Source organism: Apium graveolens, chromosome 3 (assembly GCF_009905375.1).
Source record: "Apium graveolens cultivar Ventura chromosome 3, ASM990537v1, whole genome shotgun sequence".
Classification (NCBI taxonomy): domain Eukaryota; kingdom Viridiplantae; phylum Streptophyta; class Magnoliopsida; order Apiales; family Apiaceae; genus Apium; species Apium graveolens.
In genome coordinates, this window is record NC_133649.1 from 233,360,686 (window position 1) to 233,432,774 (window position 72,089).

The window sequence follows — 72,089 nt, forward strand, 5'->3', positions numbered from 1 at the left end:
GTGGAAGAAGCTAGTCGGGTGCTAGAATTGCTGAAGACTTTTGAGGAAGCAGCTGGGCAGAAGGTGAACTTGGATAAGTCCTCAGTCTTTTTCAGTAAGAATACGGTGCCAGAGGAGAAAGAGGAAGTCCTTAGTACTCTAGAAATGAGGATGGTGGACGACAACAGTTTATATCTTGGTTTGCCTAGTACAATCGGTCGTAATAAGTCTGCCATTTTTGGGAGCTTGAAGAATAAAATGCAGTTCTGTGTTCAAGGTTGGGAGGGTAAATGGTTCTCAGGAGCTGGCAGGGAAGTATTGATTAAAATGCTCTTACAGTCTATGCCCACTTATATTATGAGTATTTTTTTGTTGCCAAACAAAGTCTACCAAGACATTGAAAGTCTAATCAGCAGTTTCAGGTGGAGATCTTCTAATAAGAATAAGCATATTCACTGGTGCAGCTGGGATAAATTGAGCAAGCATAAGAATATGGTGGCATGGGTTTCAAAAATATAAGAGACTTTAATCTAGCAATGTTGGGCAGGCAGGGTTGGAGACTTTTGAATTTTGAGAACTCTTTGGTGGACCGTGTGTTTAAAGCGAAATACTATCCTCGTAGCAATTTTTTGGAAGCGGAGTTGGGCCATAATCCCAGTTACGTTTGGAGAAGTATTTTAGAGGCACAGACTTTACTGAAGAGAGGAGCCAGATGGAGGATAGGGGATGGTCGAAACATCTCTGTTATTGGGCAACCATGCCTTTCAGATGAGTTCAATCCTTTTATTACTTCGCAACATATAGCGTTACAGGGAGCTACAGTGCACAATCTTTTTAAAATGAATACCAGAGAATGGGATGAGGACATTGTGGAGGACTTGTTTAATGGTTGGGATAGAAGCGCAATCTACGAAATAGTGTTATACAGGAACCAATGTGATGATACTAGGTACTGGCTACCCGAGCATAATGGTTTCTATACGGTTAAAAGTGCATACAAGCTGTTGCAGAGTACCAGTGGCAGGTGGGACTCCAATGTAGATGCTACACTATGGAGAATTCTTTGGAAAATACAAGTCCCAGAGAAGGTGAAGGTTTTTTTATGGAGAGCTCTAAACAAATGCCTTCCAACGAAGTGCAATCTGCAATCTCGCAGGGTTCAGATAAATGATGTATGTCCTCTTTGTGGAGTAGGTAAGGAGACCACAACTCATTGCCTTGTTCATTGCTCGTTTGCTAAGAGTTGTTGGCAGATAGTGTGCTCAGATGCTCAGTTTGATAGTGCATTAGACTTAACTGCATGGTTCAAGCATGTGGCGACACATCAAAGTGATAAAGTGGCAATGGTTAGCATGGTTAGCTGGAGCATTTGGAAAGCGCGAAATGACGTAGTATGGAATAATAGACTCTTGAGCGCAAGTAATGTAGTGTCAACAACAATTGCATACCTTACACAATGGAAAGACGTTCAGAAATTAGGGAACAATCCATCCCTGAGACCAGTTCTTTCAACTGGTAATGCTGAACGATGGTCTAAACCGGATATCGGAAGTGTCAAGGTCAATTATGACGCCACTGTATTCAGAAGCGTTAATCAGTTTGGAGTGGGATGGATAGTGAGGGATGATAAAGGAGGGTTGGTGTATGCAGAAAGCTTATCTTTTCGGGGTAAACCAGAGGTTCATCATGCTGAAGCAGTTGGTATTCGGGAGGCGTTAAGCTGGATCAAGGCTGAGTTGGACAATGCCGAAGGTAATAATCTTCTTATCCTTCAGCAACGAATTTTGGTGGAATCTGATTGTCAAGGTGTAGTGAATGCAGTGTTTAAAAAGGAGAGAATCTACTCACCATTTGGTAGCATAGTAGATGAATGTAGGAGCATTCTGGAGTCTTATAACAATATTGATATTGTCTTTGTCAAACGATCTGGGAACAAGGCAGCTGACTGTTTAGCTAGCTTGTCAGGTTCGAATCCAGGTTGTTTTCGTAGAGGGGAGGATGTTCCCCTTGTTCTCAAATGTATTTTGGAAAATGATTTGAAGTAATGGAAGCTTTCTTTGCCTTCAAAAAAACACACACCTTACTATGTACTAGGTTATACAAAATAAGTACCTTTTCTGATTAATAATATTTATTTGTTTACTGTTCCGCATATTTTATAACTTTTTTGTTCATCTTTTACAATGAAAAATTTAAAATTAAATAATATATACAATGTTAACGTGTTTCATAATTTTTTTATATTTTTATGAATTTATTTTTCACTTATTTTCTATCACTAGCATATAGATTTAAAAATAAGAAAAAATAGAAAAAACATAAGATATATTAATATAGCTCTAGAAAGAAAAATTACAGGATATGAAAAATAAATTTTTTATAGAACACAAAATTATTCAAGAACACAACATTAAAAAAACACATAACATATTGTACATATAAAAAATTACAGAACACTAATAAAAATTTAATAGAAAATATAGAATGCTAAAGAAAAATTTATAGTACACAAATAAAAATTACTGAACACTAAAAAATTTTATAGTACATAAAATAGTAAAAAACACATAACAATAAAAATTATAGTACAATATAAAAAATACTGAATATTAAAGAAAAATTTACAGGATACAAAATAGTTACAAAACATGTAAAACTTTTACCGGACATGCAATAAAAGATACTAAATATATAAAATTTTGGTGTAGAAAACTAAATAATACAAAAAATAATTGACCATAATACAAAAATTATGTGTTCAATTATAATCTAGCGTGTAAAATTAGTTATGTAGAAAATAAGTAAATAATTTTTTATTTTTCTAAAAGCACTAGTAAAGAATATATCATAAAAAAATAATTAAAGAATATAAAAATATTTACAGAACAAGCACAAAAATTCTAAAGAACAATCGTTATAAAAATATTATATTAAAAACAAAAAGAACACAGATAAAAAATATATAAAAAGTACATGATAAAACTATACATAAACACTACAAAATTTAGGTGTAAACATGGTGATGAACGTGTGGTATATACTATGACCCTACACATACATACATTAGCATGTACTAATTTGAACCAACTAATGGGTCAAAAGCAAATCCTCCAATTGAATAATAAAACACCTACAAATTTTTACTCATAAATCAGATTTTTACACATATTAACAATATAAACACATTAAATAATCTCAACAAATCAACAAATCATACATATTTTCATGTTCGTGTATAATTGAATGATATTTATTTCACACTTATTCTCTCAATTAACACATCATTAATATTTATACTTTTAAATTTCAGTGAAATATGAAAAAATATTTATTTGATTTAAATTTATGTTTGAGAAATATATTTATATATGCATATATTTTGTCAATAATAATAATAATATAGTAATAATAATAATATATCATTCAATAATTATATGTGAGAAACATATCAAATATAGATCTAATTCAGATGAAGTACTTTTTAATGTTTCACTGAAATTTAAAATTATTAATATTAACTGTTAAGATTCACTTATTTATATTGTTAATTTGATAATTAATAACATCTGAGTTAGCTGTCATCGAAAAAAACTCTTAACTGAAAAAAACTCTTATTAAGCATACATGCATTGAACCAGTGGAGTCCGTGTTTATAGGCCGTTAGATTGGATAAAATGGATGACTCATATTACATTACATGTATAAAATAAAACCTAAAACTAACTGTATTACTTTACATAGATCAAGTAGTTTATTTTTCTTACTCAATATAATTTTTTTATCTATAAAAACTTTTTATTTATGCATAATAACTTTTTTTATCATTTACTCTACATCAAATATATTACGCTATAACTTTTATTAGGCTAAGTTATGCATTAAAACTCTATTTTTGAATATAATTTTCAAATATCATTTGTTTATTTTAAATTATATTTTTTATTTAGAATTTAAAGTCATATACTTTATACATAAAAAATCTACAATATGTTCCGTACTCTATTTTTTTAAATATTTCACATAATATTTTATTCTGCAAGTTGCATTATATTTTTTATTTAGGTTTAAAAGTACTACATGTTATAATTTTAAGTACTACAATCTATTTATAAAGTTCTACGATTTGTTTTGTATTATATTTTTTAATAGTTTTTTCACATAATATTTTATTTTGCAAATTGCATTATATTTTTTTTATTTAGGATTAAAAGTACTAAGTTTTTATTTATATATAAATATTTTTTTTTGCCATTTACTCCACATCAAATATTTTACATTATAATTTTTATTAGATTAAGTTATGCATTAAAACTCTATTTTTAAATATATTTTTCACATATATGTGTTTTGCATGTTAAATTATATATTTTTTATTTAGATTTTAAATTACTACATTTTATTTATAAAAAAAATCTACACTAAGTTATGCACTATATTTTTTCTAATATATTTTTAACATAATATTTGATTTTGCAAGTTGCATTATATTTTTTATTTAGATTTAAAGTACTACATTTTATAATGTTAAGTACTACACTCTATTTATAAAATTTTGCAGTATGTTCTTTCTTTCATTTTTTAATATTTTTTTTTTCACATAATATTTTATTCTGCAAGTTGCATTATATTTTTTATTCAGGTTTAAAAGTATTATATTTTACACTTTTAAGTACTACATTCTATTTATAAAGTTCTACAATGTGTTCTGCACATTATTTTTTTAATATATTTTTTCACATAATATTTTATTCTGCATGTTGCATTATATTTTTTTTATTTATAATTAAAAGTACTAAATTTTATAATTTGAAGTATTACATTTTGACTTAGGTTTATAAGTAATATTAATCATGTCTCTCACTCATTTCTACCCCACAATCTCGACAAAAATGTAATGGCAGTTATATAGGTCTCTAAATAATACTGGTCTCCACACTGAACCCAACTCTATATATATATATTATTGCCATACTTTAACTACTATATTTTTATGGTACAAATAAATTCAAATTCAGACAAAGATTAATGAAGTTGTTGGAAAAACTCAGAGAAAAAAGACACCTACATTTTTGCAGAGAACTTGTACTGCTATATTTCTTGTTATTTCTTTTCTTCTCCTAAAACTCAAGGTAAACTAGCCATTATATAGGCTTTACAAACATATTAAAACTAACTATTACTAAAACTAACCACTACTAATTAATGGGTAAATTACATGTCCATAATTTACTCCATAACTCCACTACCCCACTACTAAACAATTCTAAAATAATATTTTTCTCTAATAATTAATCATTGCTAAATATCTAATAATTAAATAAACAAATAATTAATAACTAAATTTAAGATTATTCCAACATTCACCCCCATAATCTTAAATTTACGAAGCACTTTCTCTTCGCCTGTGATGCACTTCTCATCACCATCAATTCAATTTTGATGCACTATCTCATCAAAAACACTTTGAAGCACTTTCTCTCCAAAAACACTTTGGAGCACATTCTCTCCACAACTCTAAAATAAAATTTCTTTCATGGCCTCTTGAGCCATGATATCTTTCTCATTATTTCCCCCGCTCATGTTCCTCTTTCATTTTTATTCTTGCTTCTCTTTCCTTTTCCACGTACCATTTCATCTTGATATTTCACTAAATATATATGGAGAAATTTTTAATACTATTTGAAATCTCAGATAAATACTTAATATATATATATATAAATGTATGTATTTTTATAAGAGTCTCACAAGCCTTATAACATATAGCTCTGATGCCATGTTGGAAAAACTCAGAGAAAAAAGACACCTACATTTTTGCAGAGAACTTGTACTGCTATATTTCTTGTTATTTCTTTTCTTCTCCTAAAACTCAAGGTAAACTAGCCATTATATAGGCTTTACAAACATATTAAAACTAACTATTACTAAAACTAACCACTACTAATTAATGGGTAAATTACATGTCCATAATTTACTCCATAACTCCACTACCCCACTACTAAACAATTCTAAAATAATATTTTTCTCTAATAATTAATCATTGCTAAATATCTAATAATTAAATAAACAAATAATTAATAACTAAATTTAAGATTATTCCAACAGAAGTTTCATCTATATAAGTAATGAAGTTTCATCTATATAAGTACGATGCATACTTAAGTGTTATGTGATTATGAGTCACATTTTTAATTCAGCAAATAAACGACACATTTCTAACATACAAACAAATAAAATTATTATGAACAAATTAATATTTTATACATATTTAGAGAATGTGTGGGGCTAAAGATTGATTGTGTTATATAATGGACCTCCAAAATATCTTGTTATCATTTTCTCTATCGTCTCGAATGAGTTATATATCATTCTATTTCTCAAGTGTTATTTTTTTTTTAAATATATGATAAAAAACAAACACATACATACATAAAACATTTTGCTTATAGCCTTCATTAAACATATGATCATGTTGATTTATAATGGTGTTTAGCTGAGACTCTACGCATCACAACTTGAAAGAATGGCAGCGACTGAAGCATATAATCTTAATAATGTTTTTGTATCAAGTGAAATTAAAAGGAGCTTAGCATGTTCACAACTATGTATTTGTTAATATTGAATGACAGATGTGAAAAGCTAGTAAGGTCAAGAATAAATATTCAAATAACAATAAAAAATAAAATTATAATCATAGAAACTACTATATTTTGCAGTCTCTCAAGCAACCCCAAACACTTTTACAGCAACCTCATGTTAGCAGTGGATAATAAGAAATATCACAAACATTTCTACAACAACCCTCATGGATCACCATTAGCGGTGGACAACAAGAAATACCACTTCCGATCTATTATTTCAGCTTAATATCAAATTTCCAAGAATGTGTTCAACCCACATATCACCACACCCCAAAAATAACTCATATACACAAACAAATACGTTCTCAATCGACCAAAAAACTACATACATATACGGTCAATAATTGCAGTTAAAACAAATATTCGCAGCAACATTGCAACCACACCATAAATACTCATGCTCATATACATAAATAAATATATTATTAATCCATAAAATGACAACATAAATATAGTTTTAACAATTACAGTTGAAATCACGTAACATAGAGTATGCCCGTACATTCACTACGCCATAAATGGCCTGATGCAATGCTTTTTGAAAAGTGTTACAAGCATTTCGTTGCGGTAGCTCAGAAAGCTGAGGTCTATTGTAACACCGAGAAATTGGTGTTATAATAGGCATTAATCTAGTGTTACATGAATGTGACAGTGTTACACGACATATAACACCAGCACCTGGTGTTACAATAAGTATTATTTTTATTTTTGTAAATTAAAGTAAATATATTATCATAAAATTACATTTAAAATTATATTATGGATTATTCATTACTATAAAATATTATATTTAATATTGTAATTTTTTTAAAAATTATTACATTTTATTTTAGAAACAAATAATTATATATATATAAAATTTCACTTGCAAAAATAAATAATCATTTAATTTATAAATAAATAATAAAATAATATTTACATTCCCGAGGTGAATTGTCTGGGCGGTAGTTTTCCCCCAACCGAAAACATTTTCACTTAGTCAATTAGGTAACATCCCTCTTTCACTCATTTCTCTCTTTCTCTCTCGAACACAAACATCCCTCTTTCTCTCTCGAACCACATTTCTCTTTCTTCGATTCAAACATTTGGGGCTTCAATTAGGTACTTGAATACACAAACACACACATTTTCTTCAATTAGGTTACTAACACATCGATTTTTCTCTTGCAGGTAATTAGGGTTCTTCGATTTGGGGCTTCTTCGATTTGCATGTAACTTTCTTCGTTTTTCATTTTTTAGTCTTGCATTTAGTTGTATAAACTGTTTTACTAACAGTTTATGTCGTGCATTTCAGGGGATTGAAAATATTGAGGGCATTTCACTGAGTTTAAAGCTTTTATTAAGGTAAAAAGCTTTCACTGATGTTTATGTGTTATGTTGTTGATTTTTTATTTTTGTATTTTCTTTTATGTGTTATGTTTATGTATTCAGGGTTTATTTTGTGTTCGATTGGGTTTTTTTTGTGTTCGATTGGGTTTATGCATAATGTTTGGGTATGGGTTTATGCATAATATTTATGCATGATGTTTATACATGAGTTTATGCTTTCACTGTAGGATATTAAAGAGGGTGTATGTTTATGATGTTTATGCAAAATGTTTATGATTAGGTATGGGTTTTTATATGTTTATGGCTGCCTTTTGTGTAATAACTTTATGATTTTGTGTTATGGTTTTATAAATTACTTCTTAGATAGGCCTTTGCTATGATATGACTGCCCTTTGCTAATTACTCATTAAATTTTATGTTATGGTTTTGTGATTTGATATGGTTTTTATATGATTTTGTGTTATAACTCATTAGATAGCCTTTTGCTATGATATGACTGCCCTTTGCTAATTATTTTTCTAAATTTTGGTTTACATGATATGCGTAGATAATACTATAACATGATATGTTATAGTATTATAGTATTATATAATGCTCCTATATCGATAGTGATTATAATTAAGCTCCTTACATGTCTATTGGTTTATAGGTATAAATAGTATTTTGAGATATATTGTATATATTTTTATTTTGGGGAAAGTATTTTCATATATACGATAATACTACATTGATGTACATGATCTTATCGATATGGTAGATATTAATATCATGCTGACTTTATAGGTGCAACCTGTTGAATCTTTTAGCGACTAGATTTTAGAAATGGAAACTAATAATGATAATAAAAGCTGGATAGGACTTCCAAGATACAAAAAAGAATATAAAAAGGGGATAAAAGCTTTTGTTGAGAAGGCATTTGGCCTTTTTTCTGTTGGTGATGAATTGAAGTGCCCCTGCAAAGATTGTGATGATTGTAAGTGGCATCGTCCATATGTAATTTATGATCATTTAATATGCAGGGGACCTTCTCTGTCACATGTCCAATGGATTTATAGGATTTCAGGAGCCAAAATAGGAAATAGGACCGATTTTAGGGACTATGAAGCGGGGACCGCCTTCGGGGATAATTTACAAGAGATGTTCGATTGTACGGGTAGGAGATTTCAGAATGTAGAAGTAGGACCAAATGCGGAGGCTAAAAAATTTTATCGCCTTGTCGAGGAGGGAAAAAAACCGCTATATCCGGGCTGCACAAATTTTTCTCGGCTAAGTTTTATGATCCGGCTTTACCATTTGGAGTGTGTTCATGGAATTACCGAGTCAGGGTTCAGTGATTTATTAGTTCTGATTAAAGAGGCCTTTCCCGAAGCCAATGTACCTGTATCGTTTACTGCTGCTAAAAATATAATCAAAGACTTAGGTCTTGATTATCAGAAAATGCATGCGTGCCCCAACAGTTGCATGCTGTATTGGGGAAAAAATAAAGATAAAATAGTTTGTGATAACTGCGGGTTTTCGAGGTGGGTTTTACAAGAAAAGAAAGGGACTGCTGCTAATGATGATCCGGAGAGAATTATTAGCAAGGTGCCAGCAAACGTTATGAGATACTTTCCCCTTAAACCTAGGCTGCAAAGAATTTTCATGTGCAAAGAATTTTCTAAACTCATGACTTGGCATGCAACGTGACAGATAGAAGATGGGAAGCTAAGGCATCCGGATGATGCTAAAGCTTGGAAGATGATGGATACTATCTACCCTGAATTTTCTTCAGAAATTCGAAATGTAAGACTAAGTGTAGCTGTTGATGGATTCAGTCCGCATCGTACAATGAATTTAAGTCATATTACATGGCCTATTGTACTAGTAAACTACAACCTACCTCCTTGGATTTGTATGGAACAAGAAAACCTAATTCTTTCGACATTGATATCGGGTCCAAATTCTCCTTTAAACAGTATCGACGTATATATGCAACCATTAATCGCCGAGTTGAAAGTGTTGTGGGATATTGGCATCCAAACTTATGATGCCATGATTGATCAGAACTTTAATTTATGGGCAGGGGTGCTCTGGACCATTAGCGACTTCCCGGGCTATGCTATGATGTCCGGTTGGAGCACAAAGGGTAAGTTAGCGTGCCCGGGCTGCCATTACGAGACCTGCTCAGAATATTTGAAACACAGTCGGAAGATGTGCTATATGAGTCATCAGAGGTTTCTTGATACTTCCGACAAATGGAGGTTTGACAAGAAAAGATTTAATGGGGCAATTGAGACGAGGCAGAGTGCAGAACCGTTGATGGGAACAGAGGTTGAACAACTGTTAATTGGGTTTAAAAACCAATTTGGGGAAAATAATAAGAAAAAAAGAAAGCGTGAAAGTGGCATCCCTTTTAAAAAGAAGTCTATTTTTTCGATTTGCCTTATTGGAAGCATAATCTATTAAGACATAACCTCGATGTCATGCACATCGAAAAAAACATTTGCGACAATATATGAGGTACCTTGCTTAATATTAGTGGCAAGTCAAAAGATCATTTGGCAGCTCGATTTGATTTACAAGAAATGGGAATACGGAAGTCCCTTCATCCGGTGGAATCTGCTAATGGGAAATCGTATGAAATTAGTGCAGCCGTCTTTGACATGTCAAAGAAGGAGAAAGAAATCTTTTGCAAGGTATTGAAGAATGCGAAATTACCTTACGGCTGTGCCTCTAATATCAGTCATTATGTGCACACAAACTAGAGGACGATATTGGGGTATAAGAGCCACGATGCGCACTTTATACTTCATTACTTATTGCAATTTGCTGTGAAGAAATCAGTCAAAGCTGATGTTGCGAAGTCGTTGATAAGATTTAGTGCATTTCTTTGAGGTCTATGGAGTAAGGCCATTCACTTGGATGATATCAGGAGGCTGCAAGACGAAATTGTCGACACCTTATGTGCATTTGAGATAATTCCCCCCCCCACCTTTTTTGATATCATGGTGCACCTCCCCGTTCATTTGTACATAGAGATTGAATATGGTGGACCTGAGCACCTTCGATGCATGTATCCTATTGAGCGATATCTTTGCAAATTGAAAAACTATGTCCGTAATAGGGCCAGACCAGAAGGTTCAATTGCGGAAGGCTATTTGGCAGAGGAGTGCGTTACATTCTTTTCAAGGTTTTTGGGTGGTGAACCGTTAACTGATTTTGCAAAATGTCCAACAAATGCGGAATATTATATTGGAGGCAGAAAGAATAAAGATGGCAAAGTTATTCAATTAAGATTCGGTTTGGAAATCTTGTCATACTTACATTCTTTTCAATTGCTGTAATAAGGAAATTGAGACATTGATAGAGTAAGTTATTTACTCCCTCCTTCATTTGTCGAACTTGTTTTCCTTTTAAACTATTTGAATATGATTCTTAACTTAATATTTTCTTAGGGATCACCGCGCGTTAGTGGCTGCTGATTCAAATTCAAAAAAATACAAGACAGAACAAGCGCACTCCGAAGATTTCTGGAAATGGCTAAAAGAGGTGGTGGGGAAAAGGGTGGAAATTTCATCTGATTTATGTGCCCTTTCTTTGGGTCCTAATCGAACGGTCAGGAGGTTTAGTGGCTACGTGGTAAATGGATATCGTTTTCACACAAAGAGTAGAGATTCAAAATGCACAACCCAAAACAACGGTGTTTTCTTAACTGCTGAAACGACAAGTTTTGCGAGTTCGAAAGATGATAATCCGAAAGTCGGAGCTGTCAGTTAGTACGGATCAGTTGAAGAAATTGTTAAAGTTGATTACTGGGGAGTTTATGCAGTGGTTCTTTTCAGGTGCACTTGGTACCAAGAAGAAAAAGGTCCATATGGTCTTGCCAAGGTTAATTTTAAAAAGACCATTTGCAAATCAGAACCGTATATCATAGCATCGCAGGTGCAACAAGTATTTTATGTGGAGGATCCGACTGAGAGGATGGTGTTTCATGTCATAAAAAAATTATTGAGGGAGTGGTGTGATGCTGAACAAGAAAATGCTTATGATCAGAATAACGACCATCATGATATCGACCTTGGGCATGGAATTCTTACCGAAGATGGTGAATTTAGCTGGTTCAGGGATGATATCCCTAAAATAGAAATTCCCATTGAACAAAATGAAGAAGAACCTGTAGTTTGATAATGTTGTATTTTAGTTAATTAAATGAGAACCTCTGTACTTCATAACTTTCTAAATTAGCTGCCTTAATTTTCTGTCCTAATTCACTTGATATGTCTAAATTAGGTGCCTTATTTTTCTATCATGATTTAGTTACTTTTTTGTCGTAATTAGAGTCTAAGTTTATTTTTGTCGTAATTAGTGTCCTAGTTTATATCTTACAGTTCTTTATATTTGTTTTTGCTCTATATTTGTCGTAATTAGTGTCCTGATTTAGTTACTTTTTTGTCCTAATCTAGTTACTTCATATCTGTTGTTGCTCTAATTTTGGTGCAGAAAATACTAGCTAATTTGCAATTACTTGTGCCTCGTCTAATCATCTTCTTTTAAATTTTTGTAGGATGGAAGAGAAACTGATAACTATAGTACTGCACTATGATGGAATCTTCAAGAAGACTGTCTTTTCTGATGGAAAGACCTTGCCAGTAGCCAGTGTACTAACTGAAGAATTTTTGTATTCAGTTCTTATGGAATACGTCAAGGATTATTTAAAATTGACAGAAATTGGAGGAGTATATGCGAGAGATGACAGCGGTTGGAAGCTTTTGACCAAAGATAAAGAACTGCTAGAGCTTGATGATCGATGCGAAAATGATAGAGAGATGGATCTCTATGTTGACACTGTGGTCAATAAAGGAGTCGAGACCTCGGTTCAAATGCAGCCACACGTAATTGTACGTCCGAGGAAGAACATAATTACAGGTATTCTAATTTTACATATCACTTGTACACATGTCAAGTTTTGATGTCACTACTCACTTGTTTTACATATTAATTGTACAAACCTTTTTATAGGGCCATCCAAGGAGGGAGTGAAGTACAAGTTCGTGACTGCTCACCAGCTCCAGCAGCAACAACAAAAAAAGAAGAAGGCGAATCAGAAAGCACCTGACCTGCCGAGGAGGATTTTATCACCTTGATAATGTAAAATGCAAGCTGCAGGGACTCCCGAAAAGAAAGAACCAGTGGTCAATAAAAATGGATCAGCGAGGAGAAAATTGAATTTACAGGAAGGCAAGAGTGTAGCGGAGACTGACAACGTTGTTGAGGTAATAAAATTTTAAGAATTTTGATGTCTAGTATAAATCTTGAACAAGTGATAATGCAGCTTCTTGGTACGAATGATTTCTTGTAGGCACCCGCACAACCATTACCAGCAAAGAAACCTTACGAAGAAAGGAGAGATAACCGGGTGCTCGAAAACAGAGCAAAGCTTAAAGAACTTGGCTTGGATAAGTATTTGCCTGATCCTAATCCACCAACAGCACATATAAACAAGAAAAAAGATCAAGGTTAAGAGGAATCAGATGAATATATCTTGGAACATGAGAGCGAGGAAGAAGATAGTGAAGATTCGTTAAAGGTAACGCTTGTTTCAGGATGTTTATTGTGCGAACTGATAGGCTTAACATGTTCAGAACTATATTGTATTTTCTTGTAATGGTCATAATATAACATGATATGCTTGTGTAAAAATTCTAGCATCTTGCAATGGTCATAACTATAAATTAGGAACATAAAAAATAAACAGTATTTACACATGTTAATGTTAGTCCCTTAACAATATAACAAGAATTACAGAAGGGGGGTTGAATGGAATTCTTGAAACTTTTTCTTGATTAAAAATGTTCTAACTCGAATATGTATATAAGTGTGAATTGATTAGCACAATGCAGAATAGTTACTTAAATGAATCAAAACACAAGTAATTAAAAATAAGAGTCTTTAAAAACTTTCTGGTGGATTTGAATGATTTCACCAGAGATATATAATATATATCGAGAGAACCCTGTGTGCAAAAAGCTCACAGCTGCTTACAAATATTGAACAACTAAGAATGCAGAGAAATGCTAAGAATTCTGCTTATGAATGTTTCTCTGCTTGTATCTCCGATTTTTCCTTAGTTGTACTTCTTGGTTTATATATCACCAAGATTACAAAGTAATGAGACATGATAATAAAACAAAACTATCTAGTCTATTACAATGCTACTTCATTACTCTATTCCAGCATCTTTGAATATCCTCATAATAGCATGGAAATGACAATGCTTCTTTGTTCTCGAAAACCTAGTTGAATAGGCTACCACATTCCATTTGCATCCACTCGAGGCATGTGACTGTGTTGTCACTGTCAACAGATATTTGAATTCTTTATCTGCCGGGTTCATGATCATCCGTCGAGTTATTGATCATCCGTCGAGTTATTGATCATCCGTCGAGTTATTGATCATCCGTTGGGTTGTTGATCATCCGTCATATTCATAATTGTTCATCCGTCGGGTAGCAATCAGGCACTTGACTTCATTTCACTTATGCAGAATTACAAGACATCATCTATGTACAATGAATCAACCTATTCTGCATATCTAACTAAAGTCAACATGACTTAAGTACTACTACAGATTCTAAACAATGTGTATGCAGAAATGTGCTACAGACTTATTGTTACATAAGCTACTCACTCGATGGATAATAAGTCATCATCCGTCAGGACTATATTGAGTCATCCATCGGGACTATAAACCTTATCCGTCGAGTGCTACATAATTTCACTAAGTAAAATCTACCAAGGTGTTTTGTTCATGAAATCATCAAGTACACAACATATACACAATAATCTCCCCCAATTTATGTCTACTGGAATTGTAGCCATAAATTAAGAGACACTTGATGATAACAAAACACCTTAAAAATACAACTTTTAAAAGACAATAGATAATACTGAAAAGTGCTTCAATTAACAAAATGTACAAAGTTTTGCTCACAGTCATTTTCAAGATGCTCCTCTAGCCTGAGCAGATTTATCTAGTTCCTTGAAGGTCTGGATCTCTTTCCAAGATTTCTGTTATTTTCCTCAATATGATTTTGGAGCTGCCTGTGGAATTCCAGTTCATCAGATTCTAAGAGATTTAGCTTTCCTTGCATTTCCAAAAGAGTCTCATTGCTAGAGATGCTCAATTGGTCTTCTAATCTGAAAAATCTTCTCACTCCTTTGTCATCCATGAACTCCATCAGCCAGTAGGGCCTTAGATGCACTCTTCTCCCTGTGTAACGGATGATTAGAGTCTTTGGGAGTGCATCTTTAGCTATAACACTCCTTACCTCTTCAATCTTTTTCAGTACCAATCTTCTTGCAGTAATATTGAACCCAAAGTTCTTCTTGAAGGATGAATAAACCTTAATCAGTACAGCTTGGATTTCTTGAAGGATCCTGTGAAGTGGCCACTGAATCTCCTTTCCTCCTTTGTACTTGAACACTAACCTTTCAGGTAGGTTTCTGTATGCATCAATTCCTCTCACTTCATATAGTTCATCTAGATAGAGGTTTAGATCAGAAAATTCTTTGATGTCACACAAGTACATGTAATCTCCCTTATTGACTTTAGATTGAGCTTTGACTACTGATTTGGATTTGAGAGGTGACAGCTTCACTTTCTTGACTGCTCTTGACTTTGTTCTCTTTGGCTTGTTAAGGATTGGCAAATAGAAGTCAGGAATTGGTATGTTCTCCCATTCTACTGGTTCATCCTTAGGCACAATAGGTTCACCATGGATGTTCCTGTAAGGATCCACCACCTTGATATCTTCAAATACCACAGAGGGTTTTGATGCTTGAGTTGTAGTTAAAGTGGATTCCTTGGGAAACTGATTCTCCAATTCCTTATCAACAATGTCCAATTTCCTTTTAGTTCTTTTAGCCAATTCCTTGATTCTTGGAGATTTGTTCTGTTGTTCAACTTACTTCTTTGATTCAATAACTTCAGATGGCTGAGAAGGAATTTGTTGTGATGAATTTACATCATGTAGCTTGGCCAAGATAGCAATTTGCTCTTTCTTTTGTTTAGCCTTTTTAGCATCTAAAGCAGCTTGCTTCTTTTCCTGATTCAATCTAGCCTTTTCTTCTCTCTTTTCTTGGGCAAATTGAGGATGTCCATCCATCACACAAATTTCTTTCCCATTCCTGAAAATTTTAGCAATTCTCCTTTTAGAAACTGAATCAGCTGAATCTTTGTAGAAAGCAATTGATCTTGACAGAAGCTTCTTTTTATCAGGCTTAGGTGTCTCATACACAAAATCCAAAGGGTTCTTCAATGTTAATTTTGAGTAGTTCACCCTTGGTTTCAGAATTATTTCAGCCTTTGGAGATTTGATGCAGGATGGTTGTCCCCTTTCCAGATAGTTCATGCTCATCTCATTCACAGAAATCTTCCTGACTTGAGAGTGATGGATGGCTGACTTTACTGGCTCCCTGACTAGTTCAAACTTCTTTTGTATATTCTCATCAATTTTCTCCCAGTTGACTAAACTCAACTTCTCCTTATCAGCTGCTCTTATGTTGGCTGCTGCTGCATTGATCAGATCTATACTGTCTGTAACTGGTGGCTTTGAGATAGTAATTGAAGGCAAAATTACTTTACTGATTTGAATCTGAAGCCTCTCCCCCTCACTTGGTCCTTTCTCCCCCTTTTTGTTATCATCAAGTTGAGTAGAGGAGGAGGTTTGAGCAGCCACCAATTTTTGAAGTAAATATGTCTGTTGAGCTTGATGAAGATGAATGACTGTTAAAGATGCTTCCATGGATGACATTCTTGTGTCCAAGGCATCTATCTTGGTTGCAAGATCAGAATTTTTCCTTAATTGCCTCTTGATGTCAAGCATTGTAGCTTCTGGAAGTTTAGAATCCATCTTGTCTGAAATGGCCTTCTTTATCTCCTCAATATCACTCTTCATGGTGTTTACATCCCTAGCATGTTGAAAGCCTTGGATTTGTTGAAGTTGCAGGGAGGCTAGGGGTGCCTGAAGGAGCTTCTTGGTGCTGGCATTAGTAGTGGTTTGAAGGGCAGTATTTGTCTGATTAATTAGCTGGATCAGGGTTGTCTTGAAGTAGTGCTCATCACAGTGCTTTGAAAATGCCTATGATGACATACCTGATCTTGAACTTGAACCTACTTCTCCCCCTATGTCCATTGCTTCATCTTCACTATCCCCACTCCCATCACCAAAGAAATTAGCTGAACCACCAGTCTCATAGTCCACATCACCAGCTGTAGAAGGCAAAGCTGTGATGTCATCCTTGGCTCTTAGCATAGACTGAGTGGTATGCACCAGATTGAGCATCCTTTCTGCATTGTCATTGCCCTATTCAGCTAGAAGTTGATAAGATGGAACAGGGTGAGTAAATGCCTCAGCATCAAGGGAGGTGGAATCTATAACAACTTTAGGTTGCTGAGATAGTCCCTCCCTGTCTGCATCCTGGACATTCATTAACTCACTAGCAATAACATCCATCCTTATAGCTCTAGTACCTGCATTTCTCTCGTTTTCTCTCTTTTGTTGCATCAGGGTCTCACCCTGGCTCCCCACCCTCACACCCTCACCTTCACCTACTAATGTGGGACTCCTCTCACTTTTTTTTCCAACCCTGAAGAAATGGATTGCATAGTTTCACTCATTTCCTCTCCTTTTTCCTGGGAGCAACCCAGACTCTCACTCAAAACACTCTTCTCTCTCAATCCTAATAGTGACTATACAACCACTAAATCTTCTGCACTTGAAATAAATGAAGTTTGAGGCTGTGCAAAGATACTCGATGGATGAGTGATATCCATCGGGTGAGTGGTTTTGCTATCCGATGGATGACTGCTGTTAAGCTTATCCGTCGGGATACAATCACTACTCGACGGATGAGCAATATCCATCGAGATAGTAGAAATGAATGAACTTGGAAAAGAAACTATTGTGGACTCTGTGCTGATTGATGATATTTTGGGCACAGATGATTCAACAGTTCCTGAAAGAATTGACAATTGAGCCAACAAATCATCTAAAAGATGATGCTCACTTGCACTAGATTTTGGCTTCCCCAACAAAGTTAAAGAAGGGGAATCAGGAATTGATGTGTTTATCATATCCACATCCAGTGAGTTTGTGGGTGAGTTAGGTGTTTGAGGTGCTTCTATTACTAGAGATTTTGGCTGTGACTCCACATTTATTGGAGCCACTTCAAACTGAATATGTGAATGTGCAGTGACTGTGTCTTTAGCACCAGTTTGCACAGTGTATGTACCCTGTGCATCCCCAAGGGTTTTAGATTTCTTCTTTCTGGCATAAGTTTGGGGTGAGCTTGTGTCCCTAACCCTCTTTCCCTGTGCTCTTGGTTGAGAGCTTTGTTCAATAACTACATCCTTTTGGGAGGATGCAGCTAGAAATGAGCTTTTATCCTTTTTAAGCACTGCAGTTTGTTGGGAAACTGCAGTATGGCTAGGCTGGGATCCACTCAACTCTCCATCCTTATCCTTAGGGTTTCTTTTATGTTCACCCCTTCCCTCACCTATCTTGCCCTCCTTCACACTCCCCTCTTTGGTTTTAGTGGATTTTGCAACTGGCATCTTTTGAGAGATACCAGAGGGGGCTTTCTTATATTTGGATTTTAAAATAATTACAGGTTTGGTGGCTTGGGTAGGCAACTGTTGGGTCATTGACACAGTTGCCATTGCCACACTAGAACTCAAAGAAATTAGTGAGGTTGGAATAGTGGTAGGGATAAATGAACTTACCTCATTTACCTGAGGTGCTTCCATTACAGGGAAATAGAACAATGGCACATCCTTGTGATGATTGGCCCTGTCCAAATCTGCGATGAGCCTCCTCTCTTGAACCCAACAATCTAATTTGTTGTTTGGGTTCACAAGCACAATCTCTTCACAGAGGTGATTAGCTAACATCATAAAGAATCTAGCATAATACACATTCTTACCTCTTTTATTTAACTCTCCTAATTTAAAGCCTAACTCAAACAAGACAAGGTCACTGGAATTATAGAATTTATCTGTAACTAGCATGTAGAGCATGTTAAGCATGGATATATTGACTGAATCAAAATTACTGATTTTTCCTGAAAAGACTTTTTTCACAACATCACACATAAAACTCCATTCTTTCCTAAGACCCATTCTCCTAATGTCACTTAACTTAGAAGTAAAAAGAGCATAGTTCATGGAATTAAGCATATTGATTATATCAGTGCCAGTGTGTGGTGAGGACACAGTGTTATCAGGAATCTTGAAACATGCTTTTATAACATCACTATTGATACAAAATTCTTTACCTTTAATGGTGAGTGTGATTGTCTTATCTTTAGAGTTGTATGTAGCAATGGTCCACATTGATAAGTGGATTTTATATCCACTTGGAACGCTTTATTACAAGCTTAAATTGGTGATTAGGACTCAAGTTGTTGGTATTTTGATGTATTTTTGTGTTATTGCATTTCAGGTACCAGTTATATGAAGAAAAGAGCTTTTAAAGGAAATATGATAAAAAGTGATCAGAATTGGAAGCCAAAACCATTGTCAAGTTGTATAGGATCTTGTTAGCTTCGCGTGGGCAGTTGAATCGCCTAATTCTGACGAGTAGAACTCAAGTTATGGTCAAAACAAGATTCATCAGAATTTTTTCCAGAAGCTGTCTGAGCGCCCGCCCAGAGAGCTGAGCGCCCGCTCAGGAGAGCTGAGTGCCCGCTCAGGGCGCGGCTGGTCGCTGATTTCGCTGAAAAAGCCTTTTTTGAGTGGAATTTGACGATTTTGAGGGTCCAGGTCCACTAGGGGCGTATATATACTTAAAAAAAGGTTTTCATCATCCGGGAAGATTGGATACCAAGGAGAAGACCTAGAAGCACAAATCAACTCCGAAAAAGAAGATCTTGTTTTCAACTTGTGATTCTTTGAATTAGTTGTAACTTTGGATGCTCGTTTTCATTCTTATTGAACCTAGATCTCGTTTATGCGTACTTTAATTATTATTCAGTTTATTAAGACCTTGTTTATACCATGCTTTTATTGGAACCCATGGTGATGATGAGTTCAATTATGGGCTAATCATTATCATGGAGTTCTAGCGGATTTACTTATGGATTTCAATAATTAATTTGTTTTGATATCTTGGTGTGTGGTGATTGATTGATATTCTAGTATTGGTTGTGCTTATTTGTCTTATGTGCGTAGCTAACATATAAGATAGCGTGTTAATCTCTATTGAAGCGACAGTGAAGATAGAGGTTTAGAACTTGCCATGCTAGCATAGGTTTATGTATGTGTATGCATGATTCACAGGTAACTCTAACCGTTTTAGTTGCCCTATGTAATCAAGATAGATAACTTGTGCTTAAACCGTTATGTTGTCAAATTCTATAGACATATAGGGTCTCAATATAATTGGTGCCTATTCAGCTTCTATCTCTTTTGTGGATGTCTGATAGAATGGTACTCGTGCAACGAAAGTTGGCGTTTATCAGTTTTGTGTTATCTGATTAGTGTCATCACCATCACATGCTAAGGTTAAGAACAATAAGGCTATTGAATGAAGTATTTAATGAAGTTAGAATCCCATGTTTATCATATATAGTAATTCAACCTCAATTCTCTTAGTTAATATTATTTAGTATAATCTCTTAGTTTAATAAAAACCCAATTTGTTATTTGTCTTAGCATTGAGCGATAACCATACATTGTTGCATAGGTGTATAAATTGAACTTAACCTAAACCAGTCTCTGTGGGAACGAATCTGATTTATATCTTATACTACTTGCGAATGCGTATACTTGCATGAATATTAGCGCGTGTTTTCGCCCTAACAAGTTTTTGGCGCCGCTGCCGGGGACTCGGTGTTAATTTTTAGTTTATGTGCTTGTCATCAGTGGTCGTTAAAGTTCACTGACTCATATTCTTTTACTCTCACGGTTTATCTGTTTGTGTTTCAGGTACTCAGTACAATGGGAGATCCAGCAGCACGAACGAAAGCCTTGATGGATTTTTCTCAACCCAAGATCAATGACATTCAATCTAGAATTGTCAGGCCTATCACATCTAATACCTTTGAGATCAAGCCTGGCATAATTCAATGGGTGCAGAATTCAATCCAGTTTGGGGGTTCTCCAACTGAAGATCCCAATATGCACATTAGGGATTTCATTGAGATCTGCGACACCTTCAAGTTCAACGGTGTTTCTGAAGATGCTGTGAAGCTGAGACTGTTCCCATTCTCTCTGAGGGACAAGGCTAAGAGCTGGTTACACTCTCTACCAGCTAGTTCGATTACTACTTGGGAAGATCTTGCTCAGAAGTTTCTTATTAAATTCTTCCCTATGGCGAAGACAGCTGCAATCAGGAATGCTCTTACTCAATTTGCGCTGCAATCAGGAGAATCTTTATATGAAGCTTGGGAGCGCTACAAGGAGATGCTTAGGAAGTGTCCTCGTCATGGAATTCCTGATTGGATGATTATCATTTGTTTTTACAATGGGTTGGGAGCACAGTCCAGACCCATGCTCGATGCAGCATCAGGCGGAGCATTATGGGCCAAGAGCTATGAGGAAGCTTATGATCTAATTGAACTGATGGCTGCTAATGAATATCAGTATCCAACCTAGAAATTTCCACAGGGCAAGGTAGCAGGAGTTCTTGAAGTGGATACAACTACGGCTATCACTTCTCAACTAAAGGTGTTGTCTATGAAGATCGATTCTCTGGCTAACTATGCTGTTAAGCAGATAACCAGTGTTTGTGAGCTGTGTGCAGGTCCGCATGCGACAGAGCAATGCGCTATATCTAGTGACTCGGCTCAGTTTGTGAGCAACTTTCAGAGATCGCAGCAGCAAGTTCCTGCCACTTATTATCCTGACAACTGGAATCATCCTAACTTCAGCTGGAGCAACAATCAGAATGCGATGTAACAGCCGTTCCAGCAGTTTGGAGCAAAACAATTCAACCCTCCTGGTTTTCAGCAACAATTTGCACCAAAACAATAACTCCAAATTCAACAACAAAATCATGATGCAGGTCTATCTTCGAATGAAAAATCTGAATTGGAGGAGTTGAGGCTTATGTGCAAAAACCAGGCTCTTATATGCCAAAGCCAGGCTATTTCTATCAAGACTCTAGAGAACCAAATAGGGCAAATTGCTAATGCCTGATTGAATCGCCCACCAGGAATGCTTCCTAGTGATACAAAAACAAATCCAAGCAAGAGGGAAGTTGAAGAACAGGTGAACGACATCACCTTCAGGTCTGGAAAGGTCGCAAGCCCCAACATTCAGCAAGACGAAGAGCCTGAAAAATCTCAACTTTCAGAAAATGCAGTTGTGGCTAAAGAAAAAGTGCAGAAGGAAGCAGAGGTGGAACCAAGGAAGACTACTGTGGAACACACTCCTCCTGAGGGTAATACAGGGGAGAAACAGATCTATCCTCCACCTCCTTTTCCAAAGAGGCTGTAGAAGAAAAAGCTGGATAAGCAGTTTGAGAAGTTTTTGGAGGTGTTCAAGAAACTTCATATCAACATACCTTTCGCTGAAGCTCTGGAACAGATGCCTAGCTATGCGAGGTTTATGAAAGGTATTCTCTCTCGGAAAGTGAAGCTCGATGACTTAGAGACCGTTGCTCTCACGGAGGAATACAGTGCTGTGCTGCAACAGAAGTTGCCTTCGAAGCTTAAAGATCCTGGAAGCTTCACTATTCCTTGATCCATCAGAAACTTTTCGTTCGACAAGTGTTTATGTGATTTAGGAGCTAACATCAATCTGATGCCCTTATCAATCTTCAAGAAGCTTGGTCTGCCTGATCCGAAACCAACATACATGTCATTGCAACTAGCTGATCATTCCATCGCTTATCCACGAGGTATAGTGGAGGATGTCTTGGTCAAGGTGGATAAACTCTTCTTCCCTGCTGACTTTGTAATTCTTGATTTCGAGGAAGTTAAGAAGATTCCCATCATCTTGGGAAGACCATTCTTGGCTACAGGCCGAACTATGATCGATGTGCAAAAAGGAGAGCTTTCGATGAAGGTTCACGATTAAAAGGTCACTTTTAATGTGTTTGAGGAAATAAAGTTACCCACAGCTAAAGAGGAGTGCTTTAAAGTAGAGCAACTGCAGGTTTTGAATGCACCTCCGTGGAAGAGGAAGTTAGATATGCCATTTGATTCTCTTGGGTTAGCAGAGCTGAAATTTTCTCAAGACCGTCTCGAGCCGTCTATTGAAGATGTTTCCACACTTGAGCTTCACCCACTACCAGATCACTTGAGTTGTTCATTCTTAGGTGCACCCCCTGACAAGGGGTTGGGATATATCTTTGATGATGAAGAGGGTATCTGAACGGATCCTCTAGTGCCTACAGAGGGTTCTTCTCTTGAGCAGCAGGTAGTTGATAGGACTGGTGTTGGTGATGAGCAGTACATGCGAGTGACTAGGCGTATGGAGGCCATGCACGACATTCACCATCATTTTGCTGAAGATTTGACACACGCTTTCGGTACTATTTTCCGAGACACTGGTGGCGAGGTTGATTGACCACCTGATCCTCCACCCGACGAGGGTGACTCTCCCGCTAATTAGGTATGCCTGAAATCCTTATTATTACCTTCAATGAGGACATTGAAAATTTTAAGTTTGGGGGTGATAATGTAAGGATTAGTAGTGTGTGTCCATATAGATTCATATAGATTCATGTTGCATGTTTAGTTGTAGTTCATTCATATTTTTGTATGATTTTTCATTTAGGACATATTTGTTTGTTTTTATGTGATTTCATATAGTTGCATTTGCATGCATATTTAGCATGATCCCTTAAGATGAACTATGATATTTGATAAGTTGATGTTGATTTGAGTGTGGTGATGACGAATAGAGGGATGTTTAAGTCCTAATGAATTGATTTACATGCCAGAAACAAATATTTTCACAAGTCTTATAGGGTTGCTTTTGATCTAGATCATGATCATACTTGTTTGGTGTTGAGATTTAATCACTTGGTTATATTTAGAATTTGTGATATTCTCGTAATGACGTAAAAACACTGATTTTTTTTATCTGGAGAAAAACTTGGATTTCATTGCTAGTTGTTGGAAGGCTAGGCGTCAAATGGCTAGTAGCCGGCTCATATTTTTATGAGTAGTCTAGGGTTGAATGAGATGGAGCAAAACACACTCATTCAGAAATTGTTGAAAAAAAAGAAAGAAAAAAAAGAGAAAAAAAAGAAAGAAAAAAGTATGTGTTTATGCATAATTGATCAAGAGTGAGCTCTTTAATACTCGAGTTATTAAGTTCTAGGGGACTTTGTGCCTAGTGACCTAAGGCTTTTATAGTCTGGGATCCGCTAACCTAACGCTCGCTACATGGGTATTATTGTATAAGTCTTTTGGGACCTCATTCATTGCACGATCAAATAAGCATATTTGCTATGTGTTCAATAATAGTGTGAATCCTTGTATAACTCTAGTAGAAATGAGGTGTTGTGAGTCATAATGCGTTTATTGTCTATTATGTTTATAAACTTTTGATTATTTTGATGATAGATACGTTATGGTTATTGATCTAGTATCGAGAGTATATCTGTTAAGCATCCACACACGCACGTTTCTAGTTTATGAGTTGGTTTGTGGGATTTATTCGAACTCTGTTTCAAGTTATTGCATTCTTAGAGGCATTAGCTTATTCATCTGGTTATGGTTATTCTGAGGGGATCGATTGCATTATCATTTAGTTGCATTCACGTAGTTGCATTCATGCATTAGGTTTGTTTTGTAGTTTTGAGTCTGTTTATGCTTGAGGACAAACATCGATTCAAGTTTGGGGGTGTGATAAGTGGATTTTATATCCACTTGGAACGCTTTATTACAAGCTTAAATTGGTTATTTGGACTCAAGTTGTTGGTATTTTGATGTGTTTTTATGTTATTGCATTTCAGGTATCAGTTATATAAATAAAAGAGCTTTTAAAGGAAATATGGTAAAAAGTTATCAGAATTGGAAGCCAAGGCCATTTTCAAGTTGTAGAGAATCTCGTTAGCTTCGCGTGGGCAGTTGAATCGCCTAATTCTGACGAGTAGAACTCAAGTTATGGCCAAAACAAGATTCATCAGAATTTTTTCCAGAAGCTGTCCGAGCGCCCGCCCAGGAGAGCTGAGCGGCCGCCCAGAGAGCTGAGCGCCCGCTTAGGAGAGCTGAGCGGCCGCTCAGGGCGCGGCTGGTCGGTGAAAAAGCCTTTTTTGAGTGGAATTTGACGATTTTAAGGGTCCAGGTCCACTAGGGGCGTATATACACTTAAAAAAGGGTTTTCATCATCCGGGAAGATTGGGATACCAAGGAGAAGACCTAGAAGCACAGAACAACTCTGAAAAAGAAGATCTTGTTTTCAAATTGTGATTCTTTGAATTAGTTGTAACTTTGGATGCTCGTTTTCGTTCTTATTGAACCTAGATCTCGTTTATTCGTACTTTAATTATTATTCAGTTTATTAAGACCTTGTTTATACCATGCTTTCATTGGAACCCATGGTGACGATGAGTTCAATTATGGGCTAATCGTTATCATGGGGTTCTAGCGGATTTACTTATGGATTTCAATAATTAATTTGTTTCGATATCTTAGTGTGTGCTGATTGATTGATATCCTAGTATTGGTTGTGCTTATTCGTCTTATGTGCGTAGCTAACATATAAGATAGCGTGTTAATCTCTATTGAAGTGACAGTAAAGATAGAGGTTTAGAACTTGCCATGCTAGCATAGGTTCATGTATGTGTATGCATGATTCGTAGGTAACTCTAACCATTTTACTTGCCCTATGTAATCAAGATAGATAACTTGTGCTTAAACCGTTATGTTGTCAAATTCTATAGACTACGGATGATCAAACTCGATGGATAAAGATCATCCGTCGAGATGTAAATTTTGACTTAGCCAAAATTTCATCCAAGACTGAAAAATCAATTAAATTTCTGGCTGCATTCCAACTTGCAAATTATCTAATAAAGATTTTGGAATAATTAAGCATACCTAACTCACTTACCAACCACGAGAAGGTGGATTCATCCAGTGGCTTGGTAAAGATATCTGCAAGCTACTTCTCACTTGGAACAAAATGTAGTTCTACAGTACCATTCATTACATGTTCCCTTATGAAGTGGTACTTGATATCTATGTGCTTTGTCCTTGAATGTTGTACTGGATTTTCAGTGATGGCAATTGCACTTGTGTTATCACAGAAAATAGGAATCCTCTCAGCTTGCAAACCATAGTCTAGCAATTGATTTTTCATCCATAAAATCTGTGCACAGCAACTGCCAGCAGCAATATATTCAGCTTTAGCTGTAGAAGTAGAAACTGAATTTTGCTTTTTACTGAACCAGGACACAAGCTTGTTTCCTAGAAATTGATAAGTTCATGTTGTACTTTTTCTATCAATTCTACAATATGCATAATCTGCATCTGAATAACTAGTTAGATCAAAACCAGAATCTCTAGGGTACAAAATGCCAAGTTTTGGTGTTCCCTTGAGATATCTGAAAATTCTCTTAATAGCTATTAAATGAGATTCTCTAGGATCAGCCTGAAATCTTGCACATAAACATGTAGCAAACATTATATCTGGCCTACTAGCTGTTAAGTACAGAAGTGAGCCAACCATGCCCCTATAACTTCAAATATCCACAGACTTTTCAGTAGTGTTTAATTCAAGCTTAGTTGTAGTGGCCATGGGAGTTTTTGCAGATATGCAATCCATTAGATCAAACTTCTTTAAAAGATCAAAAATATATTTAGTTTGACTAATGAATATTCCATCACTAAATTGCTTAACTTGTAAACCAAGAAAATAAGTTAGTTCTCCCATCATACTCATTTCATACCTACTTTGCATCAATTTGGCAAACTTTTTGCAAAGTTTCTCATTTGTAGAGCCAAAAATAATATCATCTACATAAATTTGAACAAGTATACTAGAGCCATTAACATTTCTGAAAAATAAAGTTTTATCTACAGTACCTCTTGTGAAGTGATTTTCCAAAAGGAACTTTGATAAAGTGTCATACCAGGCTCTAGGTGCTTGCTTCAATCCATAGAGTGCTTTCAAAAGATAATAGACATGTTCTGGAAAATTTGGATCTTCAAAACCAGGAGGTTGACTGACATAGACTTCCTCCTCCAAATCTCCATTCAGAAAGGCACTTTTGACATCCATTTGATAGACTTTGAAATTGGAATGGGCTGCATAGGCTAAGAAGATTCTGATGGCTTCAAGTCTTGCAACAGGAGCAAATGTTTCATCAAAATCTATTCCTTCTTGTTGACAATAGCCCTTAGTAACCAATCTAGCTTTGTTCCTGACTACTATGCCATTTTCATCCATCTTGTTTCTGAATACCCATTTGGTGTCTATTGGATTCTTTCCTTTAGGCTTGGGCACCAGCTTCCATACATTATTCCTTTCAAATTGGTTTAGCTCCTCCTGCATAGCTAAAATCCAATCAGGATCCAACAAAGATTCTTCTACCTTCTTTGGTTCTTCTTTGGAAAGAAAGCTGCTGTATAGACATTCTTCTTGAGTTGCTCTTCTTGTTTGAACTTTAGAAGATACACCACCAATTATGAGCTCAAAGGGGTGATCTTTTGTCCATTTTCTTTGTTGAGGTAGATTAGCTCTAGATGAAGAGGCCTCATTGTTGTCTTGATGTGTGATTGAGTTTTGATTGTTAGAAACTCCCCTTGAGTTTGTGGATCTTTGATTTGAGAAAGGGGAACTTTCTATATGTGATCTATCTTGATTTCCAGCTTCTCTTGATAACCCGACGGATGGTGAATTTTGAGTACCGACGGATGAAGCTGGTTGTCTCCCGACAGATAAAGCATATTGCCTCATGACGGATGAAGCATTAAGCAACTCGACAGATGTTGAGTTTTGTGCTTCATTGGTAGTAGATTTTTCTGCATTATCCTTTGATACTGTTTCTTGATCACTTTCATCATCACTGTCATCACTAACCATCTCCACATTGTCGAATTTGAGGCTCTCATGGTAATTTCCATCTTGTAGTCCTTTAATATTTTTATCATCAAACACAACATGTATTGATTCCACAACAATATTGGTTCTTAGATTGTAAACTCTATATGCTTTAGCAACATCATATCCAACAAAAATTCCTTCATCTGCTTTAGCATCAAACTTCCCATTTTGATCAGTTTGATTTCTCAGAATATAGCATTTGCAGCCAAAGACATGAAGAAAATTTAGAGTTGGTTTCTTGTTCTTGAACAATTGATAGGGAGTCATGCATCTTGCTTGATTAACCAGAGAAATATTCTGAGTGTAGCATGCTTTATTAACAGCTTCAGCCCAGAAATATGTTGGCAGTTTAGATTCTTCAAGCATTGTCCTTGAAGCTTCAATAAGTGATCTGTTCTTCCGTTCCACTACTCCATTCTGTTGTGGAGTTCTTGCTGCTGAAAACTCATGCAGAATCCCATTTTCCTCACAAAATGCAATCATGACAGAATTATTGAACTCAGTTCCATTGTCACTCCTGATTCTTCTAACCTTGAAATCAGGATGATTATTGACTTGCCTTATGTGATTGATGATGATTTCACTAGCCTCATCTTTAGATTTTAGAAAATATGTCCAAGAGAACTTTGAGAAATAATCTACAATTACTAGGCAAAATCTTTTTCTTGAGATAGACAACACATTGAATGGTCCAAACAAATCCATGTGTAGCAACTGCAAAGGTTCTTCAATTGTTGAATCAAGTTTCTTCCTGAATGATGCTTTAATCTGCTTCCCTTTTTGGCAGGCATCACACAATCAATCCTTAGAAAACTCCACTAGAGGAATGCCTCTAACCAGTTCTTTCTTTACTAGCTCATTCATGGTCTTGAAGTTTAAATGGGATAGCTTCTTGTGCCATAGCCAACTTTCATCCTGACTTACTTTACTGAGAAAACAAGTAACAGATTCTGCATTAGATGAGTTGAAATCAGCTAGGTACATATTTCCTTTTCTCACACCAGTGAGAACCACTTTGTTGCTTCTTTTATTAGTCACAACACAGGCTTCTGAGTTGAAGGTTACTGAGTTGCCTTTATCACAAAGCTGGCTGATACTCAACAGATTGTGTTTGAGACCATCCACTAAGGCAACCTCCTCAATGATGACATTGTCCTTTGAAATCAAGCCATATCCCACAGTATAACCCTTGCCGTCATCTCCAACAGTAATACTTGAGCAGGGTAGAATCACCAGTCATGTGTCTTGAACAACCACTATCCAAGTACCAAAGATTCTTTCTGTTTCCCTGTTAGATATATTTGATAATGTCATGGCTAATATAATTTATGTTTAGATTTCAGATCTTACTTAACAGGACAAATCAGTACTTAACTGTTGATCAGTACTTATACTGGAAGTCAGGACTTAAGGATATCAGTACTTATATTATCAGGAGATAATCATCAGAAGTTAGATATCAGAACTTAAGTGCTGAAGGACGATCAGATAAGGAAAGTAGCTGATTAAAAGAAAGAAGATCGAGATAAACATAAGAAGAGATATGCATGAAGAAGGAGTTCCGTGAAGAATGGAATACTTGGAAGAAAAGATATATGATTGATATATTTTAGGAAGCAGAATTATATTCCATATCAATTAGCGATTATCTTGTAACTGTGTAGTATATAAACACAGACATAGGGTTTACGCTATAAGTGTTATCATATTCGAGAAGATTATTTATTGTAACCCTAGCAGCTCTCGTGATATTTGTTCATCACTGAGAGGTAACAGTTCCATACTGTAACAGAGTTTATTGTTTCAATAAAGTTTGTTTTCTGTTACTTAATATATTAAAGTTCGATTTGATTGTATTATACACTGTATTCACCCCCTCTACAGTGTGTGTGACCTAACAAGTGGTATTAGAGCAAATTTGTTAACACACATACAGTTAAAGATCCAAACACAATCATGTCTGACACAGAAACTCCAACTAAGCCTACCAAAACTGAAGAACCTCCAAAGACACAAATTCAAAGTCGGTATGAGACTATTAGAGTTCCCATACTGAGACCATCTGAATATCCCATATGGAAGGTAAGGATGACCATGTTCCTGGAAGCAACAGATCCAGAATACCTTGATAGAATCAAGGAAGGGCCTCACAAACCAACCAAGCTCGCAGTTGCAGTTGCAGGTGAAGCAGCAAAGACCGTACCAAAGGAGAAGAGTGATTATACTGCTGAAGATATAGCATCAATTGCTAAGGATGCTAAGGTACGACACTTACTGCATAGTGCCATTGATAATGTAATGTCAAACAGGGTAATCAACTGCAAGACTGCTAAGGAGATATGGGATGCTCTGGAAACAAGGTGTCAGGGAACTGATACAATTAAGAAGAACAGGAAGACAATACTCACTCAAGAGTATGAACATTTTGACTCAAAGACTAATGAGTCATTGAATGATTTATATGATAGATTTGTCAAACTTTTGAATGATTTGTCATTGGTTGATAAAGAGTATGATCTTGAAGATTCAAACCTTAAACTCCTGTTAGCTCTTCCTGAATGCTGGGATTTGAAGGCAACGACAATAAGAGACGACTACAATCTTGATGAAACAACTCTTGATGAAATCTATGGAATGCTCAAGACTCATGAACTTGAGATGGAACAAAGAAGCAAGAGGAAAGGAGGAAAGTCAAGGACAGTTGCTCTTAAGGCTGAAGAAGAATCCCCCAAAGCAGCTTCCTCAAGGAAAGACAAGGGTAAAGCTCTTTTCATAAAGTCTGAAACTGAGTCATCAAGTTCTGAAAGTAATGATGACTCAGATTCTGAAAGCTTGCCTGAGACTGATGCTGATGAGGAGATGATGAAGCTGTGTGCTCTTATGGTGAAAGGAATCACAAAGATTGTATACAGGAAGTTCAGGAAGGGAAAGAAGTTTTCCAGGAAAGGCATAAGTTCTGATAAGAAGAATTTCAGAAGATCTGAAGGCAGAGGAGGAAAGTCTGACAGAGGAGATTATACCAATGTTAAATGCTATAACTGTGGTGAGAAAGGCCACATATCTCCTGATTGCAAGAAGGCAAAGGGTGACAAAGGCAAGGCTCTTGTCACAAAGCAGAAAAGCTGGACAGACACCTCAGACTCTGAAAGTGAGGAGAACTATGCATTGATGGCAAATGCTGATAAAGAAAGTGCTGAGAGAAGTCCTGAAGCTGCTGAAACAAAGGTACCTCAGACTACTTATGCTTTTCATACTGATGATATTAATGAGTTGAGAAGATATCTTAAAACCATGTTTGTTAGTTATAGAGATCAAACTTTAACATGTGAAAGATTAACTTCTGAAAATCTTGCTTTTAAGAAAAAAAATGATTTCTTAGAAAAAGAGTTAGTCATGTTCCATCAAACTCAGAAGGATAGAGATGATGCTTTTTATGTTAGGGATGAAGTGCTAAAAATGAATGAATCTCTAAAAACTGAGTTAGAAAAGGAAAGAGAGATTATCAGGACTTGGACTAACTCTGGCAAAACAACTCAAAATTTGCTAAGTAGTGGAAACTGGAAAGAGGGCTTATGTTATGGAGAAGATAAGAATGATAAAGGAACTGAAGAAATTAAGCCTGTTGTTAAGCAAAAGCCAAAGTTAAAACCTATTAAGTTTGTAACTGTAAAGTCTGAAAATGAGAAATCAGAAGTTAAAGAGGAATTAACTTCTGACAAACTAAAACAGGAAAAGATAGCTGAAGTGAACATAGGCTTAATGACAAAGAAGCAGCTTAAGCATAAGCTGAAAGATGTTAAGAATACAAACAAGGTAAAATCACCTAGGAAAAATAGGAATGGAAAGGAAGGTGTGAATAAAAGCAATGATTATAAACCTGTTCCTGATGCTCCTAGGAAAACATGTCATAACTGTGGAAGTTCTAACCATCTGGCTTCTTTTTGCAGGAAGAATAAAAATATTAACTCCTTACCTTCCAAATCAGGAGTTAAGAGTCAGTCTGTTAGATACAAACCACAGAATCCTTGTTTTCATTGTGGTAGTTTATGGCATTCCATTTATACTTGTAAGGAATATCATAGTTTGTACTATGATTATTATCAAATAAAACCTTCTTTGAAGAAAGTTTCCATTGTTCCTTCTAGTGTAAATTCTGATTCAAAGTCTGATAGTGTAAGTTCTGATAAGAAAAATGTTAACATAAACTCTGATGCTAAATCCGCTGCAAATGTTAATAAACTTAATAAGGCCAAAGGATCCAAGCAAGTCTGGGTCCTTAAAACTAATAATTAGTGGTCTTTGTGATTGCAGGGCAACAGGAAAAGTATTCTAGTTCTGGACAGTGGATGTTCAGGACATATGACTGGAAATAAGGCCCTGCTATCAGACTTTGTGGAGAAAGCTGGCCCAAGTGTTTCTTATGGAGATGGCAACATTGGAAAAACATTGGGATATGGTAATATCAATCTTGGAAATGTCATAATTAAAGAAGTAGCTCTGGTCTCAGGACTTAAACACAATCTACAGAGTATAAGTCAAATCTGTGACAGAGGTTATCATGTTGATTTCTTTGAAGAACATTGTGAAATTGTGAGTAAATCTAAAGGCAAAGTTGTTCTGAAAGTATACAGGCGTGGTAACATTTATGAAGCTAAGCTTTCAACAAGTACTGATGGTTCTGCAATCTGTCTGATGAGTAGAGCATCAATTGAAGAAAGCTGGAATTGGCACAAGAAACTCTCTCATTTAAATTTCAACAATATAAATGAACTGGTCAAGAAAAATCTTGTGAGAGGACTGCCAAAGTCAGTATTTGCTCCTGGTGGCCTTTGTGATTCCTGTCAGAAGGCCAAACAAAGAAAATCTTCATTTAAGAGCAAGACTGAATCATCAATTCTTGAGCCTTATCATCTACTACATGTTGATCTATTTGGTCCAGTAAATGTCATGTCTATTGCAAAGAAGAAGTATGCGTTGGTCATAGAGGATGAGTTCACCAGATACACATGGGTGTATTTCTTGCACACAAAAAGTGAAATTGCATCTATCTTGATTGATCATGTCAAACATTTGGATAAAATGGTCAAAGATTCTGTGAAAATTTTAAGGAGTGATAATGGCACTGAGTTCAAGAATTTGATAATGGAAGAGTTCTGCAAAAACCATGGAATAAAGCAGGAATTTTCTGCTCTTGGAACTCCACAGCAAAATGGAGTTGTTGAAAGGAAGAATAGAACTCTCATTGAAGCTGCACGTACAATGCTTGAAGAAGCAAAGCTTCCAACCTATTTCTGGGCTGAAGCTGTGCAGACTGCTTGTTTTACTCAAAATGCAACACTCATTAACAAGCATGGAAAAACACCATATGAGATGGTGAAGAAAAAGAAGCCAAATCTGAAATACTTTCATGTATTTGGATGCAAGTGTTTTATTCTCAAGACTCATCCTGAATAGCTATCCAAGTTTGATTTAAAAGCTGATGAAGAAATCTTTGTTGGATATCCACTTTCCACAAAAGCCTTCAGAGTCTATAATTTGAGAATAAAAGTGGTCATGGAATCTATCAATGTCTCTTTTGATGACAAGAAGATTACTGGTCTTGAAGATTTCATTGACCATGATCAGCTGAGATTTGAAAATGAAGACTCAAATTCTGATACTGAAAATCCTGACAGTCTAAGTCCTGATACTGTAAATTCTGATGGATTAAACTCTGATGTTATTGAAACTGTGGTGACTACGTCAAAGGAAGATGCACCTATGCAGGAGGAGCATATTCAAGATCCTACCACATCTCAAGAAACATCAGAACATACATCTGGCTCTTCAAGTTCTGATTCGTCAAGTTCTGATAAGCAAAGTTCTGATAGTGCTGAAAATCTAAATACTGAAGAATCCAACTCAGAGAGCATAGTTTCAGGGGGAGCATCAGAAAATGAAAATGAAGACAGCATGGATCATGGGGGAGCATCCAGTTCTAGAGAAAACCTTCCATCTGCAAGGAAGTGGACAAAATCATATACACCTGATTTGATAATTGGAAATCCTGATGCAGGTGTCAGAACTAGAACAGGTACTTCAAATGAATGTCTCTACAATTCTTTTCTCTCTCAGACTGAGCCAAAGAAAGTGGAAGAAGCTCTTCAAGATGCTGATTGGGTGCAAGCAATGCAGGAAGAGTTAAATGAATTTGAAAGAAACAAAGTCTGGACCCTAGTGCCAAGACCAAAGAATAGATCTGTTGTTGGTACAAAGTGGGTATTCAGAAACAAAACTGACAGTGATGGCATAATTACAAGGAATAAGGCAAGGCTGGTTGCAAAAGGATATTCTCAACAGGAGGGAATTGATTATGATGAAATATTTGCACCAGTTGCTAGGTTAGAAGCCATAAGGATATTTTTGGCTTATGCTGCTCACAAAAAGTTTACTGTCTTTCAAATGGATGTGAAAAGTGCTTTTCTCAGTGGAGTTGGAGGAGGAGGTATATGTTGAACAACCTCCAGGCTTTGTAGATTCCAAACATCCAGATTATATCTACAGGCTTGATAAAGCATTTTATGGATTTAAGCAAGCTCCTAGAGTATGGTATGAGACTTTAGCTCAGTTTCTTCTGGAAAGTGGATTCAACAGAGGAACAATAGACAAAACACTGTTCTACCTCAACCATGGAAAGGACTTACTTCTGGTCCATATTTATGTTGATGATATCATTTTTGGGTCTACAATGCAGTCAAGATATCAGATGAGTATGATGGGGGAACTTAGCTATTTTCTGGGCCTTCAAGTCAAGCAGAATAAAGAAGGAACTTTTATTTGTCAAACCAAGTACACCAGAAACTTGCTGAAGAAATTTGGAATGCAAGATTGTTCAAGTGCATCCACTCCCATGGCCACTGCAACAAAACTGAATAAGGATACTGGTAAATCAGTAGATATTACTGACTACAGAGGTATGATTGGCTCTCTACTCTATCTAACTACTAGTAGGCCTGATATCATGTATGCTACCTGTCTTTGTGCAAGATTTCAAGCAGATCCAAGAGAACCTCACTTAACAGCTGTGAAAAGAATCTTTAAGTATCTTAAAGGAACAACTGATCTGGGATTGTGGTATCCTAGAGAATCAGATTTTAAACTAATAGGTTACTCAGATACAGATTTTGCAGGTTGCAAAATTGACAGGAAAAGCACAAGTGGAAGCTGCCAATTCCTTGGAGGCAGATTGGTTTCTTGGTTCAGCAAGAAACAAAAGTCAATTTCCACATCAACTGCTGAAGCAGAGTATATTGCTGCAGGAAGCTGTTGTGCACAGATTCTTTGGATGGAGAATCAGTTACTGGATTATGGGTTAACATATTTCAAAATCCCTATTTACTGTGATAATCAAAGTGTTATTGCTATGACAGGTAATCCAGTTCAACACTCTATGACAAAGCACATCAGCATCATGTACCACTTCATAAGGGAACATGTGGATGAAGGTACAGTGGAATTGCACTTTGTTCCAACAAATCAACAACTAGCAGATATCTTCACAAAACCACTGTGTGAAGCCACTTTTACAAGATTGGTAAATGAACTTGGAATGATTTCAGGTTCTTTCTCTAAATCTGCTTAGTCTTGTTCTGCGTTATCAGACTTTATGATCAGTATTTACAGAATTTAATCTCTTTGTGTATTCTGTGATTAATTGACAAATGTTTTTAAGTACTGACTGCTGTCTGATATATGTTTCTAAACTCTGATAAGTGATATGTCTGTCTAAGTAACCATTCAATCCTATGAGGATAACTGTGCTAGAGACTGACTTACTAGTCTTCAATAAACAAATGATCTCATGTAAGAAGTAATTATTTCAGTGGAAATCTTATGACACTAGCAAATTCTGATAATTGAGCTTAGTTGAGTTTACCTTGTTTATCTTATTACTAAGTCACAAATTAGAATAATGCTACTCATCTGTTAAGTTCTGATACTAGTAAAACTGCTGAATGTACTAAGTGCTGATAAACCTCACTTATAAAAAGAAAAATCAAAAGGTTCAAAAAAAAATCAGGTACTCCTTTGAGATCTAGAGTAAAAATGTGGAAGGGAAGACCCAAGTGCATTGCTGGTATTAAGTAAATATGCATTAGAAAAGCAAAATATTTTCTTGGTGACTTTTTACACTCTATGATTACTGGAGAAATACTCTGATAATAGCATAAATTATGATAAGCAGTCGTGACTCACTTACACTGAGGAGCCACTGTAAAATAGAATTTAAAAAGATGCATATAATTAGCACAAAACAGTTGAGGTGGACTCAAGCATGAACTCATTCATCAGTAGGTTTCAGGATAATGATAGCTCGTTAGCAAAATTTTAGTTATGCTTTATTTCTAAGATATACTGAAGTAAATCAGACTTTACTCTTTGTCTGCTATTTAGCTTGGTGCACACACTAATCACTCCATCTGAATGATGAAAATTACTGTGGTGGTCTATGTTGTTTTAGATAAACAGTCATTGTGTCATTTTGCACTAACTCTGAGGCCAAGTTCTGGTTGCATATTCTGACGATTAAGTTCTGAAGAGTATAACTCAGCACTTGTATGAGGATTTACTTAGATAGGCATTCCTTTTTCGAGTTAAGAAATTATGTTCTGATGAATGTTAAGTTCTGAAATAAGTCTAAGTTCTGATATTAAAGTCTAAATTCTTTACTTGACTTATCTGTGGATAAAATTTGATAACAGTCTCAGTACAAACTAGAACATGTGAAGTGGAAGATTAATAGTCACTATGGTTAGGATTCATGGTACTCATACTTAAACAGTCAACTTTTACTTGTGTCTTGTGCGCATTCAACCATGTTTTCTCTTTCCAATGAATGTTATTCTTTTTCCAAGTCTGGGGAAACGAGGTAGAATTAATTCTACCTGTCAACATTAAATACTTTTACGTCTCCTGGCATTCTCTTGCCTATATAAGCAGCCACTTCACATCAGCCTTCCCATCACACTCTTTCTCACAAACTTACCTTCATACTTTTTCTTTCAAAAACACAATGGTCAGATACAACATGTTTTTGAACTACCAAAACTTCAATATGGAGCTAAGCTGTGCCGACTAGCAGCAGGAATGGCACGTTACGGCCATTCCTGAGGAGATATGGGACTCTGTCCCACAAGAGGTACTGACCCAACTCTTGTTCTTCTATATGGACTACCATCGCCATCTAGAGCGATCGGAGGAGGAAAGGCTGGAAGCTCTCCGCCAGCAAGAGCGAATCATCCAACTCGCCATTCTGTTTGTCGAGAGTAGGAAGAAGAAGAAATGATTTAATCTTGTCTTCTTCCTATTTTTCTTCATCATCAGCTTTGTCAGGCTTCTTAGCTAGGACTAAAGCTGTTGATGTTAGGTTTAGTAGCTTAGGGAAATCTTGTATAAGTACTGATGTAATTTCCATTTCATGAATGTATTCTCTTGATATATTAATGAAATCTGTCTCTATTTCAAGATTTTTTCTCTAAGTTATTTTGTAATGCATTGATAAATCCTGATTGATATTCTAATGACCATATAAATTCTGTTTTAATTTAAGTTATGACTTTCCTTTATCAGTACTTACTCATATGATTTATCTTGGTCATTTTCACTTGATTTCTTTTTAGAATATTAATGATGCAGTAAAAAATAATTAAATCAGTAAGAACGGTTTAAATTTTGAATTAAAACGGTTTCACCTTGATTAATGGAATATCTGGGTAAATGGAACGGTTTTTCCTTGAAAATAGGCAAGTGGGCAAGTAATGATTACTGTTTTCTCGCGCCCAGTAACTATCCGTTATTACTGCATGTCTGACAGGTGTCCAACGGTAACATTTTTTTTTCAGAGTATAAGTACGACAGAGAAAGGATTTCTTTAATCTTTTATTTCCTTCATACTTTTTCTCTCTACTTGCTTTTACTCTCTCTTTCTCTCACGTTGGTTTTTCATACAGACATTTTATCAAACACCTAACAGGCACTCTTAAATCTCAATTTTTCACATGGCACCTAAGGATTTAATCATTGATGGAGCTAAGTTTGTTCCAAACAACTATGCTGCAATTCTTGATCATGCTGAAGTTCCATCTGAATTACATTTTGTGCAAGATCTTCTTGCACACAGTGAGATTGGGTATGCACTGACCCAGCCTTCAGTTTTTTCAAGCCAACAAGTTCTGACGTTTTGGCGGACTGGGCACTTTGATGATGGTGGTAAACATAGCACTCCCAATATTGTTTTCGAAGTGGGTGATTCATCTTATGCAGTCACTCCTGGTACAATACGCAAAGCTCTACATCTCCCAGAAGATTATACCTTTTCAATTCCAGAAGAATCAGCTCTTCAGGAGTTAATGGCAAATTTGGGGTATGAAAGGAGTTTGGCAAAACTTGGGCAGTTGAAATGGGCTCATATCAGAAGAGAATGGAGCTTCTTCTTCGACTGCATCACCAAAGCTTTTGGGAACAAATGTTCAAATTTTGATGCTATCCCAATTCTGAGTCAGCACATCGGGTATGCTATTATCAATCAAACTCATTTTGATTTTGCAACTGGTATAATTGGTATTATTAGGGATAGGATGACAGAGGATAGGAATGTTGTCTATTTTGCTAGATTCTGTCAACTTATTTATACTTTTTGTACTGATGAACCTCAATTAGTCAGTTCCTCAACCCCACCTTTTAAAGTTGCAAAATGATACTTTAATGACCTGGTAAATGCTGACACTAAGAAATCAGTGGTTAGACCATTACAGATTCCTCAGTCTGTAAAACAGATCCTAGTAAATGCTGATCCTGGTACTTATAGATCTATTTACTCTGATGTCCAACCAACAATAAACACCCCAAAACCATCATCCTCAGCACCTACCACTCATTCTACTCAACCTACCCTCAGGACATATCTCAAATCCTATCTCTCCACTTCACAGACTGATCAACCCTCAGCCTCAGCACCTACTGTGAAGCCTTCATCCTCCAAGCCAAAGAGGACAAAGACTGTTCCTCAAACACCTCAAAAGAGAAGGAGGATTGCCTTGAGAGATGAATCTGATCCTGAGGAACAGGTTCCTTCTTCAGAACCTGTTATAGGTGAAGCTGAGAAAAAGACTTCTCAGAAGGATTCTGGAATTGGGGGATCTAGGCTTCTCAAAAGGCTTAGAAGAATGACAGTCCCTGAAACTCCCAAGGAATCCAAATCAACAAAGAGATACCAGAAACAGAGGGCAAAAAGGCCAGTTTCTGATGATGAAGAGGAAGCAGCTAAGGAAGGGGATCAGGAATCTCTGATCTCACAAGACAAGGAATTTGCTCCACTCACTTCTTCTCCATCAACTCCATCTAAGGAAGCTGCTAATGAAAAGGCCAACACACCATCTGTGTCTCCTGTTCAAAAGTCCGTCTCTCCTGTTGATCCAGGCCTAAGTGCTGAAATTGATATTCAGAACCTGGTTGTGCCTGAAATACTTTTCTTAGAAGCTCCACCAACAACTAATCCTTCTACAACACCTGTTCCTGATGCTGTTCAAACTCCAGAGTCATCTTCTCTGAATCATGATGATGATCATCAGACTTTAGGTGAGCATCAGGATTTGGCTGTTGATCAGAACTTAGAACAAGATCAGCAATTAGAGGATGCTGAAGCCTCTCTTGCTACTCACACTGTTGTCTTATCAGAAGATACTGATTCTTTAAGTTCTGATGCTGCAAATGTTGGAGATACTGGTGATGCTGCTCCAACTGCAGATGCTGATACAGCAGATCCTTCTAGACATGCTCCTCAACAGACTATTCTAAAGTCTGAACTGGTTAAGAAGTTTGTTACCTGAGAAGCACCAGTACCTTAGAGTGAAACTCCTGCAGGTCAGCAGTGGACTAAGGAATGGAACTCAGTTTCATGTGTTCCAACTGAAAAGCATCTTGCTGAGCACTTGACTAAAGCTGATGAAATGTTAAATTCTGATGATTTCAAAACCCAGCTTAGAGTCACTGCATTGAGTACTAAACATCTACAAGGACTTCATTCAACTACTCATGCAGAGCTACACAAGATTCAGGAGAACTTTATCAAACAGGAACAAGTTTGGAAAATTGATAAGAAAAAGTTCTTCCAACCTACCATTGACAGGATTGCTTATATTGAGAAGACTCAAGATCATCAACAAGCTCAGATTGATGAAATTCTGAAAAATCAAGCTTCTCAGCAATCACAACTAACTGAAATCCAATCCTCAGTGGAATTGCTTATCTCTCTTCTACTACCTGCTGATGCCAAAAAGGGGGAGAAAGTAATTAAGTCCAAATGCAAGACTGACAAGACACTGACAGGAAAGGATAATGAAAAAGATGATCAAGGAAACTCTGGAATGGGTAGAGGTCATAGTCATGGTAGAGGATTCACATCAAGACAAGCTAGTCATAGGACAAGTTCTGATACTGGGAAGAGAATAAGTTTTGCTACTTGTAAAAGGATAAGTTCTGATGAACTTTTAGATCTTGATGAGGAAATGTCAAGACAGTTATTTCTTCAGGAAAATCCAGGAATGGACTTGGAGAGTTTAATGAAAGAAGAAGCCAGGCTTAAATCAGAGAAAGTCACATCTAAATCTGAAGCTTCCGGTAAAAAGCCACTTCCAAAACTCAAAGGCATTGTGATCAAAGAAAGGACACTTACTGAAGCAACATTGGCTAGATCACAACCGCAGATAGATCCAAGATCCAAGGGTAAAGAAAAAGTTGGTGAACCTATCAAGGTTTATGTGCCTCCTGAGGATGAAGAAATTACTGATGAAAAGGATGATCTTGCTCTGACTTCAAAAAAAGTTCTTAAAACAACCTCTGACATGGCTCAAGTTGTTCAGAGTCAAGAAATTGTAAGTTCTGATATTCAGAAGAAGCAAATAACCTCTGACATAGCTCAAGTTAACTTGATATCAGAAGATAGACCAAAGACACTCCTACCAGGATTCACTAAAGCAAAACAGACTCAACCTTTGAAGACTACTGCAGGTGGTTTTGAAGTAAGAGTAGTTACTGGAAAGGAAGCTAGAGATAAGACTGGATTGGGAAGTGCTGATGAAAGAAGAATACATAACACTACCAATGATCCAACTTCCTTGAGTGAACCAGGTATTGGAGCAACTCCTGAGAGATTGAATCAACTGGAATCTGTACAGATGGTTTACCATACCTACTTGAAAGAATACATCATGTTGTATTTCATGACAGATGGTAGGGTTTATCATATATGACAAAATGCCATTCCATTGAAGTATTTTGAAGAATTGGAGCATGTACTTTTCTTACTTCAAGTGGATGACAGAATAACAGGAACTGCTGCAAACTACTTGAAAGAACATATTCAGAGACAGAAAAGGCTTTATTCTGTTAAGTCTGACAGCACATATGTTCCAAAGTACAGAGATCACAATGGTGATATTGTTGATATGAAGCCTAATACTGCACAGATCAGAACATATCTTGGTATTAAGGGACTTCAATTCAATATGGAGTCTGACAAAGCCTATGTCATAAGACTAGATCAGGAGTTGAGAAAAGCAAAGATCAATGATCTCAGAGCTGCAATCTTTCAAACTGGTGAAGATACTGCAGAGCTTAAAGATGTCAAAAGGAGAATGATTGATGAACTCAGATATGCTGAGAAATGTTTGTTGAAGAACTATCTCAGAACAACTCCTGACATCAGAGAGATCAGATGATGAAGCCAAGTTGAAGACCTACAACTGCTTAAATTCTGATATTTGTACAGACTGAAGTTGTTATCGGAAGTTGAATATTGGTAAAGCTTTAAGGAATGTAAGTTGTAGTTATCTAGTCTAATTCTCATGCATTTGTACTTAATGTTTTTGACATCATCAAATATCTGTTAAACTTGTATATTATGCTAATTTACAAGTTGGGGGAGATTGTTAGATATATTTGATAATGTCATGGTTAATATAATTTATGTTTAGATTTCAGATCTTACTTAACAGGACAAATCAGTACTTAACTGTTGATCAGTACTTATACTGGAAGTCAGGACTTAAGGATATCAGTACTTATATTATCAGGAGATAATCATTAGAAGTTAGATATCAGAACTTAAGTGCTGAAGGACGATCAGATAAGGAAAGTAGCTGATTAAAGGAAAGAAGATCGAGATAAACATAAGAAGAGATATGCATGAAGAAGGAGTTCCGTGAAGAATGGAATACTTGGAAGAAAAGATATCTGATTGATATATTTTAGGAAGCAGAATTATATTCCATATCAATTAGCGATTATCTTGTAACTGTGTAGTATATAAACACATACATAGGGTTTACACTATAAGTGTTATCATATTCGAGAAGATTATTTATTGTAACCCTAGCAGCTCTCGTGATATTTGTTCATCACTGAGAGGTAACAGTTCCATAGTGTAACAGAGTTTATTGTTTCAATAAAGTTTGTTTTCTGTTACTTAATATATTAAAGTTCGATTTGATTGTATTATACACTGTATTCACCCCCTCTACAGTGTGTGTGACCTAACATTCCCTACATACATCAAAATCAAATCAAGTTGATTTTGGTACCCAAGTTTCCTTGGGTCGTGCCTTATTAGCTTTCTTTTTATGTTTCTTAGGCTTTATCTCATTTGACTTGGGAATACCAGATTCATCCTTGGTCATTTGAGTTGGGCCTTTGAAACCATTCATTGCAACAGAATTATCATGCATATTATAATCAACAGGGAATGCCATTGTAATATCCGGGATATCGCGTGTAATTATTTTTATTAATAAGTAATTCTTATATGATTATTATGTGATTTTTGGTGAAATATCTGATGATTGATGTGAATATGTGAATGCTTATATGTGATACAGTATAAGTTTGTTAATTTTATTATGACTAGAATAAAATATAGATGATTATGGTATTTTTCTGGTAATTTTTGGGCTGTTAAATGATATTATATTGATTTATAAATTTATTAATTATTTTCTGAATAATTACAAAATTATTTTATAAAGCCGGGAATCGTCCGACTTCAACCGTTTTTACGTTTTTATAACCCGAAACTCTTCCGAAAACTCCTTCCTAACCTAATCTGGTAATTCCGGACATTTTCCGTGTTTTGACTTTTTCAATCCGGATTACGGTTTGACCCGTGCGCGACCCGGCGCAAGATTTTAGATACGATAATCATTTCGGTGAATCAAAAAAACCCGTATTTTCGAAAGATGAGATATTCTTACATTATTTTCGTATAAAGTATTTTATAAGAAGCCCGGTTTGGATAATTATCCAGTACGGGTACTAAATTGGATCGTTTTTGCAGTTACTTAGCGGCTAAGTAACTAATTTATCGATCCAATACTCGTTTATGCAGTTACTTAGTGGCTAAGAAACTAATTTAACGATCCAAAACGATCCAGAATGAACCAATATTCCGTAAATATATATAGCATATTTCTTATTTCATTTTATTCGTTTATTCATTTACAACCAGTGAAAATATAGTAATTACAAAGAAAAAGCCTAAAAATGATACATTCTTGAGAATCAAACATATGAATGAAGGCGTTATCGAACTCCGATTTGGGCGTGCAGCATATCAAAATGAAGCTCTCGAAATCTTCTTTCTGAATCAACCACTTGTTTTTCCCCAGAAATCAAGGTATTTTTCTGATTTTATTATTTAAATTCGAATTAATTATGGATTAAAATATGAATTTTTGTTCTTGATGTTTTTGATATGATTTGATGGCATAATCGTGTAGATTATTTCTTCCTGGTCATTTTGGTATATTATATGATTAATTTGGAGTTCAATAACATATAGAAAATTGTGTTTGATTCTCGAAATTAAAAATTAGGGTATATGTGTTTGAATGTTCTTAATTAGAATTTAGATATTTTTGATTCAGGAGTTATTGGTTAGAATTATTTACACCATCTTGTAGATCGTAAACAGATGAATCGAATGGTGTATATGAAATTAATAGACGATAGCCGGAAGGTCTTCGTCGGAAAACGGTGCAAGGCGGCGGCGTCGAACTCTTCGACGTGATTTCCCAGCGATTCGGTCGTTATTTGATTGATTTTAAACACATAATCGTGTTCCTGGTATCGTCATCTACATATCTACACAATTTGAAGCCAAGCTGGGCCCGTTCGAGGGATCGCCGGGGAGCTCAGTCGCCGTTAATGACGGCTGGCGGTGGCTGAACGGCGAACCTCGCCGGAGAAGACGGCTAATTGCCGTTTAGCCCCCCTTACTTTTCGAAATTTGCAAAACTAGTACTATAGTTTTAGAGTCTTTCAAAAATCGGATTTCTGTTTTGTTTATTTTCAAAAATGATATTCTCATTATTTTAAAAATCAGAAAATTGTTTATTTAATTATATTAAATTCAGAAAATTATTTTAATTATTTATTTATTCAAAAATAAATCGAAATTATTTTATTAATTAATTTTAATTTGTTTTTAATTATTTTAATTAATCGATTAATTTATAATTAATTAATTAATTATTAATTAATTTTAATTGATTTAATTATTAGATTTAATAATTTAAAATTGATTTAAAAAATTCCCAAAAATAGTTTTGAGCTTTAAAATATTATTTTGAATTATTTGCAAGGCTCAATAAATATTATAAAATTATTTTAAAATCAGATTCGGGTGTTCGAACCCTATTATTTAATTATAAAATGATTCGGAGTCCTGTTTTAATTCTGAAAAATGTTCAAAAATTCGTAATAAATACCTGGAAAATCATTTTAACCCCGAATCTTCTTTGAAAATTTATTTTGATCGAATGCCTTACGTGTTATGTGCTATGTGTTAACTGATTGATGCGGTATATGCCTATATGGTTATGGTTTGATTGTTTTATTCATAACTTTCAATCCGTAAATCGGATTTGGGTGAAACGAAGGGTAGATCAAAGCTTATGACGTCTATGTGATGATTAGAATAATATGAGCCTGAATAATTGATAGATACTTGTAATGCCTAGTAGAGTCAGCGAGGAATAGAAAATGAAACCAATGATCTATTAATAGAATCAAAGCGTAGAAAGAGAAGGAAAGTGATTGATAAATAAAAGCAAGTCATAGAAAGAGAAGAAAAGTGGTTGATGAATAAAACTGTTAGATGAGTACAAGTAAAGTGGAAATCGTCGATGATAAGGAAAGTACTTCTGAACTTCTCTTCAAGATATATTGCAAATATTTTCGAACTGTTTTCATAACATGTCGCTATTATTCAAATAATTCTTGTTCTATATTGCAAGTGCTTTAAACCATTTAACCTTGAACCCTGATTCTTATTGATCTTAATCCATAAGCCTTATTCTTCATAAACCATTGATTGTTGAATTTCTGGATACGAGCCATACATATACGATACTACTCCACAAATACATATCTACCACATACTGATTCTAATATTGAATTTCTTAACATACCAACCCTTATCCCTTGTTTAACAGAAGACCAATTCTTGGAACCCTTGAACCCTTGGTCTTCTACTTTCTGATTCTTTCCTTGATTGAAAGCCAATCTTTTTGAATTCCTTGTTATACCGACATAGTATTATGAATAACCCTATGCTTCAAGATAAATGTTGTTTGGTCACACACACTGTAGAGGGGGTGAATACAGTGTAAAATACAATCAAATCGAACTTTTAATATTTCAAGTAACAGAAAACAAACTTTATTGAAATAATAAACTCTGTTACAGTATGGAACTGTTACCTCTCAGTGATGAACAAATATCACGAGAGCTGATAAGGTTACAATGAATAATCTCTTCGAATATGATAACACTTCTAGTGTAAACCCTATGTCTGTATTTATATACTACACAGTTACAAGATTATCGCTAATTGATATGGAATATTGTTAGATATATTTGATAATGTCATGGCTAATATGTTTTATGTTTAGATTTCAGATCTTATTTGAATAGAACAAATCAGTACTTATACTGGACGTCAGAACTTAAGGGATATCAGTACTTATGTTATCAGGAGATAAGCATCAGGAGATAGATATCAGAACTTAAGTGCTGAAGGACGATCAGATAAGGACAGTAGCTGATTAAAGTTAAGAAGATCAAGATAAACATAAGAAGAGATATGCATGAAGAAGGAATTCCGTAAAGAATGGAATACTTGGAAGGAAAGATATCTGATTGATATATATTAGGAAGCAGAATTATATTCCATATCAATTAGCGATTATCTTGTAACTGTGTAATATATAAACACAGACATAGGGTTTACACTATAAGTGTTATCATTATCGAGAATATTATTTACTGTAACCCTAGCAGCTCTCGTGATATTTTGTTCATCACTGAGAGATAACAGTTCCAGATTGTAACAGAGTTTATTATTTCAATAAAGTTTGTTTTCTGTTACATAAGTTCTTGAAGTTTGATTTGATTGAAATAAACACTGTATTCACCCCCTCTACAGTGAAAGTGTGACCTAACAAGTGGTATCAGAGCCTTCTGTTAACACACATACAGTTAAAGATCCAAACACAATCATGTCTGACACAGAAACTCCAACTAAGCCTACCAAAACTGAGGAATCATCAAAGACATCAACTCAGAGTCGATATGAGACTATCAGAGTTCCCATATTGAGACCATCTGAATATCCCATATGGAAGGTAAGGATGACCATGTTTCTGGAAGCAACAGATCCAGAATACCTTGATAGAATCAAGGAAGGGCCTCACAAACCTACCAAGCTCGCTGTTGTAGTTGCAGGTGAAGCAGCAAAGACCGTACCAAAGGAAAAGAGTGATTACACTGCTGAAGATATAGCATCTATTGCTAAGGATGCCAAGGTACGATACTTATTGCATAGTGCCATTGATAATGTAATGTCAAACAGGGTAATCAACTGCAAGATTGCTAAGGAGATATGGGATGCACTGGAGACAAGGTGTCAAGGAACTGAAACAGTTAAGAAAAACAGGAAGACAATACTCACTCAAGAGTATGAACACTTTGACTCTCGGACTAATGAGTCATTGACTGATGTATATGATAGATTTGTCAAACTCTTGAATGACTTGTCATTGGTTAATAAAGAATATGATCTTGAAGATACAAACCTTAAATTCCTGTTAGCTCTTCCTGAATGTTGGGATTTGAAGGCAACAACAATAAGAGACAACTACAATCTTGATGAAACAACTCTTGATGAAATCTATGGAATGCTCAAGACTCATGAACTTGAGATGGAACAAAGAAGCAAGAGGAAAGGAGGAAAGTCAAGGACAGTTGCTCTCAAGGCTGAAGAGGAATCCCCCAAACCACCTTCCTCAAAGAAAGACAAGGGTAAAGCTCTTATCATAAAGTCTGATACTGAGTCATCAAGTTCTGAGAGTGATGATGACTCAGATTCTGAAAGCTTGCCTGAAACTGATGCTGATGAGGAGATGATGAAGCTGTGTGCTCTTATGGTGAAAGGAATCACAAAGATTGCATACAGGAAGTTCAGGAAGGGAAAGAAGTTTTCCAGGAAAGGCATAAGTTCTGATAAGAAGAATTTCAGAAGATCTGAAGGAAGAGGAGGAAAGTCTGACAGAGGAGATTACGCTAATGTTAAATGTTATAATTGTGGTGAGAAAGGCCACATATCTCCTGATTGCAAGAAGACCAAGAGTGACAAAGGCAAAGCTCTTGTCACAAAGCAGAAAAGCTGGACTGACACCTCAGACTTTGAAAGTGAGGAGAACTATGCATTGATGGCAAATGCTGATAAATCAAGTTCTGAGAGCAGTTCTGAAGCTGCTGAAACAAAGGTACCTCAGACTACTTATGCTTTTCATACTGATGATATTAATGAGTTGAGAAGATATCTTAAAACCATGTTTGTTAGTTATAGAGATCAAACTTTAACATGTGAAAGATTAACTTCTGAAAATCTTGCTTTTAGGAAAAGAAATGATTTCTTAGAAAAAGAGTTAGTCATGTTCCATCAAACTCAGAAGGATAGAGATGATGCTTTTTATGTTAGGGATGAAGTGCTAAAAATGAATGAATCTCTAAAAACTGAGTTAGAAAAGGAGAGAGAGATTATCAGAACTTGGACTAACTGTAACACCCCCAAATCCGGGGTCGGGGATCCGGGTTGTCACGAGTTCCATTTCCCTTAACAACACCCAATCTTAATAAATAATCAACTACTCTGTACTGTGACCCCACAATAAACACACACACCACAAGTTATAGTCTCAGAGATGAATATCCAAAAATAATCACAAGTCGTTTTATTCCACAATTATATGCCAATACACCTTAAACAGGTTTCTGAATAAATTTACATTTCTTTGCCATTATAACAATTCATAAATATACATAATCTGATACATCAAAAGTTGAAAGCCTAGCCTATTGGTAGTTCCTACCTCAGCTATGGCGGCATCAGTGCTTCTAGAAAACTACGGAACGTCTCCTAACCTCTTGCGAATCGGGAGCTTGGTCCGGTTCATCTTGCCTATCTGATGTTGTGTGATGAAAGAAGAAAGCAAGGGTGAGCAGCAAGCCCACCAAAATAATATGTATAATGATTAACAATATATGAGCCTTCTCATAGTACTCATGAAAGTCTTGGTCAAAAGAAATGAACCAAGTTGATATCTTAATGCGATGAAGTCGCAAAATATTCAGTATATATATATACATATATACTTTTCAAAATATTGGAAGTCCTCTTCCATGCACAATATACACAAAGTCCCAGTGTATAACTGTATAAAAAAATATCGTTGCAAGGTGATCTCATATATCTAACCTTGTCTCAACGTTTTTCTGAAAATCTTTGTCATTCATAAGACAATTATTAATTAGATATAAGTTTAAAAGATGAAGTTACAAGATACCCCAATATACTTATATCTTTCCCAAATACTACTTGAACTACCACCGTTCAAGTTATAATTAGCTTCAAAAGTTCATCACATAGATGAGACTATAAGGCAAGATTTGAATAGATTAAATCTTTAAAATATTATCAAAATAAAATGAAGTTACGAGATACTTCATTTGATGTAAACATCATTTTGAAAACTTGACCCTGCCAACACTCAACAATCGCCCAACCGTAGCCTTTCTATCGAAGTGCTCTGGGTAGTGTTGCAGAAATTATCCAATTGGATGATGAACTCATTACGGGAGTTTGCCGCGCCAGGAAGACCACTTACGATGATCAGTCGTAGTAGTACAACCCCACCATTTTCTACATGTAGAGGAGAACCTGTCGGATTTACTTGTCAACCGAACACTGAACTCCTAAGGAATGGACCGCCTTAGCGGAACTTCCAGGCCATTTGGGCCAATATAATAAGGCTGGGCCGGCGCTACTCGGCCACTTACGCCACTCCTAGTTCAGATGAAATCCATGACTCTGAAACGTAAAGCTCGTCCCCACTTTCCCCAAGTAGAAACTTGTTGATACGGCTCCACCAAGAAGTCGTATCTATTTGGAAAGGAGAACTCACCGATATTTCCCAGGCGATGCCTGTTAATGGATTAACTTGTTCCAAGAATTTTACTTCCCGAGTGTTGGGTAAGTAATCAATTCATTTATCAAAACAGCAACCTTGTTGCGAATATAAAACACACCACAGAGCCGGATCCCTCAGGTTTTGAGCGAGTATTTAAATCCCCTTCGAAAGGAGGATCTTAAAAAAAATAAGTTTTGGGATCCGCACTAACTTTTAAAAAAATCATTTTGAAGACTCGCAAAACATTTTTAAGAATGTTTGGAGTGAAGCTGATTTAATGAAGTAAATCAGTCCCCAGAATATTTAGAAAATGTCTGAATATTATTATTTAAATAATATTCCCATAAAGAATAATCTTTATAAAATAATTGAAGTAGAAGTATTAAAACTTATACTTGAAATGGATATCAAATAACCAAAGATATACTTATATGAAAGTACTATCTTTATTTGAATAATCGAAAATAAGTTTGATTATTGACACCTTATTCTTTAATAAAATAAAGAATATATCTCAGCAAATAATCGGAGTCATAGATACTCAAATGAATATTCAAATAATATTCATTAAATAATATAAACTGAGTCATAAGCCCTCGAATGAATATTCAAATTAATATTCAATTAAGTAAAATAAAGGTATCGAATAAACCTTATTCGATCCATAGTTTTAAAAACTATATCCATATATATATAAATATATATATATATATAATATACTCGGGAACATCGACTCCCGGTTTAGAAATATGTTCACCTTTTATCCCCTATACTAAGGGTATACGCAACTACTTGCTTATTTCTAGCATAGGTATTATGCAACTATAAGCATTGAAATCAACAGATAGATAACCAGATTACGAAACAGACATGCATATATACCATATCAGCATGCTCCAATATATCGCAAAATTTGCTAATAACAATCATGCACTATCACAAGATAATGCATATACATATATTTATATCACAACAACAGTATATCGGGTAGAAAACTTGCCTGAGCGACTGGGGGTTACGAATGGCTCGGGACGAGTCTGGTAACCTATAAACAACAAGTAAGTTGGAATTAAACCAAAGTCACTTGTAAATCTATACTCTAACCAACTCAGACTCTAACGCTCGTTTTGCGCTTACTGATTCTCTTAAGTCACTCGAGTACCCTCGGCTCCACCATTTTTAATAATTTAACCTTTACGAGTTTTAAGGCGATTCCTTCGCGAGTGTCTTACCAACTGCCTAACACACTTACCATAAATGTTTCATGCATTAATTAACCCTTTTTGGTCTTTAACCTATGTTTCAAAGTAAGGCGAGGGGAAAAGTTTCGTTCGCGAAACGCCGTTACTTGAAACGGTCGTTTCTCCTAAACCGTGCATCGGAATCGAACGAACTACATATCAAAACGAAGCTCGTAACATGAGCTATCTAAACATGGCAGTGGTCATAATCTAGCAGGGGGTTCTTGGGTCCTAATGTTATGCACAAAAACAGTCCAAAGAAAATCGGACGTTACGACGGCTATGTTTACGCGATTACCAATGTTTAAACTACTCCAATTAACCACCAACCAACTCATAACCATCAATACAACAAAACTTCACCTAAACCATACCACATCAGTCCATAATCTCCAAGGTTTTCAACTCAAACAACCACAATCACGACCTATGAACTATAATCAAGCTTCAATTACCAAAAACACTTCCAAATCAAACCAAACTACTAATAATCACAATCCATGCTTCTCATTTCACAACACCAACCATTAAACTTACTAACAAATAAAGTAAAGGCTAGGGTTTGAAGTTTATACCTTCCTTGGGAGGTGTTAAGTTGCTAGGAAGCCTTAGGGAGCCTCCTACAAGCTTGATCTTTCCAAAGAAATCAAGAACACAAAGTTAGGCTTTGAAGTTTCTAAAAGTCCGATTTAAAGAACTGTAAAAATGAGGGTCTTACCATGATTATTTGGACGAGACTTGTGAACAAGAGTTGTAGGCCATCTCAATACCTTTCCAATGAGCTATAGAACACAATATTTGAGTGAGAAATGAAGGAGATACAGCAGTTTTAGTGTTCTGATTCTGTTTTGGCCGAGAGCATGAAGAACAATGCCTTGGTTTCTTTTTGATTTTGATGAAAAATGATTTGCTTGGCTTGGTTGGTTTGATTTTTGTGTTTGTTTTAGTAAATTACCTAGTTGCCCTTGATTTTGTGTGGTTAAAAAGCCACCACATCTCCTTCCTTCCCATGTCATGCTTGTGTCATCCTCATGATGTCATCCTCCCCTCCTTGTCCTCTTCTCATTGGTTGGGTGACATCATCCTCTCTAATCCCTTTGATTAACTTCCTAATTGTTTGCCTAATGACCGCTGATCTGTTATACGGTTCGCTTAACTTTCGTTTTCGTTTATCGTTTGAAGGATCATACCCGGGATCTTATTACTTAGGTTCCCTTAACCTTTCTCAATATATTATATTCCTTTTATGATCCTCTCCTATAATCCTTTAATTTAAATCCTTTTTATCCTGTTACCTTTTTCTCAAATCTTTCCGTATCTAGTGTATTTCCGGGAAAAATCAAAGTGTTCGGATTTGGATTCTGACGATCTTTACATACACTTATATCCCATATAAAGTACTAATAAAATCTCAGAATATCCATATCAGAACCCCTACATAGTGTGGCATGAAAAGTTTTCTCATTCAGCAAAAACACTATTCATAAGGGTTTCAAAAATTTCCCAAAAATTGGGGTTATTACAGTCTCCCCTCCTTAAAAGGATTCCGTCCCGGAATCAGATAGAAAATGAATAGGGATACTCTCTTAGCATTGCACTTTCTAACTCTCGAGTAAATTTTCCCACATTGTGGTTCTACCATCAAACTCTTACTAGTTTGATAACCCTTCTCCTAAGCACTCGTTCCTTTTTACTCTATACCCTTCCTGGTTGCTCCATATAGGTTACGTCTGGTTGCATGTCTATGCGCTCATATGCCCCTATTTGTCTGGCATCCGAATTACACTTCCTTAACATTGATACGTGGAACACGTTATGAACTTGCTACAGGTTCGGGGGTTAGGGCTAGCTCCTATGCTATCCTCCCAATACATCTTAATATATCCAAGGGTCCAACAATTCGTGGACTTAGCTTTCATTTCTTTCCGAACCTCATCCTTCCTTTCCAAGGAAATACCTATAACAACACTAGGTCCCCTATTTCATACTCTTTTTCCTTTCGTGTCAAATTAACATACTTATCATGTCCATCTTGGGTTACTACCAGCCGTCCTCTGATTAGATCTATTATATCCCTGGTCCTTTGGACTACTGCGGGTCCGAGCATCTTGCGCTCTACAACTTCATCCTAACATAAGGGAGATCGACATTGTCTTCCCTCAAGGATCTCATAAGGCGATACCTCAATACTGACATATGATCTATTGTTGTAAGAAAACTCAACCCGTGTTATGTGATCATTCCAATTTCTTTCAAGTCTATTGCACAGACTCTCATTATAGCGTTTAGCATTAGAGCTTTTGCTTCTCAATACCCATTCTTTTCGAGTTCGTAATCACTACTACCTTCCGTTCCTAATATTATACTGGTTATACTTTTGCTCGTTAGCGTTCTATAACCTTTTAATAACCACGTCAACCTTAGTATTACGAATGTGTTCCCATTCTGAATACCACCATAACTTTACTACTCCTTTTTTAGCTGTTTCTATTTTCGAAAGCTTAATCCTTCATATAGAAGTAAAAGAATTTATTGAGAGATCACTATGATCATGAACACTTGTTATCTCGCATAGTTAGTACAGAAGGTGGCCAGCCTTTAGTACTTGACAAGCAATTAAACAATAGTTGGTATCCTACTAGGCTTCTATCACACAGATAGACAGTCATTCGGCAATACCTCCCCTTCTGGAAGGGTTGTTCTTCTCAACTTACATGAAATGAAAAGAAGAGAAAAGAACGAACTGAAGAGAATTGTATATATAAAAAAAATATACTGCCACAAAATGTCTGGCTTGGAACCTACCTCTGAACTATAGAGGTTTGTCATAGGAGAACAAAACATATACGTATTTATATCAGCATCAAGTATTATAGCATCGTATTTCCCATGCCTAAATATTTCTATTCCGTCCATCATTCTATGGACCCATGCTCTTCCTCGAGCTTATACACAATCACCTTTGAAACTCCCTCGATTTCGAAAATCGAACCTGGGATCTCATTTTAGACATCACCGTTACTAGAGTTCTATGCTTGCACCGCAACCTTCCTCATATAGTAATACGACTCTCTTTTCATAAGAGGGAATAAATATTCAATAGGTAGATACTCTACTTAATTAGTCTATCAATGATAACTTATACACTACCATGACCCGTTTAGTGGTACTCAATCTCAACATCCATTCCAATACAACTCTCACGGTTGTAATCAGCTCGTTACTCGCAGAATCATTGTTGCCTTACTATGGTCCACCACTGACCCACTGTCATCATTCACTTTCCATGAAATCTTAATAGCTAACCATACGGAGTCCATACATGTCGTATCAAATCCTTCTAAGGAGGTAACATAATCACCATTTCTGATTCATGAAGAACACTCCTGATCTCAAAGGTTCGTTTAGTCCTTTTGAAACATGGTCCAGGCTCATTCTCAAGATAGTACCTTCTAAGATAGATAGCCCGCTCATGGCGATTACACGAATTAAACCTTTACCAACTACTATTACGGCTGGGTATTGCACAGTCATCAGAAGAAATGTCAATCTTCCAAACCATAATACAACCTTCACAGTTTTAACCATCATCACTGTATTCTTTTGGCACAAGCGCCTATAATTATCCTCTTACCTTTAAAGTGTCGGCCACCTCTTTGGCCTTTCCTGATAGTAAAATTTCCTTACAGTCAATGTCACTTTAACCATCTCCAAATAAATTTTCTACCTTATTTCAATCACAGCTTATGTGAAAATGCTTTCCTTAAAATCTGATGAGTAAAAAAAAAATCACCATTTTTCCATAAGTTATTGCCTCAGTCTTTAGAGGTTAATCACTGTCATGACTGACTCTCAATCATAATTAGAACATCTTTTATCTTAAGTCCTAATTGCCCTGAATAATTTCGACCATTACTGGTTCGATCCATACTTTCTCGTGGTTTAACACGTGCCCCACTTGGCAACACTATAATTACGTCATATTTCCTTTATCCACATTTCTATTCTTGAGAATTTTGAATATTACCTTTCTCCTTGTAAAACCTCTAAGGTTATCCTTGAATCGTTCCTCCTGTATTCCCTAGATACAGGGCATATCAAAATACCATATACTAATACTAGAATCATTGTCTATATACTTTTGAAAAAAAAAAAATTCTCCACTGATTCTTTAAAGGTTGTTATTACCTTAATCCTTTCCAATTCATACTGTCAAATTTCATACTATCCCTATTAAGGGTGAAATGCCAACCTTTATGCATTCCCCTAGGATTCATTTTAAGTTACCGATGTTCTATCCTTAATTCCACCTTTGAAAAGGTACATGCATCCTTCCATGGATAAATAAAGTCATATATCCCTGATAAGGGTATCTTATTCAATTATTTCCACCTCGATAGTCTATACCGAATTTCACAATAGCATCCTTATTCAAGTTAAGGTCAATCCACATGGCCTCCAAAAGATAAAAATGGTTATCCGCTTTTCTTTCCTGATTTGGTAATGATCACATGGATGATCTGGAAGATATTGGTCGTGTTCAACGTGAACTTCTTCTTAATAAATCCTTATTTACTTTTGTTGTTTATCTCAACAGTCATCTCAATGTTGGGATATCTTTCATACCTGGCGTCTCCCTTCCTGGGTATCAAGCCACAGGTCTTACACTTCACATTCTTGAAGGTCACTTCCTTCACCCAATTTTCTTAATTTCTTACTTTCTTGTCTCCTCAGTCTATCCGCGTCTCATTATTTATCCTTCGAATTATCTCAAGGTTTCCTCGAATCTTCCCAACTTACAGGGGATAAAATATATGTATCTCTTATACCTTCAACCATCAATTTAACTCATGGTGAATCACTCTCATCCGGACGATTACCTACTTTTCTATTTCTATTTCTACGAGTCTTTAGCGTTTTCTCATACCCAACTCCCTTATCATTCCTCAAACTCTCTTGCCTTTATATTCCTTTCTCTTATCGTTATTTCATGAACCAACACAACATAAGCATTGATTTCAAACATCCCGTCATTCTGGATTCGTGTCTTCAGAATGAATCTTGATAACTTTTACAACTTAGATTCATAATTCATCATACTCGTCTGCCTTTGTTCTGGCTCTTAAGCTTTTACACTATCTCCATAACCTTGGGAAGTACTTTCCTGAAAACAATTGACTGAACTTAAATCAGTTTATTATAATCTCTTGCTCCATGCCTTCCTTGGCCTTTCACCAGCGGGTGGTCTCTCTCTTAGGAGGGTAAGTGACAAAACAGTCTTTTGTGGTTCGTCAATCATTTAGAATCTCAAATGATTCATCTATTTCCTTTAGCCAGGCTCTTGCCTCGACTGGGTCAGCTTGTTCCTTGGAACTCTGAGAGCTTAGCGACTTAAAGGTCATGAAAGAATTTCCCACCGCACTGTCTCCTCAGGGTGGTGGTTGGGGATAATAGTTTAAGTTCTCTTTAGACAGGTCCATGAATTGCCGTATAGGGGTACCATCTCGGGTCTCCTGTCCTTACTCGACTTTTATTTCCTCAGTCTAAATATTTCTTCCTACTCCCCATAATTGGGGTCATCTTACATAATTTAAATCCTCATTTTCCACTTCATCATGTTATGGGTTCCTTTTGTCTTGGTGGCAACCTCCCTGACTATCACGTTCAGGGTTTGCTCTAACTCTTATTCCTCAAACTAGCTTTCATCTAAGATTTCATCTTTAAGCTCTTAAACCTTTGGAACCCAAATTCTATAGGAATACCTCATTATTCCCTTATCATCACTCTCGGTATTAATCTCATACCTATTTGTTGGCTCTCTGCCTTCATTCATCACTTTTACTGGCACAATATGTTCTTTTCCAATACTTCGGGCTGTATTGCTATCTCAAACAGCTTTTCGGTATCGGCTCCGGTTACCTTCACTACTATTTCCAAAATCTCTTATAAACTCTCCCAAAGACATTATCATCTTGAGTCTCTCCTTTTTACTAAGGGCATCAGCCACCACATTGGCTTTCCCCGAATGATAAAGAATCTCCCAATCATTATTCTTGATTAGCTCTAACTGCCTCCTCTGGCATATGTTGAGCTCTTTCTACGTGAAAACGTACTAGAGTACTTATGGCTTAGGTAATTCTCGCACTTCTCTCCATACAAGTAGTGCCTCCAATCTTTAGGGTAAAACTATTGCCACGAGCCTAAGCTCATGGGCGGGGATATCGAATTTCATATTACCTTAATTGTCTTGACATGTACGCGATTACCTTACCGTGCTGCATAAGCACGCACCCTAAGCCCTTGTGCGAAGCGTCACTACACTTCACAAAATCTCCTTTTCCATCCGGCAATGCCAGCATAGGGGCCATCACCAACCTCTGCTTCAGTTCTTGAAAGCTGTTCTCGCATTTCTCTGTCCATTCGAACTTCTCAGTCTTACGAGTAAGCCGTGTTAAAGGGGTTACTATCTTTACAAACTTGAACGAACCTCCGGTAGTGACCGGCCAATCCTACCTCTGGTAGTCGACCTAACCATGGTCATCAATTCATCAGTGGTCCTTTATCCAATCTTGTCAGGATCCTCCATGGGATCCTCCTCAACAACTATCCCTTCTAGGACAACATCCTCAACCGCTACATCCTCAATATCAACATCATCCGGTCCTGCATTAGGACACTCTATCGGATCCACAATCCGATCTCCAATTAGTAATAAAACATCATCGCGCTGTTGCTCCTCAACCTCAGGGTTCGGAGTCCCGCTACCATATACGATAACGAACTACGCTCCTATCACGATATTTATAAGGGTTCCCATAAGGGTTTTAACTGTCAGTACTACGTTAGGTAGCCCGACTATGAACTTGGCAAGAGTTCTTATTATCTTTGTGAACTTATTATCTTAACGTCACATCATCTCTGAGGTTTATAACGCTTAGCTCTGATACCATTTCTGTAACACCCCCAAATCCGGGGTCGGGGATCCGGGTTGTCACGAGTTCCATTTCCCTTAACAACACCCAATCTTAATAAATAATCAACTACTCTGTACTATGACCCCACAATAAACACACACACCACAAGTTATAGTCTCAGAGATGAATATCCAAAAATAATCACAAGTCGTTTTATTCCACAATTATATGCCAATACACCTTAAACAGGTTTCTGAATAAATTTACATTTCTTTGCCATTATTACAATTCATAAATATACATAATCTGATACATCAAAAGTTGAAAGCCTAGCCTATTGGTAGTTCCTACCTCAGCTATGGCGGCATCAGTGCTTCTAGAAAACTGCGGAACGTCTCCTAACCTCTTGCGAATCGGGAGCTTGGTCCGGTTCATCTTCCCTATCTGATGTTGTGTGATGAAAGAAGAAAGCAAGGGTGAGCAGCAAGCCCACCAAAATAATATGTATAATGATTAACAATATATGAGCCTTCTCATAGTACTCATGAAAGTCTTGGTCAAAAGAAATGAACCAAGTTGATATCTTAATGCGATGAAGTCGCAAAATATTCAGTATATATATATACATATATACTTTTCAAAATATTGGAAGTCCTCTTCCATGCACAATATACACAAAGTCCCAGTGTATAACTGTATAAAAAAAATATCGTTGCAAGGTGATCTCATATATCTAACCTTGTCTCAACGTTTTTCTGAAAATCTTTGTCATTCATAAGACAATTATTAATTAGATATAAGTTTAAAAGATGAAGTTACAAGATACCCCAATATACTTATATCTTTCCCAAATACTACTTGAACTACCACCGTTCAAGTTATAATTAGCTTCAAAAGTTCATCACATAGATGAGACTATAAGGCAAGATTTGAATAGATTAAATCTTTAAAATATTATCAAAATAAAATGAAGTTACGAGATACTTCATTTGATGTAAACATCATTTTGAAAACTTGACCCTGCCAACACTCAACAATCGCCCAACCGTAGCCTTTCTATCGAAGTGCTCTGGGTAGTGTTGCAGAAATTATCCAATTGGATGATGAACTCATTACGGGAGTTTGCCGCGCCAGGAAGACCACTTACGATGATCAGTCGTAGTAGTACAACCCCACCATTTTCTACATGTAGAGGAGAACCTGTCGGATTTACTTGTCAACCGAACACTGAACTCCTAAGGAATGGACCGCCTTAGCGGAACTTCCAGGCCATTTGGGCCAATATAATAAGGCTGGGCCGGCGCTACTCGGCCACTTACGCCACTCCTAGTTCAGATGAAATCCATGACTCTGAAACGTAAAGCTCGTCCCCACTTTCCCCAAGTAGAAACTTGTTGATACGGCTCCACCAAGAAGTCGTATCTATTTGGAAAGGAGAACTCACCGATATTTCCCAGGCGATGCCTGTTAATGGATTAACTTGTTCCAAGAATTTTACTTCCCGAGTGTTGGGTAAGTAATCAATTCATTTATCAAAACAGCAACCTTGTTGCGAATATAAAACACACCACAGAGCCGGATCCCTCAGGTTTTGAGCGAGTATTTAAATCCCCTTCGAAAGGAGGATCTTAAAAAAATAAGTTTTGGGATCCGCTCTAACTTTTAAAAAAATCATTTTGAAGACTCGCAAAACATTTTTAAGAATGTTTGGAGTGAAGCTGATTTAATGAAGTAAATCAGTCCCCAGAATATTTAGAAAATATCTGAATATTATTATTTAAATAATATTCCCATAAAGAATAATCTTTATAAAATAATTGAAGTAGAAGTATTAAAACTTATACTTGAAATGGATATCAAATAACCAAAGATATACTTATATGAAAGTACTATCTTTATTTGAATAATCGAAAATAAGTTTGATTATTGACACCTTATTCTTTAATAAAATAAAGAATATATCTCAGCAAATAATCGGAGTCATAGATACTCAAATGAATATTCAAATAATATTCATTAAATAATATAAACTGAGTCATAAGCCCTCGAATGAATATTCAAATTAATATTCAATTAAGTAAAATAAAGGTATCGAATAAACCTTATTCGATCCATAGTTTTAAAAACTATATCCATATATATATAAATATATATATATATATAATATACTCGGGAACATCGACTCCCGGTTTAGAAATATGTTCACCTTTTATCCCCTATACTAAGGGTATACGCAACTACTTGCTTATTTCTAGCATAGGTATTATGCAACTATAAGCATTGAAATCAACAGATAGATAACCAGATTACGAAACAGACATGCATATATACCATATCAGCATGCTCCAATATATCGCAAAATTTGCTAATAACAATCATGCACTATCACAAGATAATGCATATACATATATTTATATCACAACAACAGTATATCGGGTAGAAAACTTGCCTGAGTGACTGGGGGTTACGAATGGCTCGGGACGAGTCTGGTAACCTATAAACAACAAGTAAGTTGGAATTAAACCAAAGTCACTTGTAAATCTATACTCTAACCAACTCAGACTCTAACGCTCGTTTTGCGCTTATTGATTCTCTTAAGTCACTCGAGTACCCTCGGCTCCACCATTTTTAATAATTTAACCTTTACGAGTTTTAAGGCGATTCCTTCGCGAGTGTCTTACCAACTGCCTAACACACTTACCATAAATGTTTCATGCATTAATTAACCCTTTTTGGTCTTTAACCTATGTTTCAAAGTAAGGCGAGGGGAAAAGTTTCGTTCGCGAAACGCCGTTACTTGAAACGGTCGTTTCTCCTAAACCGTGCATCGGAATCGAACGAACTACATATCAAAACGAAGCTCGTAACATGAGCTATCTAAACATGGCAGTGGTCATAATCTAGCAGGGGGTTCTCGGGTCCTAATGTTATGCACAAAAACAGTCCAAAGAAAATCGGACGTTACGACGGCTATGTTTACGCGATTACCAATGTTTAAACTACTCCAATTAACCACCAACCAACTCATAACCATCAATACAACAAAACTTCACCTAAACCATACCACATCAGTCCATAATCTCCAAGGTTTTCAACTCAAACAACCACAATCACGACCTATGAACTATAATCAAGCTTCAATTACCAAAAACACTTCCAAATCAAACCAAACTACTAATAATCACAATCCATGCTTCTCATTTCACAACACCAACCATTAAACTTACTAACAAATAAAGTAAAGGCTAGGGTTTGAAGTTTATACCTTCCTTGGGAGGTGTTAAGTTGCTAGGAAGCCTTAGGGAGCCTCCTACAAGCTTGATCTTTCCAAAGAAATCAAGAACACAAAGTTAGGCTTTGAAGTTTCTAAAAGTCCGATTTAAAGAACTGTAAAAATGAGGGTCTTACCATGATTATTTGGACGAGACTTGTGAACAAGAGTTGTAGGCCATCTCAATACCTTTCCAATGAGCTATAGAACACAATATTTGAGTGAGAAATGAAGGAGATACAGCAGTTTTAGTGTTCTGGTTCTGTTTTGGCCGAGAGCATGAAGAACAATGCCTTGGTTTCTTTTTGATTTTGATGAAAAATGATTTGCTTGGCTTGGTTGGTTTGATTTTTGTGTTTGTTTTAGTAAATTACCTAGTTGCCCTTGATTTTGTGTGTTTAAAAAGCCACCACATCTCCTTCCTTCCCATGTCATGCTTGTGTCATCCTCATGATGTCATCCTCCCCTCCTTGTCCTCTTCTCATTGGTTGGGTGACATCATCCTCTCTAATCCCTTTGATTAACTTCCTAATTGTTTGCCTAATGACCGCTGATCTGTTATACGGTTTCGCTTAACTTTCGTTTTCGTTTATCGTTTGAAGGATCATACCCGGGATCTTATTACTTAGGTTCCCTTAACCTTTCTCAATATATTATATTCCTTTTATGATCCTCTCCTATAATCCTTTAATTTAAATCCTTTTTATCCTGTTACCTTTTTCTCAAATCTTTCCGTATCTAGTGTATTTCCGGGAAAAATCAAAGTGTTCGGATTTGGATTCTGACGATCTTTACATACACTTATATCCCATATAAAGTACTAATAAAATCTCAGAATATCCATATCAGAACCCCTACATAGTGTGGCATGAAAAGTTTTCTCATTCAGCAAAAACACTATTCATAAGGGTTTCAAAAATTTCCCAAAAATTGGGGTTATTACACTCCACTAATCACATGTCTCTATCAAATCGAATTCACGGGCATCATTTTTTTTAACTGCTAAAAACCAACCTTTATTTTGATCTCTTACCGAAAAGAACTCACATTAAAGATCTTTCTTTTAAACACATAGGTTTAGAACTCAAAAATATTTTTTTCCTTTCGTATGATAAAAATCTATTTAATCACTTGTTTCAAGCTCAACAGCTTATACCAACTTTTCGAAAAAAAAAATTCTAAAAAAAAAATCAAAAATCTCCACAAGTAAAAATAACATGGATATGACCTGAGAACAACCATGTTGTACTAAAGATGGCCAGTCTTTAGTATGATTTGGCTTCCAACACGTAATTTGTAACACCCCACTAGACTTTTATCACACAGACAAAGTCATACCACACGCATTGTTTATCTCAATCAATTGACAAATTATTTATACTAGGAAACAAAAAATTGTTCAATTTTTTTAGTGATCCTTCTGCTCAAAATATGTCTTGAAAATTAATTATATAACAAATTCACAATCACTCTATCCTCAAGTATACTAATATAATCCTTGTAATTTCACACTTTATTTATGCAATTCATCTCTCCCGATCTCGAGTGCAAACACTATTGCGATCAATAAAAAATCATATAATAGGTAACTTATCCCTCATTTCACTAGTTACCTGAATGCATATTTAATCTTTTTTTTTCATATTACAATAACCGACAACTTACTCCCTAAACCATCGACCCTTAATTTCACCACAAAAATCATTAAAGACCGCGCATATTACTCCTTGCCCGGAGCCCTGTACTATAAAAGAAAGTTTTGTACAATGCGTATACACTAGCTCATTTATACTCGATGGCGAAACCATCCTATTTGAAATGCATCTGTCATCTCCACCCCGAGGTTATCTTCTCCAACTCGAGGTAAGCATCTCGATCCGAAAATCCATAACATACTTAAAATCTCACCAAGTGTGCTACCTAACTACTTGTTGTGACGCTAAATTATATCAATATCACATCCACATAAGCTAACACAATACTCCTCATTCTCAATTGGATCCTCAACTTAATTTGAACATCTTTAATCCTCGTCATCAATCTATAGAAGACTGTATCTCCACCTACACGAGAATTACTCATTAATTATAACTTTTACTATCTATATCCCAAAAGGTTCTTCAAAACCCTACATTAATATCTCTAGTAAATTTCCTCATTATAACACATTCATTGGGACTACATTCTGTAGTCTAATAACTGACTCTATGTGAGTGCTTATTCTATTGTTATGTCTCACATAAACTGAATACCTTCATTTCTACGCACCACAACCTTAAGCTTTGATACCACCTGTGACTCCCCCCGGTCCGAAAGACCCAATTTGGGCCCGACCCTGGGGTCCGTCAAATCCAAACCTTTCCTCAAAATTATACACACGAAAATTGAACTAATAACAATAATAATAGATATAATTTCTTTCATTTTTACAAATTCAAAATCTCAATATATTATAAATCCTGATACAAACCTCATCCAATATTGTGCTATCAACTCTACATCGTTCAATATATCTTCAACCCAAGATACTTATTCTCGAGGTCCACAATATTCTAGAAATTTCCTGTAATATTTAATAGAATATAGGGGTGAGCTACACAGCTCATTAAGCATATACTGTACAATTCAACTGAGGTTTATTTAATAAAACAGAGTTCTTCGGTTCATTACCAGATTTTCAAGAAAAATAAATAATTCATTAAGACTCATGTATGAATCATCACAAGATATCACACTCATCAACATATCATCAGAATAGTTCTCACAAGATTAAAACGGAGTATTCAAGCATGATAGGTTCATCAATTCATCAAGTTCATCAAGTTGGGATCTCGGCTAGCTAAACAATTGGTTTAGCTTACTTCCGACAAGGGAAGCATCATCATCAGTTCATCAAGTATCAATACAAGAATACTCGTTTTTCATCAGTGAATCATCAGTCAAATCAAATCAATCATCATTTAAAGTTCAAAGCATCATCAACGCATCAACAGTGAATTAGTACATTATATACTTACAGTACAAGCCTTCAAGTCTCATAATCCCCGTTATCTCCGACGATACATATTGCTTTCGAACCTACTTATAAAATATTCAAACCAATTATAACTACTCATCCTTATGCCTTAACATTTAAAACAAATATATAATCATATACTAATTGCGATCATACAATCTAACAATATTTAATTTCACTTTTATCGATTATTAAACGCTACGATCATATTTTATTCTGAAAAATATAATCCTAAACTTTTATTTTCTCTCTCAAACATATCTCAATCCTTGTATAATATTATCAAATAATTTCTACCCCTATATCATCATCTTTAAAACACTTAAAAATTTATTCCTCAAATAACTAATTTTTCACTATTTATTAATTATTCTAAAATTTAAATAAATTCCCATTGATCAAACATAAAATCTAATTCAACCACACTTTTCCTAATTCGTTCATTTAGGCCTTCAAATAAATTAAATACTATTTTACCACTCTAACCAATCACAAACTGCCACGTCATCGTCTTCCTCACAACCGGCATTTCCTCTTCCCTCGAAGTCAACAGAAATGACAAAACTTTGACCAGCTATATCTCACTCGTTTCTAATCCGATTAACATGATTCAAGAGCCTATTTCATGTATTTTCTCACAAGGAATCCAAATATATAATTATTTTTACGATCTGACTTCAAATGAGTACTATAAGGGTTAATTTACAGAACATTTTTACTATAAAACTAATATATACACACTTATATAATATATATATGCATATATTCAACGGAACTGATAAAATATATCTTTGTGTGTGAATTTGCAGAGCTCCCTCAAATCCAAACACGCAACCTATATTTTCTCTATGTGGTTATTTTGCATTACCAAAGAAGAATGTAAGAATTGAAACTTAAATTCTACAACTTGCCATCTAACAATGTACTTGGACACTTGTCCACTAATTATTCAACATAAAATTGAAGGTTGACAAATGTCCTTATTGAACACCTAACTCATGACATGTGTCTATCCCAAATTACACTAATCTAATTAATGTATTGCCACATGCCTTACGATAACGCCACATGCATCTAGTCCTTACTTTGTAAGCTATCTTATTTTTTTATATCCTTTATTATTAGATCTTGTCTTTTTAATTTAATTTTATTTTTTAAATCTTTATACCATCTCTAATTATCCACCACACCTCTTTACTCAAATATAATTTTCTCAAGGTCTCTAAATATTTCTTGTATTTTCTAACCCATCCCAAGATCCCTCATTCTCGAAACATACTAAGATTTCATGAAATACGTTTTCCTACAATAAAATTCCCTTGAGTCTTAAATTAATCATTTTTAAATCCATCTTTACTTTAAGTAAAATATTCTAGTTAAATATTATGTAAGTTGGGGTATTACATTTCTCCTTAACAAAGACTTCTTCTTCTACTACAACTTCTTCCACCGCTTTATCTAGTGTTCTCTTACAAGATAGAGAACGCATTAGCATAAATGCTCTCTAGAGTACCTGAAACACAAACAAACAAAACAAGTAAGTAAAATATCCGAGTTAGTGAACTTTACCGACCACTAGTTACAAGCACATAAACTAAAAATAAACACCGAGTCCCCGACATCGACGCCAAAAACTTGTTAGGACAGAAACACGCACTAAATTTACAAGCAAGTATACGCGTTCGCAAGTAATATATAATTCTTTCTAGTTCGTTCCCACAGAGACTGGTTTAGGTTTAAGTCAATTTATGCACTTATGCAACAATGGTATGGCTATCGTTCAATGCTAAGACAAATAGAAAATAGGGTTTTGATTAAACTAAGAGATTATACTAAATAGTATTAACTAAGAAAATTGAGGTTGAATTACTTCTATGAGACAAATATGGGATTCTAACTTCATTACTACTTCATTCAAAGTCAGTGTTCTTAACCTTAGCATGCAATAGTGATGACAACTAATCAGATAACACGAAACTAGTAAACGCCAACTTTCGTTGTACGAATACCCTACTACCAGACATCCACAAAAGAGATAGAAGCTGAATAAACACCAAATATATTGAGACCCTAAATGTCTATAGAATTTAACAACATAAAGGTTTAATGTGCAATTTATCTATCTGATTACATAGGGCAAGTAAGATGGTTAAAATCACCTATAAATCATGCATAATAAATACATGAACCTATGCTAGCATGGCAAGTTCTAAACCCCTATATTCACTGTCGCTTCAATAGAGATTAACATGCTATCTTATAAGTTCGCGATGCTCATAAGATGAATAAGCACAACTAATACCAGGATATCATACAATCACCACACACTTAGATATCAAAATAAATTAACTATTGAAATCCATAAGTAAATCCGTTAGAACCGCACGATAACGATTAGTTCATAATCGAACTCACCATCACTGTGCGTTCCGATAAAAACATGGTAAATAAACTAAGTTTTAATAAACTGAATAAATAATCGAAGTACGTTAACAAGAGTATTATGTTCAAAGATAAAGAAAATAAGCATCCAAGATTACAATTTAAGCAAAGAATCACAAGTACTAACTAGTTCTTCTTCTCCTTCGTTGAATTTGTGCTATTATGTCTTCTTCATGTCTTCTCCTTACTCTCCGTTATGAAAAACGTCTTTTTGGAGTCTTTAAATACCAGCCCATCCAATCAAGAGTCCAGAAAACCAGTCTTCCAATAGAATCAGGATTCTTCAAAATTGACCTAGCGCGACCGCCCAAGGATCCGGCGCGGTCGCTCCCAAGTATAGCGCGGTCGCGCTGAGCTTTTGGAAAAACTGGAAATTTCTTCTTTTCTTTACTGTAACTACTGGTTTCTTTCGTGCAATCAACCGAGGCTCTATCTTAACACTCTTCTAGCAGAAAAATAATGTAAAACCATTCCTGCTTCCGATTATGCCCTAAAATGCAAAACACTACAAAAATACATCAAAAACACAAACAACTTGAGTACAAAACACCAATTCGAGCCTTTATGAAGTGTTCTAAGTGGACATAAATGCCACTTAACAACTGGCGGCGAAAGCTAGTCTCACATTCGAAGGTACCATTCTAAGGAGAAGATGATTGATGCTAAATCTAAGAATAATTGTGAAGAACAAAATAAGGAAGACCGTGTATCCCACGATAAATGTTTTTAGGGGGCAACACCTCGTCGCTTACAATACACTGAAGATGTTCCGATCGTAGAAATCTCAGATGGTGAACAAAGGCTTCAGGGTGCCAAATCAAGAGCAAAGGATAGTCCCACATGCACATAGCTCAGGATGTATTGATAGTGAGATCTATCGTAATGATCGGGAGGTTGAGAAACAACGAAGGAGGATATCTCTTTTGAAGGAGCTTCTTGGCATCCAATTAAACGACGAAGATCTGAAGACGCTAATTCTGAAAATATAAAAAAATGGAGGTCAACATGGAACAGGGTTTCATAGGCGTACAAATACGCTTCTCACAAGAAAAAAGGCTTCGCGGTAGTGAATACCCTCATCCAAAAAAAAGGCAAAGAAGCTTTGATTATAGAAAAAAAGAAAATAACCTGAAGACATAGGCTGAAGGAGCCATGGCTGAGGAAGTAGATGCGATACTCTTAGTGGCTCATACCGACAATGATGGAGGGGTGGAGATACACACACCCCAATAGTTAATGGTGGAAGAAGGACACAAGAGGAATATCAAAAGTCGGCCAGTCGACAAGAATCAATGTTTAGAATTCTACATGCTAACAATCACAAATAGTAGTGCCACAATAGTCACAAGGTGTTGCGCTGCCGCGACCGCATGTTGTTGCACCGACACAGCCATAAGTTGTTGTAACGACGCAACTGCAAGAAGTAACTAAATTGGATAAAAATTTGGAATTTTTGGGCAAGATTAGCGATTGAAGAATCCTATTTAGGTTAGAAGATTTGAGAATTTTTATCAAGTTTAGAAGACTTAAATAGGAGTAAATCGGAGGATGATCAGAAGGAGAATGCTTCAAGAAGAAGGAATAAGATCATAAAAGAGGCACTACATGAAGGAAATCCCCGCAAATTTCTTTGACAGGGATATCTGAGACCCAGATCACTTCCAACAATATTCGAGAGAGTTTGTTAAATTAGAAATGTCCGTATATCTAGGATGTGTCCTCCAGGTAACCTTTAAGGTTCTATTATACTTAAACTTTCGCATCTGGAGAATCATATCTAGGATTACAAAGACAATCAGACGCTCCAATCTATTAAAGACGCGGTGTTGCGCTTTCAAAGGAAATTCAATCCAACTATTGGAAGCTCCGGAGGAAGCGAGAAGGATTTTTTTTGCTTGAAGAATTGCTTGGACAAACTTTTTGAAGGATGAATACCCTTGTCGAGGTATGGCGCTCCTCAAATAGAGGAAGATCTCTCTAACGGTAAATGCCCTTATCGAGATATGACACTCTTCTAGTAGATGAAGATCTCTCCAACGGTAACGCCCTTTTCGAGGTATGACGCTCCTCTAGTAGAAGAAGATCTCTCCAACGGTGAATGCCCTTGTCGAGGTATGACGCTCCTCTAGTAGAGGAAGATCACTCTAATGGAAAACGCCCTTGTCTAGGTATGACGCTCTTCTGGTAGAGAAAGATCTCTCTAATGGTAAACTCCCTTATCGAGGTATGACACTCCTCTCCTAGAGGAAGATCTCTTCAATGGTAAATGCCCTTACCGAGGTATGACGCTCCTCTAATAGAGGAAGATCTCTCCAATGGTAAATACCCTTATCGAAATAGATGCTCCTTTTACAAACAATGTTCACTCTGAGAATGAAGCCACGACAAGATCAAAGAAGTTCTAATTGCGGAGAAAAAGGATAAATATGTTAGAAGATTGATCACCCACATGTTCGAGCTATCATAAAAGTTGGTTCGATAACACCTATTGGGTGATGAAGACTTCCAGAAGTATGCCTGATCTTAAAAAATTTTGAAGTAATTCTGCACCTTGCACTCACAAGCTAATAATGCGTCTGATACATGAGGTGAACCGTGGCTATACATGCATTCATAATCAAAAGAAACAGCTGGTAGTGGAATGTTATTCTTATCTAAAGGGTACATTATCCGTGAAGTCCTGAGATTACGGATGAGCCTTAAGTCTTTTGGGGTTGAACATCATAGTTAGACGTTTTTAAAGCTAGAAGAGGACCTCACCAAATGGAAGTTCTGTAAAAACAGATGAGGAATCAACGGATGAGCTTGAACGTGAAGATATGGAAGTAAAGCTCGATCCTAGTTTGTGCATACTGTTTGGTTTACGCAACGCTGAAGCTATGAATGAGAAATATGGAGTCCTCATGTAAGGTGCGACTTCGGCCCCTTACTCACTTACGTATATTATAGTAAATTCAAGTAGGGCTTATCCTGAATGAAAGACTAGTAACAATAAAATTCCTTCTAAACTAGGGCATAGTGCATACTCTAGAGCTCATTAAGCTATTAACCTAAAGTGTGTTGCGCATCGTTGATGATATTTTTAAAGTTTTTTATTTCAAGACATAAAGATCAGTTTTTGTCGTTATGTTTATTTTAAGACGTTAAATGCAAATAAAAAGTCGTATAAAAGTCGAAGACAATTATCGAACACGCAAAGAATAAGAACATCGTTCAAGTAAACAAGACGATGCAAAGCTTCCGAGGAAGCTCCACCACCCCTAAGGCGCGCCTCGGAGGGTCCACCTCCAACATTGACACTACGCCATAAGTGCACATAGACAACCCCTCCAATACAGTTGTATAAGTCCTAAATGGTGTTGCATAAGGTAATAGGAAACACCAGGGAGGCATTGCCATTGTGGACGTGGCCGTAGACCCCTAATGCAATACTTTGTGCAACACCTTTAAGTATTGCATTATGCTGATTTTACATCAGTAGAGGAAAATATTGGCAACAATAGTTAGTGTTGCATAAGGCATGATGGGACATTACAACAGTTAGTGTTGCATAAAAAGAATGACTAGATATTTTATTAATATAATGTATAAATTTGGAAAGTGATTTAATCTATGTTATAGAGAATAGAAATCACCAAAGTATACTCCCATAATTTCTGTTTCAATTAATTGGGAATAACTGCCAATTGACATAAGTCAGCGACACATTATCCCTTGCCAATGTCCCCAAGAAATTACTTAGCTCGGCTACATATCCTTCTATATCCATAATTTCTTGACCCTTTGTATTCAAGAGATGACCACTTTCTCATTAGGGTTCCTTCCATGAATCGTAGTCATTTTTTCGGTCCTTTATGTTTTCTAGAAGCACGTACTTAATATACGAGGTACAGAAAAAGTAAGGCACAATCACTAAAACTGTATTAGTAAACATATAATGACAATTAACCAAAAAGACGAATCATGTTACCTTCTTGGACTTCCTCATCTACATTCTATTTCATTTCGAAATCAACAACATTCCCATTCATCGGAGCTTCATCATTATTCATTTGACGGTTTCGTAATGCGAAGTAAGCAACAACCGTATCAGGAGCTGGTCCATCATTGCTTGATTGTCTAAAAATCTTGGTGGATGTCAGTTTAACAGGTTGTGGATGATATGAAATTGTAGCTTCCCTCTCAGTTGCAGTGCCAAATGTTCTTGATTTTTTCCTCAATTTCAGGGGCTTGCATTGGCTCGTGAACGAGTCCTTGGTCCAACATCAATTTTCTTTTGCTTAACAGATTCAATTTCCTACCATTTGTGTTTAAAATTAATTAACCATATTTGGTATTAAAGTGAATTAAGCCAACAATAACCAATAAACAATTAATCAAATAACATATACCTCAGACGAATCATCGCTTTCAACGCCCCCTTCATTCGCTGGAACATATTGTAAGTCGTCTTCCTCAATAGCCGTGTCTTTCCCTTTTTACCTTTTGATTTACTATTCGACTCCACAACATCTTTAAAAGTATAAACTATCTGAGGCAACCCAAGTGATTTATAAACTTCATTATTTGCCCTAATTTTTTCCAGTTTTAACTTTTCATACTCGTATAATGGTGGGGGTGGTGGCAACTACAAGACATCAGTATACAATTAAATAGATTATAAATTTAAATAGATGAAAATCAAAAACGGCGACTAATCGATCAAAAGCAATGGTAATAGCTGAATAATACCTTTTTATCAACATCCCCTCTATATCGAGCCTTTTTCACTTTTTCCATGTTTCTTTTGAGAAACATGGGGAGCGGTGATGGTGGTGGCAACAACAAGTGTAGATAAATAAATTAGAATAATGCATGATTAATCGACTACTTTATTGGGATGGTAACAATGAGAAATTATATAATATATGATTATTAGTGAAAGTTACTGAATATTAGAAAATTCATTTATGGTTTACCTTTTAATTGTAAAACGCACCATTGCGATCATCTGAAAAATGATTGATTGAACATCAGGCCAAATTAATATTTAAATTTCACATATTTTATTTATTTTAAATAAAGACTAAAGACTCAAGACTCAAGACATCACACATTTTATTTATTTTAAATTTTGTGAAAGTGTCTTCTTTCCTGTTCTACTAATACAGGTGGTATCGGACAGACTGAATCCACACCAGTAAATAAGTAATCAGCTGATTAATCAAGTTGAACGATACCGATCAATTAACTCTGACAATCATCGCTCCACTTAAATTATAACATGCATGATTAACCGATTAAAAATACATAAATTTAAATTATTACTCATAAATTCATGATCCAAATAAAAACCATCATTCATCAATTTAGACTTAGACAGCAAAAACCTTCTCAGAAGGCTTATCAAACGACCCTAAAATCAAACATCAAAAGCAAACTTCGTCCAACTGATAAATCTCCTGGGATGACCAACATGTACAAGTTTCAACATATTAAGACACTTTTTGTGTGATATAATTGAGAGAACTAAGCAATAACTACTTGAATGAAAAAATATATAATTGTGATATATATGATTTTGTCTTTGCTTGTTTAATTAAATTAGAAAATGCATTGTTTACATATTCAAATTACAGTAATTCATCCAAATATGAAGTACATAAAATGCATTTA

General features: G+C 35.7%; 1 protein-coding gene, 1 long non-coding RNA gene and 1 other non-coding gene across 3 annotated transcripts; 1 reads left to right on the plus strand and 2 right to left on the minus strand.

The window, feature by feature from the left end:
- The first annotated feature begins 8,768 nt into the window (after window positions 1-8,768).
- LOC141714890 (uncharacterized) lies at window positions 8,769-10,391 on the plus strand. Its single transcript, XM_074518386.1, has 2 exons — window positions 8,769-9,530; window positions 9,636-10,391. Exons 1-2 carry the CDS (start codon window positions 8,769-8,771, stop codon window positions 10,389-10,391), a joined length of 1,518 nt encoding a protein of 505 aa, XP_074374487.1.
- A 10,918-nt stretch (window positions 10,392-21,309) lies between these two features.
- On the minus strand, window positions 21,310-21,416 carry LOC141716448 (small nucleolar RNA R71). The gene has a single exon (XR_012573158.1). It is a non-coding gene; the product is annotated as a small nucleolar RNA R71 (small nucleolar RNA).
- Window positions 21,417-70,666: 49,250 nt separating this feature from the next.
- LOC141713176 (uncharacterized) lies at window positions 70,667-71,932 on the minus strand. Its single transcript, XR_012571889.1, has 3 exons — window positions 71,166-71,932; window positions 70,826-71,061; window positions 70,667-70,731 (listed from the first exon to the last, which is right to left on the minus strand). It is a non-coding gene; the product is annotated as an uncharacterized LOC141713176 (long non-coding RNA).
- Window positions 71,933-72,089: the final 157 nt, after the last annotated feature.

Coding starts and splice junctions, on each gene's coding strand:
- LOC141714890 (XM_074518386.1), top strand. CDS start 8,769: ATGGAAACTAATAATGATAATAAAAGCTGGATAGGACTTCCAAGATAC. Junction 9,531..9,635: donor CGGAGAGAATTATTAGCAAG/GTGCCAGCAAAC, acceptor GCAACGTGACAG/ATAGAAGATGGGAAGCTAAG.